At 42.6% G+C, this 66,139-nt stretch overlaps 1 protein-coding gene across 1 annotated transcript; it reads right to left on the reverse strand.

Moving 5' to 3' along the window:
- Window positions 1-11,600: 11,600 nt before the first annotated feature.
- On the reverse strand, window positions 11,601-60,610 carry BAZ1A (bromodomain adjacent to zinc finger domain 1A). The gene is made up of 27 exons (XM_026051850.1): window positions 60,531-60,610; window positions 59,621-59,899; window positions 48,782-48,925; window positions 44,714-44,815; window positions 43,671-43,758; window positions 42,521-42,655; window positions 41,809-41,911; window positions 39,011-39,177; window positions 38,104-38,199; window positions 36,947-37,085; window positions 36,345-36,491; window positions 33,353-33,448; window positions 33,006-33,230; window positions 32,156-32,321; window positions 31,857-31,970; window positions 30,751-30,875; window positions 28,555-29,163; window positions 25,937-26,100; window positions 25,589-25,743; window positions 23,911-24,059; window positions 19,744-19,824; window positions 17,261-17,508; window positions 16,931-17,157; window positions 15,297-15,781; window positions 14,394-14,539; window positions 13,071-13,158; window positions 11,601-12,616 (listed from the first exon to the last, which is right to left on the reverse strand). The coding sequence occupies exons 1-27, from the start codon at window positions 60,608-60,610 to the stop codon at window positions 12,426-12,428; spliced, it is 4,749 nt and encodes a 1,582-aa protein (XP_025907635.1). The 3' UTR covers window positions 11,601-12,425.
- Window positions 60,611-66,139: the final 5,529 nt, after the last annotated feature.

Below are 66,139 nucleotides of genomic sequence, written 5' to 3' on the forward strand. Positions count from 1 at the left end.
ATCATCATTAGTGAAGATTTATTAGGAGAAKTAATCTTAGAAAAATGTCTGTTCATCGGCACAGATTCTTTTCTTTGCTCAATGAGAAGATGCACTAAAACAGTACWGGTAAAAATGTGTGCTGCACTAACAGACAAACTGAGGATAGGAAACATCACAAGTACRAGCTCTCCAAGTTACCTCTCCAGGCGGTTTCATGACTGGCTTAACCCAATGTAGGTCCCCCAGGAATGCCTTGGCAGCATATTATGGACATACTTCTCTTGTGCGGCTTTGCACACTTTAGTGAATTTAAGCTATTTTAGACCTTGCTTTTCACTAGGCTTGAACATATTTCAAAATGGCATTCATGGCACTGCCAGCTTTGAGCGTGCCTATGGAAAACAGGAGGAACAAGTTCAGCTATGGAAACTTCTACAGTAGAATTATAATGTTATGWGGCAGAAGGGCCTTCTCGTGATGTCCCAGTGGAGGCCCGTGTCCTTGCAGGGGCAYGCAACGTGAGGAGGCACCCGTGGCACCAGGAGGAGCGCGTATCTGTCGGGGTTCCCCAACCTTTGTGAGCAGGGTTAGCCGTGTGTGGGTGCAGTACCCCAACAGTGCCAGTGCAGGCCCTGTCCCAGCCTCCGCAGGTCCCTGGCACTCATGCACTTCCATGGAAATGCCACGTGGCCTGTCCTGATCTCCTGTCCTTGCAGTGTCCTCACGGGCACCCGTGCAGCCCCTCCACACTGCAGTTCCAAGGTTGACAAGTCAAAATTGTGCATGACTCACCCCATTCTACTGCCATGGAAACTCAGCAATGCATCGTAATGGTTGCTGCTCTGTGCAGCTCACAAGGTGTATACCAGAGGCAGCCAGGCACTCACGGAGCTTCATACGAATCACTGCCCAGGGCTGGCAGCCAGCACAGTACAGGAGGAATGATGGTTAAAGGATTTCTTTTTTTAATTTCCTGGCCCTCTTTGAGAACTACATGAGAGTGTATGCAAAGTGGAAACCATTCCTAAGAGATGAAAACCAGAAAGTCAAAGGTAAAGCAGAACAGGGTTTCTCCCCATGGCTGCAGCTGCCAGGGAAGGAATTTGTGATAGACCCTTGCGATGACCTTGGCGGCCACGGAAATGGCCAATATCCAGCTCAGAACAATAATGATGTGGCAGAAGTGAGTGCTGGAGCACACGGACGAAGCTGGTTCCCCACCTCAGCATCTCGCTGCGCTCAGGAAGCATCGAGTTTCACTGCCCTAGTGCCACATGCCCTGCATCCCACCAGCGCCCCTGAAATAGCCCCATGATTCAGAGAGCCCGGCAGCCGCACGAACAGCCTTTGTGAACGATATCCTGCGCTGAGCACATGCCCCGAAGGAACCGCTCCAAGTGCCCCTGCACCCTCCGGGGCTGGGAGCAGTGACTCACTGGAAAGCAAAAGGCTCTTGGATTCAACCCCGGGTGCTCCTTGCCGTGAAGCAGTGATGATGATGATGAGGGCAATTGGCTCGCACACACAAGCTCTCCGAAGTCACAGCCCTTGGATCACCCTCTTTGCTTCCCTGCCCGCTAGGCTGAACTCAGCATTACCATTCAGTCTAAACGCCTCTGGAAGCAAGGCCTGTGCTTGGCATCCCCCGTCTCACTAGGGCAAATCCTTGTCCCAGTAGCTGCTTAGCTTGCTAGCTTATTTCAGTCATATCTGGAAGAAGGATAGAGGTCTCGGAAGTAATTAAGATAGCTAATTAAGTAATTAAGTTTCATAAAACAATTCATTTGAGACACAAGAAAGTGGGGGTTGTGTCCACAAGCACCTTCTGATCTTTTTGAGTTCTGCTATGAGGCAGCAGGCTGCGTACGGAGTAGCCAAACTGCCTTCAGAAGACCACRGAGGGAGAGCAGAGGATCCCGCATAAACGTGTGCTGCAATAGCAAGGGGCCCTGGTGCCTTTCAGCTGCAAAGTGAAGAGAGAGAAATCCATAGGAAATTGCATTTTACTAGTTTGCTGACAACTCTTCTCATTTTCCCTTTGTTGTGCCGAGTAGCCCTGGAAGAAGTCCAGTTTCCCTCCAACTACTCTGCATTTGCAGTAGGAGTACAAAGAATGCAGAATTAAATTGAAATTCATTCTATATGAAGGAGTAATATAGAAAAGCCCGGCAAAAGGCAAACACTGGGGTTTTTTTAATGTCTTTTCTTACACTGCAGATACACTTGTCTTAAGCAGCCGTGCTGTCCYGGGAATGCGTGTGTCGGCGGGCAGGCGCGAGCTGCGGGATGGCGGGATGCGGGATGTGCGGAGCCGGCCRCACGCCGCAGCGAGGGCAGGGCCGAGCGCCGCTGCGTCCTGCCAGGCCGCGCAGCCGGGAGGAGAGGGAATTTCCCTCTAAGGGCAGCTCGGGCTCCGCATTCCTTGGCAGGGCTCTGGCGCTCGGCTGAGGCGGCTCCTGCAGCTCCCGCGGCCGCCGGCTCTGCCCCGCACGGTGSCAGCGCGCGCCTTAGGGAGCTGCCGCGGGAGCGCCCAGCCCGGCTCGGGGAGCGAACAAGAGCCCCCAAACCGCTCCGCTTCGGGGCGGAGGATCCGGGCCATTCCCCCACGCCCATGAGCTCCCAGACACACGTGGGCTTGGGAGGAGAGCGGGGACGGGGCTGCCAAAGGAATCGGCATGGCCGGGCCCCGGTAGCCCGAGCGGCAGCGCGCCGAGGGGCCCATGGGGAGCCGGGCGCTGCCTCAGGCAGGCAGAGCGCGAGGCGAGCGCTGTCCTCGCGCCCCTGACGTGGCCCTGGGCCCRGCACCACCGTCATCCCCGCGCCACGGCCTCGGGGATGCGGCCGCAGATCAGGGGCAAGAGCCCCCCGTGGGCCGCGCCAGAGGCTCTCCTTGTGTTCCACAGGGACTCGCTCCAGCTGGGGCGTCAGCTGGATGGCCGTGGCACACGGCGTGGCGCATTCCTCGCCCCGCTCCCTGCTCGGGTTCATCTCGCAGCCCGGGAAGCGGCTGCGCCGCGAGAGCCCTGGGAAGCGGCGGGAAGAAGCAGGGGAGGCAGCGCCAAAGCCTCCCTCGTCAGCACTGCCTGGAATTCCCCGCTTCCCTCTCCGGGACTCCTGCGGATGAATCACGGGAGCCAGTGAATCATAGCGCTGCTCGCCACGGGCCTGCCGCCGGCCAGCGGGAAAGAAAAGATGTGTTGAACCGGGCTGGTATCGTTTTCTAAGGGCATCCGTCTAGCATTTGAGAGACAGCATTTGAACGTAATAAAAATCCTTAGCTTAGAATAAATGTCAGAAAAATAGCCAAACAGAAACAAAAAATCTCTCAAACATCTAAAATACAAGGGAACCTTTCACAGCCATGTCAATGAAAACAGAAGGTGAAAAAAAGGTCTTTTAAGTAATTAGCACAAATTCTATATTCAAGCTTTGCACATTTGCTGTGCTAGAGAAAGTGATTACCCACTTAGCCTCATAAATTGCTGCATCCCCTGCAAAATATTTTTTCCCCCGGGACAATTTATTTCCAAGGCTTTTTTTTTTCTTGCTCCCTCTTGTTCTCAGCTGAGATAAACTGGCAGTATAACCTCAGCTAAGGAAGCAGGGATTTACAACATCAGACACCGTCTGTGTGCCTGTTACTCAATCCTATCTCTACCAGTCTTTCTCTTCTTACAACCTTCATTTACCCAGTAAATTATAAAAGCTTCTTTTTTTTTTCCACCTCTATTTGTATCATTTTTATTCCAAGGTCTCACAGCTCTCTATTAGGACTGYATGATCAAGTGCCTCTGCGCCCCTGCCGGCTGGATATTCCCTGTCCTGCTCCATGACTTGCACGAGGCCACACAGGAAGCCTTGGAGTGGGGCGGAGAAGGCTTCAAGTCTCTTCCCAGCTTTCGGCCCCACACTATCTTTCCTCCAAAGCACGGAAATGTAGGTTGTTTCAAACTACTCTTTTCCTAAAACCTCACTTTCAAGCACAAAATGTAGCCAAACATCCTTCAGTGAGCATCCTCTAACAGCATCGGCTGAGGGGAGCTCCGTGCTGGCTGGATGTGTCAGAGTGATACATACATCTCTATATGCAGTGAAGCAGAACCCTGGCTATACAGCAGGCCTGGATGCAATACACTAAATCCTGCCTAAAGAAAGGAAATGTAAAAAGCAGGATGGTTTCTGGGAGGCAGAGGAGCTGCTGTGCTTCGCAGGATAATGCTTATTGCAGCGCAACGGCAAGGAGGGAGCCAAAGTGACCTTCAGAAAACGGATGTATAGATCTGACCTGTCCGCTTCGTAAATGGATCTGGGCAAAAGCTGCCAGACGTCATTGGAAGAGTAGGCTGTAATGCTAAATAAAATAGAGATTTTTATTATAACAAAAGTCCAGATTATTTTTTTTTTCAACTAACCAAAAAGCAACAGTATAATTTGTTAAATGCTTAGGTCACTTGGAAAACCTCTCCTGGATAATCCATTCATTTTGTGTTCTTGCTTCACATACGTACTTTTTTCCTATAAAGTGAGCTAATGGCATAGTCACCTAAAAAGCGTAAATCCCTCAGACTGAAAGCATGCCAACTGTGAAAAACAGTAGGAGGAAAAACTGAAATGCTTTCTATTACTGCCAGCTTGTTTTTAGCTAGAGAGCACTGCTTTTAGTCTGAAATACTTTACGTCTCCACCAAAGATGCTGCTGCACCAAGAAATGTGAAGGACGGGCAGTTATGCCTGGGATCCCTTATTTAATATCATGCCCCTCAGCCCACAGAGCCCACTTGCAGAGGAATCCGAGAGCCTCACACRCCTTCCTGTCACTATTCAAGGACATGCACACGAGTACCACACAGGAGATACCATTAATGCTTTTGCTGGTTTCTGTCAGGAATTTCTAGTGCGGCGATAAAACTGTGATGCCGAAAGTTAACAGGGATGTTAATCAATGTGATGGTCCCGGGAGGTGTTTCCTCAGTAGCAATTTCACCCTTCACTAAGCTCTGCAAGTTTATGGTGAAAAATCCTTGCCTTTGCCGTTGCAAGGAAGGTGTCTATTATACCATGAGCATTGAGCAGAGCTGCCCACACCGTCCTCGAGCTGGGCTGCTCTAGTGTCCTTTTGCTAGGCACAGTCCTCATCGACATTCAGCTGTTTTTTTGCTTTATTCCTGTCTTAAACACAGTGATTTGGGCTGCCAGTCTCAAAGTGCTATTTCTCTCTCCTAGTTTAGGAGGTCAAATTCAGTAGATTTGCCACAACATAGGAGAAGATTTTTTTYCTGCTTCTTTTAAATAAAAAGGTTGAATATAAAAAGAGACGTGCTTTATTTTCTTACTGTCCTCATTATTATGGCTCAACAATCGGTTCTTTGCTCACCAGTATTATATGAAATTAAGTATAAGGGAATTTATACAAAGGAAAGTAGCAAGGACAAATGCCACCAAAAAAAAAAAAAAAAAAAAAAAAAAAAAAAAAATCTGTTACTTTCCTAACAATATTTTCGTCTTTTCAGAGGAACTTTTGGAGTAGAAGCAGTAATTGTCGGTGGAGGAGTAGGGTACGTAGAAGTGGTCATTTCTTGAACTCTGTTTCCTCCATCCTCCTGGGGTTATGTCATGAAGCTGAAATAAGAGCCTTGGAAAATGGAGTGTTTCTAATCATGAGCAATAGCACTTCCGTCACCTGGAGGAGGCATTTTTGCAAATACAAAAAGTAATCACCAGGAAAAGACCAAATCCTGTGCAGGAGATAAGAAAACCATCACATAAGTGGCAAGAAAGGGGAAATCAGTTGTTTAAAAAGGAAGTCTCAAAGACCAGACCAAAAGGAGGATAGATGTTTTTAATTCTGAAGTTTTAACACCATTAAAATCATTCCTACAGACCTAGTGTGAAGCAGTGCATCTAAACATGAGGTCAATTCTGCTGCCTGGATGAAGGTCGAACGCGAGACCTAGGTCTGCTCTGTGCTGCTCTGCTCGGCCGTCCCCAGCCACAGAGGCTCTGAGCCACCAACCAGCCCGGGGGTCTCTGAAACAGCTCTTGCTGCACAGGGCAAAGGCGACAGGGTCCCACACCGCTCAGCCGYACCCCTCACCAAGCAGCTCCGTGCTGGCATCCCAAACCCGCAGGAAGGGCCAAAGAGGCAGATCACCTTTCCTGGATGGAGATTTAAGGAGCTTTTGAGAACAGTTCTACAAAGCRTTTAAATTGGGGAGAGCGCCATTGAGGCGTCACCTTCCTGGCCAAAGRACTGTAGGGCTAAAAGTACCTATGGGAAACAATTCCAAAGGGTCTGGATCAGGCAATGCTAAGATCTTGCACGTGAAAGGCGTGGTCAAAATGTCTGTCAGCCCACCCTGAGGTGCCTCCTTTCCYCCCCTCATGCCACAGAAAGAAAGGACTCCTGGACCAAACCTATCCATATGTCTGTCCCAAGTGTTGCGAACGCCTCACACTGTAGCTCTGTAGGAAAGTCCCTCATGAAGCCTGTAGCTTAAAAATCGTATTTTAAAGCCATGAAGCATTTATTTTGCAGATAGCAATCTAAAAATAAAACATTAACTGAGCTTAAYGTGCTAAATACGTGAGTTGAGATCATTTGCGGGTCTATGACAAGGGGCATTAGGATGTCTCGGACACAGGAATATTTATAACCGTTGCTGCCTCACTGGGCCTGGGGGTCGGTGCCAAAGGGCCTCTGGGGACAACAGTCCTCTCGAGAGGTGCCCAGCACGTGGCTCTAATGGGGGCTCCACGCAAGAAACACTCACCAAGGGCCCCTGGAACCTCCTGGTCCCACAGGCAAATCCACAGGCTGCCCAGAATCAAATTCACCCCTTGGATCCCAAACTCAAGGGTTTCGGCACCCTGCACCACATTCCGACATTCAAATAGATGCTTTGTAGGAGCTGAGACACAGAACCTCTGGCCTCTCCRAAGTCCCTTCCTATCCAAACTAGTTTGTTTTAAGATATCTGAAAGGGAAAAAAAAAAAGAATGAAATAAAAAAGGACATGGATTTCTACATATATTCTTATAGGATTATTAATCTAGGGAATAGTTATATAAAGCATAAATGAAAAAGTAAATCAATGCTAGCAAATCAACAAAACCCATGTTTGACTGCACGTAACCCTACCAGAGCATGAATATCTTCTACAAAGATAACTTTGTTACATATCACATGGGAAATTACACAGCAAACATGATTTTCAGTTCCCCCATATGGTACCACTAAAACCAGAGCCCCAAAATTACATGTTGTGACCACCATGCTATGATCAACATGAGGCCGGAGGAGAGTCACCGAGAGGCTAGAATAAAGGCTCTGTCTTTCATAGGCCTTTGAAAGAGGTCTAAGAAAGGAAACCCGAACTGCTGTCGAGAAGAATAAGTGAAAGCTGCTGTAGTGGTTACGGGGAGCGTGGCTGGCCAAACGTGGCCGTCACCAGAGGCGGGCGGCCTGCGCAGCAGCGAGGCCCAAGGCCGAGGCCCAAGGCCGAGGGTCGCGACGTGGAGCCCTCCAAAGGCAACAGCCGATGCCCTTAYGCCCTTGAGGTCTCGGGAAAGCCTTTTTTCCCCCTGCTTTCACACCTAAACATTTTTGAAGAGGAACTTGCAGGCAAGAAACAAAAAACAGAGAATTAGTTTTAAGGATCATAAAGATTGCCATATTCCACAAAAGCAGCACTGTAAACCCAGGAAAATCATACAATAACGTAGAGAAGCAAACACAAAGTTGGCCTCTGTTGTTTTGAAAATACATATGGACTGTGGATTTCCACCACGGAAAGCATTTCAGGGGTGCTTCATGTTGACGTTATGCATTTTAACATGCTCCAAATTAGAAAGCACTGGTCAGCAGAAGTATYTCGCTGGCAGAAAACAGCTCTGAGTATCAGTCCGGAGGAGCCTGGCTAAGGCTGAAGTGTTTCACAAACAGCAAAACAGCTTTGTCCAATTGCTTGAAAAATAATTTAAAAAGTTTAAACACAATCCCATACRTTGTCCCTGCTGGTCAGAACGCTGGAAGCTGCGTAGGGTGGAGGCAGGAGGAAGCTGGGTTGTGTTCCCAGCACAACTTGACTGAATCAGTTTTTCCATGTTTTTTCAGGTACTGGAGACGTAACTTTCAAAGACCAGCTTCTAAAGCAGCAAACTGTCCTGCTTTTCATGCTGACAAGAAATACCAGTTTTCCATTTTAAAGCAATCTAGGATTAAATGCATTCCTGTTTGCCTTGGTGTAAGCCTTTGTTCCAGTCTTGATCTCCCTAATAGTCTTAAGAAAAAGCAAGTTGGGGTGAAGCTGAGATGAAATCAAGTTGGCTCCTGGGATTTGGTTCCTTGTTGTGGGCTGCCCTGGCCTGCTTTGTGAAACTAATAGAAACTGCCTGGTGAAGATTTGGGCTGCACCCAGTGCTGAATGGTCCTTGTGTAGAGGGTGGAAAAATTGCATTTTATGCATCATAGGAGAGTGCACCTCCAACTTTGGCACTAGGTGATCATAGCATTATCTTAGCAAAGATGGGTGCCAGAAACCAGTCTGAACCTCTGTGCACAAGCTGTGGGAGGAAGAGATCTCTGGACCTTGCAAAGCCCAGCTTGATGTAGCGACCAACTGCAGTGTGCCCGGCAACTGATGATCCATAGAACTACGATAGCCCAAAGTGGGGATTCTTCTATGGACGTGGGTAGTGAGGAGGTCCTTTGGGACACCACAAGTCACCAGACTCTCAGCTCCCATAACACTGCTGCTGGACAGGTCAGCTAGGAGACTAGGTGTTTGTTTTATGGGATGTGAGTTATTGAGGCAGTCACTGAGCTAAACATTTTCTTTTAATTAAAGCCTTTGCTTTGAAGAGCTTGATCATATGTACCCAGTGTGGGTGCATGTGCGCAGCAACTGCTCCTGCAGAATCTCCAATTACTGATAAAGGAGCTTCCCATTTAGGGGCAGGCAGCTTTGAAGATGTTTGGATTAAGTCAAAGGCAAAAGATGAAATCGCTTGTGCTGCAAATTAGGTAGAAATTAGGCAGATAAATTAAGCCAGCATAGATGTCTCACATCTGTTCCAAAATGTGGATGCTRAAGTAGCATCGGCTTTAAAACATGGCTGCAGAATCTGAAGGCCATACTTATTTTTAGTTTGCATAGATGAAAAATTTTGAAATTTCAGTTGCTTTAAAAATAAATATCCTGCTTCAAGGTCTTTGAAAGTTACATCTCCAGTACCTGGAAAACCACGGAAAAACTGATGTACACARCTCCACATCCTGTCTCACGTCTATCACACTGTCTGTTAAAACTGCTCCAGTGTTCCAGGAGTATTAAAAGCTTCCAGGAATTCAATTGTGAAAAAGTGAATCTGATGTTTGATAAGACCACTCCAAACATCTCCCACCTCCCGAGAGAAGGAAGGCCCCTGGCCGCACAGTTCCCCAGCACTGGTGCTGCTGCCTCACACCGCGGCAGACACCGTCCCTTTGACTCCAGCCGTGCACAGGGCTGCACATTTAGCACCTGCGGCTGGCTCGAGGAACTGCCCTTCTCCTCCTGACCGACTCCTGCTTCCAGCATCCAATACCAGCCGCCACTAAGCCACTTACCAGGAGCTAAGTTGGTTGGCTTTGAGGAAATGATGGCGTTTCCTGGAAGAGGCTGCATTTCATCTTGGAGCTCAGTTTTCCTGAAGAAAGCAGCTCCATGGTTAGGAAAGACTTATTACATACAAAAAGAGTCAAAAGAAAATCCTTAAAAGATTGTTACTCAGCCCTTCCCAGCTCTGCCATGAATGAAAGGGGCAGAATGTGCACAACAGGAAAAGCAGCTGGTTTAACAGTCTCTGGGTAAGTGCTGGGGCTGAGGGAGCCCAAGATACTGTGCAGATCCTCGCAACAGAAACAGACTTTCACTGCTTCATCTTATTTTCCTACTTGGGAAGCAGATGCTGCACTTGGACCTCAAGGAGGGCTGGATGCTAAAGCAGCCACATGGCACCTGCTTAGCAAAGACCCAGGTTGGAAATTGCACCATTTAAGCCTCCCACTCCCACACCCTCATGAGGCCTCGGCCCTGGGCTCCCAGGTTGGACCCTTCTCCTCACCCTGGGCTCCCAGGCCGGGCTTTTCTCCTCACCCTGGGCTCCCAGGCCGGGCTTTTCTCCTCGCCCTCGCAGCTCTTGGAGGAGATCCAGGGCAGCACAGGCGCTCACAGAAGCCAGACGCAGCGTGAGCATCACAGGCCCTCAAAGAGGGGGCAGATATGATGCGATTCCTCCTCCTGCAGAGCTGGGTGTGAGGGGGAAATAGGAGACTTCTTGAAGTAAGTCAAAGCCAGCGGAGCTTAAGTCTGGAAAAGCAGCAAGAAAAGCAGCCCRTGCCCCCATTCACTGGAAAGGAGGGTTCGGGCCGTGCCCTGGGCCTGAGCACACAACAAGAGGCACTGAGGCAGCCAGAGCTGAGCCCTCTAGCACCACTGAACACATTGATATCTTCAGCACCGTGGTCCAAAGGCAGCRCACACACTTCTCTGCTCCACCCCAGCACCCTGAGCCTCAGACTCGCAGATCTTGTGGCAAAGTGACGGCCTAAGGAACATACATAGAGCCACAAGCGGATAAGGGGTTCAGTTGTTCCCACCTGCTCCCTCCAAATTACAGCTGCGTCACTGAGGGGAAGTAATTGAAGGAAATAAACTTGGAGAAAAGGCGCCAGGAAGGACAGCTGGGAGGGGGCTGAGGACAGTAACCAATTTAATCGCACCTGCCACAGAGGCGATGCTCGGCTCGCTGCGGCCCCCGTAAATACCCAGGGAAGTCAATGGCAGCTATTCATGCGAGTGGGGCCGTGCACAGCTGTTCACGCAGCCTGCTGCGCTCTGCTCATCCCCTCCAGGCACTACACAGATCTACACAGGGCACCGAGCACAACCTGCACCCTGGCAAAGGCAACCTCTGCCCTTCCCATCGCTCTTCAGYGTTTTAACATTGCCTATGGTGGAAAGGCCAGAAATCTCCATGTCCTTCAGCTGGGCCTAAGACAGATGTCGACTATGAACAAGGTCAAACTCAGAGTTTTAAGTACTGACAATTCTAGACAACAGCCCCCTCCGCATTATTCATCTTTTCAAACATGAAGCTGCCCCGTCCCCCATCTGCCACCCATGTCCTGGGCTCGCCAGGGCCTCCATTCTCATCCTCTCCAAGGCTGCCCTGCTGCAGCTGAAGAAACTCMCAGTGAAAGAGCAAGCAGCAGCCCAGGTCTGTAGCGAACAGAGGTCTGAGTGCGGCAGCAGAACCTGGCACAAAACAGAGGACAGTATCCGCAGCAAAATCCTTGCCTGGCAGGTTTTTCCTACCCTCAAACAAAGCTATGAGGTTTTACAATGTTAGAATAACCTAATTATAACAGAAGACATAAAACTTACACAGACATCACGCATCAGTCAGTTGGAGGCCAGGCAAGACAGAGAGACAGCGCGTGGCTGCAGCTGCTGAAAATGCTGGTTGGAGCCAAATCCCACATGGTTTTTAGCAGCTTCCCCCTCTAGGATAGTAGGGGAGAGGGTAGAACAGCACAGTTTGGAAGAAAATTTCACAAGCTCAAGGTACTTTGAAAAATGTGTCATTTTATTTGTACACTTAGAAAGTTGTACATAGAAACTTATAATACAGTCCTGTAAATTACTCATTGCTAGAAGAACTGCCAGGGAGAGGGGAAGGTATTTATTGATTGATCATCAAGAAGTTAGAGAAGAATAAACAAAAACACAGGAAAAAATTAAAAAAGTTATGGAACTCTCTCTCTTTTTTTTTTTTGTTTTCTTTTTAATCCCCAAGTACAAATTTTATAAATACAAAACAAATTCACAAATTACTTTGAATGCTAAATAAATATCTACTTAATAAACTCAGACTGAATACCTCCAGCCAGCACTGGTACAGTACTTAAAGGATATGCAGTTGTACTCATTCATGTGTAGTGTTGTAAAGACAGGCTCCGACAAGTTTTAAACACACACACAGTTTCTTCAACTGTGCTACAGCAGAAGATTTTATCYGAGTTGATAAAGCCCTCAATACCACAGCTCCTAGAAAATCTAGAGAATGAAACAAGGTCATTTGGTGCAGGAAAAAAAAACAGCGTATCACTGGAAGATATTTGGACACATGAATGTATTAAAAATGTACAAAACCTCTGTAAACCAGTACTGTATCCAGTACATCTATCAAAATTATTAGACACTGAATAAAACTGTAGCAAAGGTAATCTTTCCTACGTTCTCCTGAGTGCTTAATATTACATTGAGAATATAGTGCAGGCCACACTTCAAGGTGGTTAAACAGTTGTTATTGCTTTATACAGGTATGATGACTGCATGATTTAACGTTTCATTTTAACGAACATCCGAGGTTCCCTCCGAGCACCCTCGGGAAGGCAGAGGTTAGATGCGGGACTTCTTGGCGGGCGGAGCGGCGTGGTCCCCGGCGCCGGCCGCCACGGGCAGGCCCAGCTTCTGAGCCTGGATGTGGAAGAAAGCCTGCAGGCGCGTCCCGGCTTTGGCCTCGCTCGTGTTCCGAGGGTTGTACTCAAAGCAGTTGGAAAACATCAGCTCAATGTCTTCGATGAACTCCGCTGGGGGGGAAAAGGGAATGGATGAGCGCGCGGCCCAAGCGGCCCTCACCGCTCGCCCAGCTGCCCGCACACAGACACCCTTGGCTCGGTACCTATCCCAGCGAGCTGCCACGCAGACGTTCCTAGAGTCCTCGCGTCACGCACAGAGGACATGCACACCAAGCAACTGCAACTGATCCTTTCCTACATGCTCTGTCAAGGTGATCCACTGACACCGAGGCCTTGGCAAATTACCTGCAGTGCCCCCGCTGCTCGTTTCCTCTCTGTACATCACTCGTTCTGGTAGTACAAGAACTATGTTCAGCAAAGCCTACTTAATAAAAACCTAAGCATTCTTTCAAAAACACAATTACAGCTTCCTAATCCTCTGATACAGCTCTATTTCCAGACAGGAAAATATTTTAAAGTGATAAGAGAACAGGGCTCATCACCTCCTTCACTAAGGAATACTTACATGCTAATTTGTATTCACATTTRTTCACTTTTTCACGGATTATATTTAAGGCAATAGGTTTCTTGATGATATCATAGTAGTCTGGTACCTTTAAAAAGTTTAAAGAAAAACAAATGGAAGATTAAATTTCAACTTACATAAAGTAAATCAAACATTAGAAAAAAAGTATTTTGTTTTTTAAATAAATAGAAAAGTCCCAAGTTTAAATCAAAACTATATACTGAATAGAGTGTCAGTTTTCAGGTATGGCTTTCCATTTTTTAAAATCACTGAAGCAGCAGACCACAAGGATTACCAGGAATTCAGTAAGCAAATCTAATTCTCAATACCCTTTGGACAACTGCAACAGAGAAAACCACACAGTTGAGCATTAAGGAATTCCAGCTGTTCACATCTGTCAAGAGCACAACTGGTTTCCAAGATTTTAAACCTTCTCATTTTTCTGCCGCCTACTACAATGGGAGAAGCTCCTTCACCATGAACAACAGTCTCCTCCACTCCGTGACCCTCCACCTCCTCGCACTCCTGCTCCCGGAGTCGTTCTGCCGAGGACAACGCGCTAGAGGGCGAGTACCAGAGCAGCAGCCATTCACACAGAGCAGTGTTTGCGGGACAGAAGGGCACACAGGAACTGGATGGCTTAACCCTTACAGGCACTGATCGTCTGGATGACAAATTTGGAATTCCAAGGAGGCAATTTCAAGCTTAAGGTACCTTCCTTTCACTCACAGAACAGCGAAAAAAAAAATGGTATCTTTTTCAAAGCACAAATGGATCCAAATGTGGCTTCCCTGCAAAAACCAAGTATTCACATGCTCTATCATTGATATTTTAAAACCAAAAATCTCAGTTGTGGCCTGTAACTTAACTACATCAAGAGCAATTTGCCAGTGAACCTACAGGAAGAATTAATAGAGACCTGGAATTAGGTCGATTATTTTTTTCACCCCTTTCACTTCTGGAGTGCCATTTACAGAAACACCAAAAAGAAAGCTGTTTTCTCTTTCCAGCTTGCTGGACACTCTGATCATTCTTTACATGGCCTTCAAGGCAGGGAGAAGTTTAGATCAAAACTTCCAGCCTGATGAAAAAAAATTTGGGGGGCTCAGATACCCAGATATCACAATAACCTGACAGGTGAGGGAAAAAAAAAAAGTCTCCTCTGGCACCACCAAGTGTTTGAGCAGAGAAGCAAGAGCTTCCCCAAATCCCACTGCTTAGCTGTACTCTCCTGCTTGGGTAATATTGCAAGCTACAAGTTTTACTGGCAGCAAACCGARTTCCCAAACGTTATCGTCCCCTGTGCAGTAATACAGGAGTCACCTGGATTTTGGAAACCAGCTTCATGAAAGGCCAGCTGTCATCATGTCGTACCAGCTCCACCACCAGCTGCTCAAAAGCCGAGAGCTCGTGAACCCCACCCTGACGTCCGGAACTTCTCCTGCTCAACGAGGTTTGAGGAGATGACTCTGAAATAAACAGGTGAAAAACAAGCAAACCAACGAGGCACACTGAGTAAAAYCAGAAAAAAAGAAAGTGAAACAACATTATTCTGCACTCAAAGAACCACCAAAAAAAGTATCTAGCACTGAATATAGAAAAGTGAGAAACTGCATCATCAATTAGATATCTCAGTTCCTGATCTGGAAATTTCTCCTTCCTTTAACCACATCACCTGGTATGGTGATAAGACACGCAGCTCTTATTCCTGTGTGTGGCTGCCCCATCCTGCTCGCAGCAATCAGAGACAGATTCCAAAAATGGCCATGCTACAGTAAGAAAGAAGTTGTCCAAGTTTCAGCCTTAACATTACAGAAAGTTAAAAGATAAAATATTGTTCAGTCCTTGGAACTTTGTGTAGCAGGACACCATGTGCTGTTTTTCATTCTGTATTACTATTTTACTGTAATTGTTGAAGTGTCTTACAGAGCAGTTGGTTATTCTAATGATCATAATAAATGTAACAACTCCTGCGCCCAAGGAATATTGGAAATATTGGAATTGGAATATTGGAATATTTGGAAATTGGAATTATTAGTACCGCAGTACCTCCCAAAACAAAAAAGGAAGAGGGGAAAACAGCTTTGTTTTGTTTATCTTGCTGAAAATGGTAAAAACTCCTTCAACCAACATTTCTCACTGGTTCTGGCCTTTTCTACTCTACCATGACACCATTTTAGCACAGATTTGAGCGCTCTTTTTATCCCCGACAAACACGCCTCTAACCTGTGGATTGTCGTTTCCTGCCTCTTCTCTTGGGTTCGCTAACAGGAAGAGAAAGTTTTGAAGCAGAAACCGGATACTTCCTAACCCGTTCGCTGGAGTCTGGCGCCTCGACCACTCTAAAGCCAAGGGAACTGGAAGGCCCATCCTCGGCCGCGTTATCGCCGCTCTTCCTGCCCCTGCGGCGCCGGCGCGGGCTGAGCAGCTCCACGAACACGCCGGCCTGCAGGGCGCCCTGGCTCTGGCGCGTGGTTCGGCTGTGCAGCCTCAGCGTGGGCTTCGTGCCCGACGGCGGCGCCGACTTCACCTTCCTGAGGCCCCTTCTGGTGGCCCTGGGGGCGGGCGTGGGCTGCCGGGGGGTGCTCGGCTGGGCGCGCGCCGCGCACCGTGCCGGCCGCGGGCAGCTCCGGCTCGAGAAGGGGTTGTTGAGCTTCGCTGCTCTCATCTTCAGGGGAAGCTTCACGTGGGGTCTGCCTTGCTTCGACGGGCTGCAAAAAGGGGATAATTATGACGGTATTTATCCCAAAATTGCATTCCCCGCTTAGCTTTCAGTTTTCCGATTCAGCACGTGAAAATACAGCAACTGTTCACGGTTGGATCAGTCAGCAAGTGGCTTTAACTGCGATCCGGCTATCCCTTAAATACTGCACTCAAGTGTCTTAATTAACTACCATGAGCAGCAGATTCATTAAAGAGAAATTCTCAGGATGTAACTCGGGCAATGCAAGTTCACTACCTGGGCTACCATCTATGGGTTTCTTTGAATTGCCTCATTATTTTCCACAGCAACTGTCGTTACTAGGATTTGTTGACAGTATTATCAGTTACATAAATAAACTGCAGTTTTAAAACTTTTTAAATCTTTTTAGACGTGAAAGTCAGGCTTTAGCCTGGTTTTGTAACTGGCACTCAGGATTTTCATGCCATTACAACAGATGAGAAAACTCCCAGATACAAATTTTACTTCCCAAGGGGTTGCAAAGCTCCAGGCTAGTTCCAGCTACTGAATCCCAACTATCGGAGTAGATGATCTGGTTCCAGTCAGTTCCAATGACTGCACAGAAAACAAGAAGTCTCACACATCAGAATAGTTTCCTTCAGCATTTACAGTCCTTACATTTATATCAAATTCATTACTGAAATTGTCAAATTGGATTATTTAGTCTGTTTTTTAAGCAGCTACTGTGTTGTACAGCAAAGTGATGTAGCCTTAGACAGATCATCTTTTCCTTTCTACTGCTCAGTACGTTGTGTATCTGATGATCCAAAGTTCAAAGTAAGGCAGAAAAAAAAAAAGAAATTTCCAGATTTTCTTCAAAAAATCTTCTCTATGAGACTCTCTCCACTTCCCACCCAGGGATTTAAATTCTGAACAGCAGCTGCACAGAACCTAAACCTGATCCTGTCTCTCACCCATACATCCAACGCTGGAACTCTCACATTGGAAAATGAATCCAAGTCCAGCGGACCTCGCTCTGGCTCRTATTAAACCCAGCAGGAGGAGACAATTTCATAACAAGCACTTTTGCTTCCATCTCTTTCAGACTGAATTTTCTGAGATGTAGGTTGATGTGCAATTTTCCTAACACATACTAGCCAAACAATTCCAACACAAAACCATTTTAATGGCTCTCTACCTTATTTCCTCTTCCTCTTGAGATTCATCCTCCTCATCTTGCTCATCTTCATAGTCCTCCTCCTCACTTTGTCCCATCTCATCATAGTTGGCATCCTCTTCCCCCTCCTCTATCCGCTCAGCCGCCTCCTCGTCGCTTTCCAGGGAAGGTCTCTGTCTGGAGGAGAGGCGTCGGGAGCGCTGCTTCGGTCGGCACTCCGGACAAAACCAGTCTCCCTCAGGAACRGCCTGGTAACGGGAGGAGAAAGAAAGCATCAGTAAGAAGCCATTAGCTGCGAGCACTGCTCCCACTTTCTGCATGGAAAGGGCAGGATTTTCTTCCCTCGGATACCTTGAGCTTGGGCCTGATGCAGTAGGTGTGATAGCCGCGATCGCAGCCGTCACACAGCACCATGCTCTCCGCGTCGCCCTTCTTCCGACACACTTTGCAGCGCGCGTTGAGAATGGACTTGGACCAGATGACGCTCCGGTCCAGCGTGGAGAGATGAAGGAAGACTTGGGACAAACTGGTAGAAGAAAGGAGCGACTCTCTCCAGCGATCTAGAACTGTTTTATAGGATCGTCCACCATCACTGGCATCTTCCGTTAGAGAAGGGAAAAGCAGGATCAAACTTGTGGTTCAAACATCCAGGTTACTCTAGACTAAGAGGCAACGCTTTGCATTTCCAACAGACATGYAGCAGTAAATTGGGATAATGTCCTAACCTTCATCTTAAGTTTTCAATACCTAATTCYTCCAGCACTTCCAGACCTGTAAACTGTTCCTTTCAGCACCAATTCAGCTTAACACTTCCACACACACAGGACATACAAGTAAGAAACAAGTCTCACTCAGACATCAACCTGCATGGAACCCTAACAGCTTGATTCAGTTAGGAATGTATAAATAAAAGACTTCTTTAAGATCATCCCCACTCTCCTGGTTTACTTTGCTTTGTATAGAGACATCAAAATCACCCCAAAATTACAGTTAAAGAAACTACTGGGCAGTAAACAGAATTTGTTGGTCACCAAGAGCTTACAGGGCTGCTTCCACCTTCCCTTACTCCTGCCCCGTGTCAGCATCTGCCAGGCAGCTTTTCCCACCCCAACATCTTTATCCCTATCCCGTGCTCTGCCTTCACAGAACAGGACRGAGCTGCTGGCACTTACAGAAGTAAATGGGCTGTTTGAGCACATRTAGAAATGAGAAGCCATAAATTACACCCTGCGTCAGTGCTGCTGAGCAGAAAGCAAACTCCAGTCTAAATGGTGAAACGTTTCTTGCGTTTTAAGGCAGGGAAGTTTAAGCAGTGGAAAAACAACACACAGCAGTACTTTTGGTTACAGAAGCACTCCCAGATCTGCCTTTTAAAAGCAGCATTTCGGCTATCAGTGCTGGTTATCCATGTGCTCAAGTGCCCAAGGCCACCCTGCCTGCTCCGCTTGTCACAGCGGGCACAGGGAAGACCCACAACCCAGCTAGCTGCCTAGGGCTTCTCCTCAGAAATAGGAAAATGTCTAATAACAAATCAAATGAAAGAACAAAAATGGGAATAACTGCTCTCCTAGCAAGGCTCTTCTTCCTTCTCATCTCCTCTCTGCCAGGATTTGCCTAATCCTGMATACATTTGCATTAGCAGCAAGCAGCACAGGAGCAGCAGATAAAGAGGCAGCACCGCTTGGCAAACACAGCTCAGCTGAACTGCAGATACAAACCTGCATTTCCACCACTTTATGCCTGGATTTCCTGTCTCAAATTCAGTTTCTTAAAGGATAATGAACAAGTTCCTTGACACACCTCTACAGCACAGCTTCCAATGCATTATCTAAAATTCAGTAACAAGTTAAAGTAGTTGCTTGCCCCACTGTCAGCGTGCTAGTAGTTTAGTACATAACTACTGCACTAGCTACACCTGCAGAGACAGATCAACACGCAGATCTTCCACAGATTTCTACAACCCAGTTCACCTTAAGTGCATATATGGATTGGCACRTGCTTCTTTTGCTGAAAATGGCAGCTTGAGTGTTACCAGCTCATCTTTTCAGCGCTTGTTTTTAACCTGGATCAGTTCTCCAATATAGATCAGCACACAACATGACAAGGATTTGCACTGGCACAATTGCAGTCGCTATAAAGATGCAAAGATGACTGACCACWGCCTGCTCCAGCGCATCCTGCTGCTGCAAGAAACACTTGCCAAACGACACTCAGCCTCGGTTCCCCATTTGTAACACCAAAATAACACTTCTTTTCTTCCATCCATCATTTTTTTCCATTTATTATGTTAACTCYGAGGGAGAAATGGCCTCTTCCTTTGTGTGTGGGCAGCTCTGCAGTGCTCAGTGGCATACCCCTCTCCCAGCTAAGCCCTCCACAGCCTTGCTAAAATGCAAATGCAGATTTTTTGACAGATCTRCACACTCATTTATCAACTGCTGCTTGAGTTCAGGGAATGGCTTTTGGCTTTAGTATTTCTAGAAAACAATACGCAGCTGTATAAGGCTGAGAAGTTTCAAAAAACAGGGGCATTAAAAGAGTAGTTTATAAATATCCAGATTTCTGCCCCAAAATAAATAAATAAATACTAAAACCACACATACACACAGAAAACCAGCTCTTTACATCACGTTTTAAAAAGCTTTTTCTTTTACCTTTAAGCTGTATTTTATTTCAAATAAAGTTTAAACTGTTGGTTTCAAGGCTGCAATTCCTTCAATGTAATCAACTAGCTAGAGAATTACTGAGGTGAAGAAAAATAATAAAAGAAAAAGGATATTAAATATTCAATGCTTTCTAAGTCTTAGCAATATAAGCAAACAGTTAAAAATTACCATCTTTCTGACTAGTCTGGTCTTCCTCTCTCTTCCTCTTTTTATCCCCCCTTTGCTTCCTTCTATTATCTTCTGCATTACCTGACATTAAAATCATAAAGTTATTTCAAAAACCTTTTTGAAGCGTGGTGGATTTCTTTTTTAAAATACTAGTTTGAATAATAYTTGTTTAGTCTAAAAACAAACCGAGAGCAGAGGTTCCCAACCCGGGAAGAGTGGAGGAAAACGTGCACGGAGCAGGTGTGTGGGGTGGGTTCCCCTGGAGCCCCTCCACAAGCYGCAGAGCTGCCCTGGGCAGCGCTGCCTCCCTCACCCTCGCATCCACCTCCAGCACAAGGGGCTGCAGAAGCAGCTTCCTCACTGCAGATCCTWGGTGCTTCCCTCCTTCCTGACTGCCCTCGGCTGGCAGCTTCCTCACTGCAGATCCYYGGTGCTTCCCTCCTTCCTGACTGCCCTCGGCTGGCAGCTTCCTCACTGCAGATCCYYGGTGCTTCCCTCCTTCCTGACTGCCCTCGGCTGGCAGCTTCCTCACTGCAGATCCYYGGTGCTTCCCTCCTTCCTGACTGCCCTCGGCTGGCAGCTTCCCTGCTCAGCRGCGTCACGGGCCTCCTAACACCTCGAAGGTGCCGCCGCTGCGGGAGCACAGGCCACCAGGACCAAGAGAACTGGCCTGTCTGTGCCTATTCCTGCTTTTGTGCAGGAATGTTCTGGATGGAATCATCCTTCCAAGAGCCATGCTAAACCCTACATGCTCCACATACACTGAAGCACTTTTTAAAGCTAGCAGGGTACTGTGTTTTAAAGCCACGGTGCCTGGGTACCCCCCTTTCTCTGCACAGCAAGCACACACACGAAACGTTAGTCAGAAAGACATCCCCCTTCCACCTCTGCTCCCACAGCTCCGCAGGGCGTGATGAGCAAGGGGAGCACCAGGAGTGCACACGAGCTGGTCGTGCCTAAACTCACAAGTGCAAGAGGCCTCGGGGTATTTCAGAGCGACAAGCACAAACTGAACAATAACCAACCCTGGAAGTAGAAAAACAGAAATAGGAAAAACCTAGAAAGAGAAGAATGGAACAAAAGACAAACAAGAAGTAGTGAGAAAGCTGTAGTTTCTTCTGCAAAGAGTGCATTGCACAAGCTAAAAGCAAAGTAAAAGTTTCCAAATTATCAGTCACAAAGGTGTCTCYGAGTGGGAATCCAGCCTTTTCTATGGAAGTCTATATTACATGTGATTAAACATAAAGACATGCTTATGCACTGGTGCAAAAAGAAATATTTTTGCTGCCTCATAGGACACCTAGGTGAGCAAGGCACTACATTTTTTACCTCAATTTCTGCATCTACATAACAGGAATGATGGGACATACTTTTCCACCATAAAAACTTGTGTTTTCCCCTTCAAACATACTTGTATTTGAGAAGCAAAAACACTTCGGAGCTTGCATAGCTACTTAAAAAAATAAATAAAATAAAATAAAGGAGGCTTCACTGTTTCAAAAGGAAAACAGGAAAACATGCACTGTAATGTGCAGGCCCATTTTCTTATTCTCTCATAATGGTATTTTGGCCTAGACTGAAACAAATAATAACAACAATAAAAAGGGCACAACAAGCCTTCACAGCTACTGTGCAATGAGAGGATTTCTAATACATCGTTCATAATTAAGAAATGCTCCCAGTTCAAGTCCTGTGCTGTTAAATCTGCATCGCCCAACACGAGGCGCCCAGCGCTGCTCCCGAGGCCTCTCCGCCTCTCCTGCGTGGCCCCTTAGTGATTCCTTGCTCTTCCACCCGGGCGTTTCGCAGGCCGAACCCTTCCCAGGATCATGGGAGGCTGCAGGCAGCCCCAGGGAGCAGGGAGCAGCAGCTGGTCTGGTCATTAACCTGTTTATTGACCGCCTGGGTCGCTTTGTCTGCTCTGCACCCTGGAGGCCGCGGGGGTAAAGGCTGCAAGCGCAGAGACTTTCCCTGGGCTTTTTCCTTAACACTTGAAGCTGCAAACAGTGAACACTGCAAATTGCTTCACGTGTGGCTCCACTATAGCATGGGAAGAGAGTATGTGGTGAAAGCAGAAAGAAAATAAAAAAGAACAAAGCAAAAATCATAGCGAAAGCAGTGACAGAAATAACAAGGAAAAGGGTTTTATGCTGGTTTAAAAAAAAAAAAATACAAGGGACTAATCTTAGCAAAAATAATCCCCTGTACTACAGACAAAGCAGAACTCACAGCACTTTCTTGATGGTTAATGTTTTTACCTAAATGGTAATTAAATCCACTTTAAAAGCTGGGTTTGGCAGGTTCAATTAATATTAAAGATATGTAGGCATTTTGTCTACGGGAAAATTCTCCTAAGCGGTATAGGCCGATATAAAGACAAATATCTGTTACATACTTCTTTAATATATTAAAACAAACAAAGAAAAAAACAACCAAATAAACAAACAAACAAAAAAAACCCCAAACCCCCAAACAAAACAAAAACACCCCACCCAAAACCACCACCAAAGGGTTACATACTACATACTACAAGCCAATTTCTACCCTCACAGCATTCTTGGTCACTTCCTAGATAGGTTGATCAAAGAAGGTATCTCTGAACAAGCAGTCCCTCATAATGCTCCCCTTTAAAGATGTTCAGTAATGGCATTAACACCTTTTTAAGCAAGGTGGGAATGTCTTTGCCTATTACACACATGCAAGTTGCAAACAAGGACACAGAACTTGCTTTAGCAACATCCAAGGACAGGGTTTCCCATAGGGCGCAAGAGYTGAAGATCAGAATTCCCAAGTTCTGCACTGTTTTTTTCCGAGCGCATTTGAAAGAGTGAAGGGTGACATCCAGGAAGGGCTGCATCCAGAATTGCTGCTTGGCCTCTGAAGTGCCTGAAATTCCTGTGTGCCTCTTGAATACCCTGAGGTGTCTCCTTGACACCCTGCAGTTGGCTCTTTTGGTCATGGCCAAAAGTTCTCAAGTGGGAATACCTTCATAGAGCTGACTAACAGTTTTATTTTGTTTTACAAATTTTCAATAAATATGTGTCTTTTAAAGTCTTCTTTAATAAATAGTCACCCAAAAGATTTTCCCCTCGAAGAGCACCCTCTTTAAGGACGCTTTTTGCTTCTAGCGCTTTTGCCTTTCACTTGGGACGGACAATCTAGAGCTAAGAGCCTACCAGTGCAACCAGTGTATTTTGCTTCTTCCTCCCACTAAGGAGGGTCGGTGGCAGCCTGGCAGCCACCAGCAAGATGGGGTTGATGCTGCTGCCAAAACCCCTTTCTCGGGGGCAGACGTGGGGAACGCACTGGTAGCTGCACAWGCAGGGCACATTGGAGAAGCACGGGATGCACTGCCCATTTCCTGCCCTGTGGACATGCTGTAAACACAGTCGTGGCAGGCTACCAAATAGGCTGTGACACTCCTGCCTGTGTCCTTGGCGAGGAGATGAAGGCAGCCCTGTCGCAGAGGCACAAAGCTCAGCTCCTGTTGAGYGTCGCGCCAGGAACGCAGCAGGAACCGAGCGGCGACGCTCGTCCTTGCGGGGAGAAGCCGCCCACGCACCCAATCCAAGATGAAACCCCAGGTTTAACCGCGAAGGAGGCTGGTGGGGAGCGCAGAGCTGAGGCACCGCGGCAGAACGACGTTGGAATCCGGCCCCGGCAGAGGCTGGCGCTGCCGGGACACGCCGGAGGATTCGGAGGGCCACACTTGCTACAGCCCAACTACGACCATGCTCTTTATCCCCCTGCAATCCTTTATTTCCACCTTTTACTGTGGAACACCTGTGAATCTTAAAATATGTGATATAAATCTTTACTGACTGTGACTATAATCTGTTATTGCTGAGCACTAGAATCCAGACAAACCAGCCCTGTACTAGTTTCACAGAAACAAACAAAAAAAAACAATGTAAAGCTTACATTTTTACAACCTAAAGACATGTCAAAGGAATTCATGGGTTAGTTTCCCATTATGGATTTGTAATCTATCTTTTTTTCTTTTTCACAATTTCACATAGAAATAGGTTTTTCTTTTTCCTCAAATGCAACACTCTAAAACATCCAGTCTTCAAGAAAGAAGCAAAAATTAAAGAGTGAAAAAAAAGAAAAACAAAGAAATCTTAAAGCCAACTAGAAACACACTGTGTTTCAATGCTGGGAGCTTACCAAGGGGTGCTTTGAGAAACCTGCGCTCGATTCCTTGCTCTATCTGAAGCAGTGCAGATGCCAAGCAGTGGACCACATTATTAACGGCCTGAGGAGTACTGGTACTTGTGGATGCAGCACTTGGAGCTTCAGTTTTTATTCCAACAAGTCTAAAATAAACAAGTAGTAAATATGATTTCTGCTGTGATGAATTCAACATAAAGGTATTTGCACAGATCCACACATAGGTGCAGGGGATTTATAGGAGTTGGTTTGGTTGTTTCTGTTCCGTTTTCACACTTAAAAGCTGTTCATTTTATTTTACAGTCACTCCCCCTTAAGAGAGCCTGCAATCAAACACAAAAACACTGTGCACTGTGCATCACACTAGCCAAACTCCAAGGTCTTAATGAGATGTCACTTGCTCTGAGGTGGATAAAAAGCCCAGCAGCCAAAGGAATCCACCACATAGCTGCAGAAGCCAATAGTCTCTGTTTTAATAGGCCTGACTTTAAAACTAGAGTTGAAACTTTGATGAAGTCAGTACCATGGAGACAGAGGAAGCAGCCCGCTTCTGCAGTGGGACTGGGTGCCCGAGGTGACAAATTTTAGCTTCTTAGTACATGAAAACAGCAGAATATTTCTATGTTGGGTCTTTCAGGACACAAATTTCCATAAATCCTGCCACTAATACAGGAAGAGATGCACCTACCCCTTTGGCACACAACTAGAGAATTCATAATCCTACGTCGAATACCAATTCAGCCAAATGAAAAAGAAGTGGAAACACCTTGAAGTTTGAATTCCCACAAAATTCAGGATTCAAGAGGCTGTCACAAAAAGGCTCTCACTTTCCTAAGATAAAAATCCTACTGGCTTATCCATAARATAAAAATAGCACTAGGAGGAAACCTCACAGAACACATAAGCAACACAATACATTAGTACAATTCTTTTTAACTGATCTTTTTTTCTGCAATGTTTCTTATTTGTTTTAAAAAATCTGTCAATRTAATGTATTAATTCTTTTAATTTCTTCTGAAAAGCATGCACCTCAGAGAATGAAATATTTCAAAATTTTCTTAGTAAATACCTAAAGCCTACCCTTTGAGCAAACACTGATTTAGTGCAAGTCCTGCATCTCTCTCACAAGTTAGGTTAAACCCACACACGCTGACACCCCATTTTTATGGCAGTGTCATCCTATAGTGCCAAAGGGTCTAGGTCAGACCACAGTCTTGCACTGATGGCTCTTACTGGGGTTCACGAAATGGCACACTGTTCAGCTCGCCACATAATTATTTTTGCCAGTTTTCCTTCCAACAGTCACGCTCTTGCTAGAGAGTGTTTATTCCAGAAAGTAGAACATAATTGCCAGAATAAATTTTCTCTGCGTTTTAAATGACTTTAAAGTGAATTCCTTATTTAATAGAGAATGCTTATTTTGAGCAGTGTAACACCTGAATGATAGAAGTTGTCAAAATTTTGTGCTGCTGTCTTGGTGTTATTTGGTAACAGAATGGTGTAATTTGCAAAACATAAAACAGTTGAAGTTTTGAATTGTAAAATGTGAAAATTTTTGAAGTTACATGTTCATCAATATGGATGCATAGAAATTGAGGGTGAAGATAATTTGATGGTAAAGGTAGAGTACTGTTAAAAGCTAACACAGAGACTTTACTTAAATCATAGTTCTTACCTGTCTTTCACAATAAATTTATCTTGATCATCAGTTTCCATTTCATCAGATTCTTCATTCACAGTTTTAATTATACCATTTTCCTTGTTTTCATCATTGAGAAACTCATACCGCCCATGTTCCAAGGCTGCTCTCCAAGACTGTCTGTCTGTAACCTGAAGCAAACACACAAATTGGAAGTTTCTAAAGAATGAAAGATCACAAACTTTTTTATTTTAAGTGGCAATTACAGTAGAGACTTGATTAAAATACTCGTTTGGCAAAGCCCACAGCAGGCAAGAGTTCTTATTTAAGCTACAGACWTGGAGGCACCACTTTGTTCCCAGGTACTTTACAACTCACAGATACCTTAATAGCCCCCAACGTTCCTTGGTAGATCCTGTCTTCAATGTCCAAAAGGAAGTCTCTAAGTCTCAATTCAAGCTGCTTTTCTGCAGATTTTTGAGGTCCATCGAGGGCATTCGGCATTCTTCCCCGTCCTGAAGGAGGTCTAATGTCACTTTGAGGTTTGTCTGCAATAATTCCAAATAACTTTTTGTTACTGGGTTTTGCTCCTTAAAATAGCTGGTGTGCAAGGAAGGGAAGTGATACAGGGCAGGAGAAACCAACTCCAGCTTTAACATCTGGAAATCTCTTCCAGGAATGAGAGCACTCAGCATCTCCATGTCAGCTAAGSTACCTAATCCAAGCAACAGGCTATACTTCTAGCAGAAGACCTACAAATTAGGAATTGTGCCTCCCAAATTGCAAGATGAGAAATTCCTGCTAATTTAAAAGCCATTATTTTTCATTAATTTCTAAGGTAGAGAGGCAACAACTTCTCTCTGCTACAAAAATAGGTGGTGGGAGACAAAAAGATAGCGTCTCATTTCTATCAGGTTGCCTGTTTTATGGGATTGCTCTTACTTTACAGAGGAAACAACTCAGTTCTCCCTTTTGCACGGGTCTGTATCACGGCACCATTAAAACACACACGTGCAGACTAAAGGTCAGAATTTAAAGGGATTGTATTTGCCCTTAAGTTGTTAAGTTCTGCACAGAGGTGCAGAATAAAGGTCAGAAAAACTAACTGCACAACTTAAGGGCAAATACAACCCCTTTAAAATACCTAACTGGGGGTAGGAAGGACAAGATGGCCCAGGTATGAATTAGACTGGCTGTACCTGCCAACTAACAAAACACTATGGAAAAGGAGGAGGAAGGGAGAGTTGGTGATGATGAGGTATCCCCCACCAAGCCTCTTCCCAAGACAACTGAAAATACAGGGAGAAGCTCAGAAGCCATAGGGAAGGGCTGGAAGGAGGCACAGACACTACACTGCACTTGGTAAAACCCGCACGTGTCTTTGTTCACAGGATTAAGGCAGGGACACACAGTGGTGGCTGCAAGTATGCAAAAACTTGGAGATATCAAAAAAAAAAAAAAAAAGAAAACCCTTAAAGCTGCTGTCAAAGTAGCACAGGGTGAATTTCTGTGACACTCTTAGCTGCAGAAACAATTCCCTGTGACTGACAGTAATTATGTAAATATTCTCAGAATGGGTATTAGCAAGCAGCCACGTCTGGGGCAGGGAAGTGCCCTTTTGGGTTTAAAAGCAGCTGCAGAAGTGAAATGGCAGCAACTGGCTTGCAAACAAATGATAGCGAAGAGAGATTTTWAAAAATGCTAGAGTAAATATTTAAAATTACATAATAGTGCATTTTTGTTTTATTTCCATTTTCTTGCGAGTGAGAAGAAGAAAGGCAGTGTGCAGAGCAGGGCAAAAAACATAATCACAGATTAGTTTCCAGCTGTCCTGCCTGTCATGTGAATAAAGGCAAGAAGGCGGCCCCGCAGAGCAAAGCTCTCCAGAGCAGAGCTGCACAAGGGCACGTTTCATTGCTGATCACGCAGGGAGGCACTGGCATTAAACTGCTGCATGTCATTTTCTTGCTATTAAAACAAAATTCTCAAGTCCAAAAATAACCCTGGGTCAACATTATTCTGTAATTTTAGCATAGAAAAGAAAATGTGTGTGGAAACACAATGGCTTCAGGGAGGAAAGCAACACACAAAATACAGGTAAAGAGAGCAGCTAGCAAAACTAGGGAACACCACCACTACAACTGCAAGGTAAGGAGCAGGAAAGGACACAGAAAATCTCACCAAAAGACAAAAACACACTCACAAGACCCCCAATTAAAGCTCAGCTACTGCCCCTGTGTTGTGCTAGTCTCCATCAAGGGAAACRGGAGCTAAATCTCTAAAATGCGATCAAAGAAATCTAAATATCTAAAATATATTTTAAGCCCTTCTAGGTTTACATTTTGAACCCAAGAAAACATTCTGCATATGCCTTGTCTTCCTGTAATGAACATCTGCCAAAAGTCACAAAATTCACTGCCCTGATGCCACGTAACCACCACCACAACTATACATTTTTTCCTTTTTTTCCTTTTCCCTCTCAAAGATAGTAGAGCAACTTTGCCATGTGYCACCTTTCCCTTGGTCAAAATACAGGTCTGGATATGAACACAAGAGCCACTGCTTCTCTTCATGATGTTTATGTCTCCAAAGGCATAATACTTTTCAGTGAGGTGAAGGAAATGAGGTGTCARATGATCAATACTGTGATTTATCTTTAACACATTTACCTTTAATCTTTATTCCCAGATTACATGTAATTAATCTTTGGCCAAAGCTCACGTCACTTCCTACATTTCTTTTTCTTGAAGCAAATTCCATTTTACTAAGCAGTGAGGAAGGACAGGAACTATTGCACTTTTTAATGCTATCAACACCATAAAACGTAGATACATGAGCAAAAAAAAAAAAAAAAAACAACTTCCCAAACCCTCAAAACATGTTTTTCAGAGCAAAACCACATATAATTCTTATTTCTTAGTAACTGACATTAAATGAGAATTACAGACTACTAGATTGTATTAGTTACAAATGCAGAAACAGAGAGAAATCAGGAACTTTACCTGGAATATGGAATTTTTCCACAGGAAAACAGCTTAGTTGTTCATATATTCTACTTTTCTCTTGTAAAAGAGTTTCTTTTAAGGCACTCTCCCTGTGTCCTCGGGAATTGAGAGCCTCGAGGAGCTGGTCCAGTTGTTCCCGAGAACTGTAAAAGCACCACCGGTTTGGTTTATATACTGGCCTTGGCACCTCTACAACAACACTGGTGTGTGAATCTTGGTCAATAGTGGAGGTAGATTCAGAGGATTTCAAAGACTCTCCAGTTTTACTGAATACCTGAGGTTCACTTGTGCAAGACTGTACATTACTCTGAAAGGAAGAGGTTCGAGGCAACAACATGTCTTCGGTGAGACCAGAAAAATCCTCTTCTATAAACAAGCCAGGAACGGAGGGGAAAATCCAGTAGCGTCGGTACAAGCGGTCACGGCCCAGAGGGGTGATGTTGGTGCAGGCTGTCGCRTTCTGGATCTTCTCCAGGAGATCCTTCTCTTTCCTCTGTTGCTCCTGTTTTAAAGCTGCTTCCTCTTCAGCGGTAAGAGGCTCGCTCTTTTCGGAAACGCTCTCCTCTTGCCTTGTAAATTCTTTATATCCATTTTGCCCTCTCCTTCCTAAAAGGTAAAGGAAGGACACTGATAGCAACGTGCTCAAAAATTTTGTATTTAATTAAAATATGGCAAGTAAAGGGCAGTTTTTCCTTCTCTCCCGCTATACTGTCAAGGAACATGAACCCATTCAAGGAACGAATATTAGCTTTATTAAAAAAAAATCAAGGGGTATTACACCCCTTCCCTTAATTAAAAAGGAGCCATCTTTATTGTACTTTAGTGTCCCAGTCTAAGTCTCACTTACTGTCATAATTTTAACATTGTRAAAAGAATATTTTAAGAACTTAAAAGTATGTTATAAAATAATCTTCCATCATGACAGTACAATTCTAGCAATTTCATTATTAAGTATAAAATACCTTTCGGACTTAGCTTTCCATACATAAAACACTCAAATCTCCCAAGACTCCAAGTAAAACCAGAATCCCTATATAAAACTTATATTGCAAACCTGGCTACATTATCCAATTTCTTTTTTCCATATACTTTTCCATGTTACTTCCTTTTCATCCCACTAAAGACATTCCAGTTCACATTTGAGTTTGCCAGTCTGGTTCCAAGAGTTACACAGAAAGAGTCTTCTAACTGGAATGTAAAACTGCAAAAGATGCTGCCAGCATCCACAGCTTTCAGTTTTCTAGCATCACCATCAGTTTCTCTGTTTGGAGCCAAGAGTGGGAAAGACTCGTCTACCTGASAGGCATAAAGTCTCAGACTTTCTTGGGAATTTGAGAAACTTGAAAGTATTTTCAGTGCTTCTTGAGGTCTTCATCATAAAACTGTAACGAAATCCAAACTGTGTAACTAAATCTAAAAACTAAAACCTAAATCTAAACTGTGTAACTGAAAGGCTCAGAGTTTCTATTACAGGTACAACTGCAATATAAAAGTCAGAAATCATCCACGGGCTTTCATTTGGCACAGACAYTACCACAAAGCTGTCAAGAGAGAAAGGAACAGATGAGCTGGCAATGCAAGTGATCAACTATTCATCCCTCATTAGTGATTTCTGTATCTAATTACAGATTGCAGGCTGTGTCATTGAGGGCACTGCAGCTTCTCCAGYGGCTCCCAACAAACTGATACTTGGGGATAAATCTGGTTTCCTTCTTAATGGAGTAGCATACATTCCTATGTAAAAAGCCACATCTAAACCCAACTACTCGGTGGGACATGGTTTTTTAAAACACTTTTCGCTTTTGCGACTTCCCAATTAAAAGAATCAAAATCATTTATAAATTTATAATTTATTAGACTTATGCAAGGTCAGCAAGCTACAGTATGAGCTAAATTATAAAACTTTGCCAGACAACTGCCTGTTTGAAAAACAAAGAGGAAACACACAGTAGGCATGGGAGACCAAAGGAACAGAAGTGTGGAAGCAYGAAGAGCTGAGAGCTACAAGGAGATCCAACCAGCTCTACACCCTCAATAACTCATCATGAGCCTTGCTTCCYTGCACATTTTCAGGGAAGATTAATACTTCACAAAAGCTTGCTACAGAAAACAGCAGCTTCCCAGGTATGTGCATACAAATCTGTGGTGCATTGGTTTACTTGTATGACATAGAGCATTACATTAAAGGATTACCTCTTCTGCCTTTTTTGTTTGGTCCCAACTCCTCTTCATCCTCTGTTACTGTGTCCATRTCTTGCTCTTTACGTTCAACTTCTTTGCTCTCTGTACTGGTATCAAGGTCCTCCCGTTCCTCCTCCCTGGTAGGACAAAATAAACAAAGGTGACCAACCCATCACTCTGGTCTTCACTATTTTATGCATATATTTAAAGAACATTCTTATAATCAGACCCCTATAAGAGGTATTTCAGTGTTATTCTACTAAACTGAATTACCTTTACTAAACCCAAAAATGCTTCCATGCCAAAACATACACTATTTTACAAAAGGATTATGATGCATTTATTCATCAACTAAATATAATTTAACAGCCTTAAGAACTACATTCATCCATTACAGGAAAACATTTTATTCATTTTTTTTCTCTATTATATTTTCAGAAACATAGCAAACATCTGTCTCTGGCCCATGCTCACCTCTTGCAAGCAGATTTATTTAACTAACTCCCTTCCTCAAGCAGGTAAAGATATAGTGTTGTATATACATTTTGATTTTTTTTTCTGGAATCATGTACAGCTGCATGTGCATGAATCTTATCACCTGAAACCATACAGTTTTATTAATAGAACAAAAAAAAAATCTTGCGTTATCACCTGGGMTATCACAGCACATTTTAAAAAATGCTGTGCTATTAATTTGATTTATAATATTGACCTCACATAATAGTTTATCTAGCTCAGACCAGTTTTTCAAATTAGAAAAACTAGAATGGACTACTAYAAAGATCTTCATAGATATGAAATCAAATACAATTACAAAGGTAATGCAAAAATACAAATTAAATTTTGGAAGTTTCTCTTGCCACTAAGTAAAGCTGTTACGCAGGCRTTAGCATGACACTAAAACTGATTTAAAAAATAAAATTGCTTTCACAAAACAATTCTAGAAAGAAGAAGAAAAAAAATCCACATTCAGAGCTATATACTTGACTATATAACAAAGTATATTTTTTATTTAAGTTTATGAAATCAAATAGGGAAGCTCTGCCACGTACACTTGAAGTGCCATTTAAAAAGCGGGCCCATAGTCTTATATACATCAGTAATACAATTTCTCATACCCAACAGGTACTTCTGCAGCAGGATTTCTTTGCTCCTCTTCCTTCAGCTTTTCTTGTTTCTCTTTCATTTTCAGTTCTTGTTCTTTTAACCTTTCTTCCTTCCTCTTACGTATCCTAATTGTAGGAAGGAAATAGAAAGTCAGTTGCCAGTCATCTCGTATCTACTCCAACTGCAATTCCTCCCCTTGGACTCCCCAGCACCACGTAAGAATAACAGTAATTTGGAGAAACATCATGCTTAGCATGAAGTTCTCCTCCTTTTTCCTCACGAAACCAACAGAGGATGCCCAAAAGGTTACCTTGCAGCCGCTGCTTCTCGCTCCTTGCGATGCTGTTCGGCCTTTAACTCTCTGAACTCCTGCTTCGCCTGCCGTAACACATCCACGGAGTCCTCAATGAAATCTCGAGTGGAGACGAGTGTCAGAAGCTTCCCACACAGGGCATGCAGGATCTTCATCTTTTCTCCTAAGAAAATCCACACMTGTGTTTATATTCCATTATACAACTGATAAATAATCCTTGCTGTTGCAYACTGCAAACTGAAGGCTTCTCAGTAAACAGGGAGATGTCAAATACATGCACAGTATTAGCCTGCATGTGCAAAAGGGCATTTCTTGAAAAGGCCGAAATACCTGCTTTGCTTAGAGACACCAACCTTTATTTTTATTTTCTTAACTCTTAGCACTCCAGGATGAGTTTGCTTAGTGTGATCCACTATTTAAGGGGTATTTAAGGTATTTAAGAACTGAAAGGCAATATTGCCTTCAAGCCTGGGATACAAGAGCAGYGCACATCTGCCTTTTCTCCACTTTCAAATAATTTAAGCAAACCAAATTTAAGCATAGAACAAAAAGCATGGTCTAACATTCAAAGTGCTGCTCCCCCAGAGAGCCATTCTGCAAGCCAGACTAATGCATTTTCACCTTGACTTGAGAAAGCTACCCAGAGGTAATGAGAGTCCCTCTCTCCGTGGTCTCTGATTTGGTGGGGCCTCCTGAGGACTGCCCCTCAGTGATCCCTTCCAAACTAACTCATTCTGTGACATAACCACCTCTGGTCTCTGATCACAAGTGATTCATTGATCTGAAACAACTGCACAACCCATCACTTGGAGAGCAGGCCTATCACCACTAATGCTTATTTGATTACCTGGCAACAAATCATACACTGAGGTACTTGAAAGCTTCTTCAAGAGGCCAGGATTACTTAATCTCAGCTCCATGCAAGCATCGTCAGTGGCATCAAACCCGCCTCGTTTCTGGTAACGGTATTTTGCATTAGCTGATGTTACATCAGCGCCTGACGCTAGAATGTGAAGTCTGAGAATCTCAGAAAGAGTGCAGCTATCAAGATCCAAGTTTTTCAAATTGCAGCCTACAGTTAAGAAGAATGAACAGTTATTTCACAAAGGCATCAAAAATATTTATATAAGCGTGCTTTAAAACACAGAGCAAAATAAGAACAGTAACAAAACAAGAAGTGAAACCCACACATACCCTGATGTAACTGGGGCCATGCAGCTGCCAAAGTTGCAACTGCAGACAGTGCAGATTTTGTGGGGTCTGCATCTTCATCCAAAGCCTCTGTTAAATCTTTAAGGAAATAAACACTTTATTCTAGTGCAAGTTAAAACTTGTACTGCGGAAGGGAGGAAAGCAAGCTGTTTTATAGAAATTGCAGAGAAAGCAAAAAAGGGCCCGATAGTCACAAAAGCATCAACGTATTCAAAACTCAATTCAACACCCAAATTAAATTTCACACATCCTTAAATCCATCTAAGAGCTAAGGGCATGCAACACAAGGCTACAAGCTTTTCTCCCTACACAGAGCTGCTAAAGCAACCAACAACACACAAAACATGCACAAAGGCAACAGAGAAGACAGTGGAAACAAATCAGGAGGCACTTGAAAGCAAAAGCAAAAATAAGTGCAAACACACCTGTACTTTGTACCCCTAAATGAATTGTTATTGCCTGTTATCTTCCTGGCTTTAGGAAAGACTGTTCAAACTAATAGGACATTTTGACACTGGTTATCATCATTCACTGTATGTTTTTATTATCTAACTTGGACATAAACTTGCTCATTCTGCACACACACCATTAGTACATCATTAAAAAGAAACAAAATTTCAACAAAACGAGCTGGACAACAGAAGCATCTGCACTCAGGAAGGAGCAACACACTTGAGCAGACTGACCAGTGAAGCAGTGGGAAYGAAAGGGAGAAACAGCGGGACTGTTTCTTGGACAGCAGGTTTCCTTAGCACTGGGCAGGTATTTCTCCAGAGGGTTGGCAGAATTTTGCCAGTCTTACAAACCATTGCAACAATTTTACTTTACTCCAGTCCAAATCATAAAGCAATTACAAAGCCACAAAGTGGAGAGAGGCACAAATCCAAGCTAAGACTAAATAAAAGCAAAATTCACAGGTTCTCGCATTGTAACTGATGTAATTCGAAAATTTTTGCTCAGACCCTAGAAAATTAACCCCTGCGCTTTCCTTCCTCTCTCCATATCTATATAATAAAGCATGAGAAAGTACGACACACCGAACCCCTATATGATACTTTCTGCCTGAAAAAAGAAACAGAAWAATTGCCTGCACAAAATTTAAGTTTCCAGGCATTCATGCTGATACTACTGGTTTGGTCAGGTAGAATTACAGAGCCAAGAACATCCCATTCTTTTAGGGGATAGAAGGTGTCTGAACAAGAGGAAGAAAACCTGAAATTTCGAAGGCTTTAAATGAAAGCAGAAAATAGACAAACTGCCTTCCCTCAACTCTGCAAAATGAGAAGTGAGAGGGTCATTTCTGCCCTTGCCAACCTCAGACACTCATATTAAAATGAGAGCTASATTGCATCTTTGCCTGGTCATCGTTATGAACAATAAGGATTCTAATGAGAATCTACTCTACAATAACTAAAATCAGTATTAAAGCTCTAAATAGGCTTACACTTTATCAAGTTTATAACCCTATTCACTTACCACGGGCAGCATCTACTACTAAAAATAGTACCATGCTTTACATACAGGCATGTCACAGCTTGGATGCAAATCTTAAGCACGGAAGCGCACGGGATCCAGGGGAGAAATCAGAGGAAGCGTCCTGTTTTTCAKGCATCTGTCTCACAGGGAAACACAGGATTCCCTGGAGCTCAAGCAGAGAATATTCTTATATTCTTGTTTATATTTTTACATTCTTCATCTTCTGATGAAGCCAGGTTAGCAGGACGGGGGGCAAAGCTTCTGCTCTAACTGGTGAGTGACGTGGCAGCCCAGGAGCAGAGGACAGACAGGCCAACGTTGGGCAGCCAACGCCGGCTCCCTTCCCACCAAGCGCTGCAGGGGCCAAGGGGGCCGCAGGGCGCTCCGGCCCCGCACTCCCAACCYCAAGGCCAAYGCAASGGCAACACCTCGAGCGCTTGCRAGGCTCCCTGCCTSATGCTTCCTCCTAGGTCCTCCGTCRCATGAGCGGTGTTTGAGCGACCATCAATTTGTCCAGGAGGTGCCTAACAAGCCGAATGAGGCTCCGGGTTCATGCAGGGTTGCATGGATGGGCATTCCATGAGGGCATGGATACCCGGGGTGTGCAAAAGGTGACACAGAACACTTGGAGCTGGCAGGACTAGCAAACATTTTGCATCATGAAACCATTGCCTCAGTCAAAAATCAGACCTCTGAGGCATTTGCTGCAGAATCAGTAAGATGCTATAAATACAGCGCTGCAGAAATAGGYGCAGAGCATTCACAGACTAAAACCTGAATCATTAAGCTGGCTGAACATGAAGAGAAACAGCCTATTAAGGATGACGACACACACATAACGTTGCTGACCACATCAACAACCTGATTASTGGCTCGTGTACGGCGAGTGTGCCTGAACCCATGGGCAGCTTCAGCCTTAGAGCAGTGCCCAGGGGCAGCGAGTGCAAGATGCTTTGCTGGAAAGCACTGCAGCACAGTAGCACCCGGGAGCCTACCTGCACATCTGTGCATCTTGAAGGACAACCAACATTGAATTTTCCATCAGAGCTGTACTTAAGAATTTAGTTTTTTAGCTGGTATCAGGTTTAGGCTTTTTTTTTTTTTTTTTTTAAATAGCTGCAGATAAAAACTTGTCAGAAGATTTATGAAAATGCCTCTTTTCCTGGCCCTCAGGAGAAACATCTAACAGTGCTGAAGGAGGAGGAAGGAGGTGAAGATGCTTTCCTGCACCTCCAGAACATAAGCAGTGCTGTTAAATGCTTATTATGCTTTGCTGGATGCAACCACAGCAGCAACAAGCTTGCTTTTTCTTTTCCCTCCCTGGCCCTCCATGCCCGGTTTAAAACTTTTATTCCAGATAAAACAGAAAAAACAAGTCCATTTATATGCATTATCCATGCACAATAAGACAAGGTTAAACACAGGAATGCCATAACGCATGCACTTTAAAGTTAATTCCAGAGGAATTTCAGTTTAAGTAGCAAAATTAAGATCTGACCTTTGGTCTCAGCGTCAGCTATTTGATCTTTGGCCACTTCCTCTTCCTCTTCGGCCATTGCCTGAAAGATGGCAGTCAGGAAGAAAAACAGCAATTCACACAGTGGGCCTTCAGTGTCATTTCCTACAAGAGCTTCCTCTAAAACTTCTGTGAATAGAGTTTAAGAAGGGTCACTTTTGCCACAATGTTGCAATGTAATTAAGTATTGAAGAATGAAAACATGTTTCTTTTCCCCCCTTCAGATAATCAGATAAAATCCCTTCAGATGATAACCGAGTTATTTTTCCATAATTTACTGTGAATATTCTTACAGAGATGCTGTCAGAAAGAACACAYTGACAAAACTATGCCCTTTCTTATTATTTAACTGCAAGAGAAATATACAAGTAGACTAWATCAACAATTCCTACATTGAAATTAATCTTAATTGTACCGATACTGCAGAGGTTGACTGTGAAGAGAAAAATTGATTGATACGTTTGTGTAAGCACTGACACACTAAAACTGCACAGAAAGCTGATAAATGCATGCACATTTAAGATGTTTGGGAGCAGAACTGACCCCACAAATTGGGGCATCTTGCCCTGTAAATGACAACCTACCTAAAGTTACTCCTTCAGGAAACTCATCTTGAAGATCAAAGAGTTCCCCGAAAGCATACAGAAACTCCAAAACCATCAGAGCATCACCAAAGATCTCAGGAGGAAGCCTGGTCTTCACTGGCATTGGCACTGGAAGTTCCTGCAATCCAAAGAGAACAACTTAACCCAATGCATGGCTTCAGCGAGTACACAGGCGACTAACCGCATGAACAGTTTATCGTTCTAAGAAATATATTCAATTCATTATATTATCTCTTCATTATATTTTACAGAAAATATTTCTGAAAGACACGCAGTCAATTAATATGGTAATATTTGTAGTATTGTAATTAAGACACTGAATAACACGCAATTCATCAAATCTTTGGAGATACAGAAATAGTCAACTTTATAAATACGAACAAGCTCAATCTTTGCCTTAAGAAACTCAAAACTGCTAACAGTTTAACACTGTACGCTGTGAAGTTTTTTCTTTTAAACCTGTATTAGTCCAAAAGAGTTTTTGAATATGCTGGAATTGCCCAGACAAGTAATAAACATTCTTTAAAAAACAAAAGGCAGCATTTCTGGCAGAGAGTAAACAAAAATCCCGAGCATGTACAAAACACGTGTCTAATATTAACTTGTGCAAGGTCACATCTGATGTAGATGTAGTTGACTGGCATTTGTGTTTTTTCACTGGTATCGCTGGAGTTTAAATAAAAGGAGCACCACAAGGAATGAAAAAAACAAAACCAAGAACAAAAAAACACTCAGCTCCTTTCTACCTTTTGCATCCAAAGTTGATTTCTTCATCACTCATACCTTTCAAGTAACTCAGGTTTACTCTAGGTAAATCCTTACTGTACATCTATTTGAGCAGTCRGGTGTATTCAATACCCTCTGCCCAGCAACTTCAACAATTTGGAGCTGGGAGGGGAGAAGGAAGGAGAGAAAAGATTTTTCAATATTAAGACTGAGAAACTAGTAAGATTTTTGGAGGATAAAAACGTTGTCTATCCTAACAGCATCATCCTGGGACTACATGCCTGCTGCCAGCACACAACCCCTGCCATCCAGGTCACATGCAATCTGCCTCTGCACGATGGGAACTGCCTTGAGGACGTTGTAAAGCAGAAGTGAAGCCTGCACTACTYCAAACACGTGTTCAATCATACCTTAAGATCATCACACTCCATATCTTCCCTAGGTTTACTCCACTGCTTTAGGTATTCCACGTATCTTCTTTTTTCTTCTCGCAGCTTCTCTCTTTCCTAGTGGGGACRAGGAAGGAGGAAGGGATAGAGAAGTCAGAAAGGAAAAAAACAGATCATCAGTTCTTCCTATTACAATTTCTAGAACCATGCCTCGACCTCTACCACTTCAGTAGCACTGAAAAATAAAACATTTTATTAAAACAAAACAAAAAAAAAACCCACCTTTTTCGTATAAAATTTTGGTAAAGTTGCAAATTAAAAAATAATTGCAGGGCTTCCTTCTCATGTTAGTCATTAACTTTTATCTTAGATTTTTTTCTTAATCTGCATCTTTCATAAAAGTTGTCACAAAAAAAAAAAAGATAGTGGATGTGGCCATGGTTAAAGAAATAGCAGGATAAATAATTTGTACATATTAYGCCTAAATAACACAATATTCAACAATTCTCATAAAAAAGGGATGGGAGTTGGGAAATTTATTGGGAAATTTAGGAAATTGAGAAATGTGGGAAAAACACAAGAAACTCCACGGTGATTTAACACACTGTGGTAGTTGGCAGTCTACAGTATCTCTAATTCTGATGCAGAAGACAATTGTCACGTCAAATACTACTGTGTATTATTAGCAAAAAAAAAGGTTTTATTACTTCAGAAGCAAATTAAAAGTGAATCTACAAAGCAGAAAGTGTTATCTATGAATATAAATGCACAACCACATTTTATAAAAACATAGTTTGTTAAAACGCAGGTCTTAATAACTTGGGAATAGTTGATGGAAAATAACTTGAGGTAGATAACTAATCAGAAATAAATAAACCAGGAAAACATTATGATATTCCCAYAGAAGCACATAATACAAATGCATTACTTTTTCCTTTTCTATTTTAAGCCTCTCTTTCTCTTCTTTCTTCTTCATCCTTTCTTCTTCCACAATCTTCTTTAATTCTTCCCTCTTTTTTTCCTTATCTTCTTTCTCCTTTCTCCTGGCTTCTATAGCATTTGCCTTCTCTCGTTTTAATTTAGCTTTTTCAAAAGCTGCACAGAAATACAAACAAATCTAAGTTATTTCTCTTTTACAAAATGCTAATTTTATGTAAACATGCTAAATAGGTAGACTGATCGCTTTATAATTACCATATGAAAAAGATATTGTTATGAAGACTGAGTTGTTTCTATGCCAACCCAAAGTTCAATTCTGCTCTACCCAGTAATCACACAGACGTTCTTTAGACAATCAGAATTTCAGTGCTAACACATTATATGTGCTCTACAAGGCTGTCATCACTGTAAGAAAGCTAAATATTTTTGGTTTTATGAGTACACACACAGAAGTTTGTTTATTACGGTTCTCCAACTTAAGAATTAAAAATGACAACTGATAACACAATTACAGCAACATACTTAGTAATGACTGCTTAATAACAGTGTCGCAGTAAGTGTCCTACAGCCATGATTCATGTTAATAAATCCTTCAAACAAGTGGTTTTTTTTAAAGTAATTATTAGTGAGTTGCTGAAAAGGTAGTTATTTCTTCAATGCTTCTGTCGAGTTTTACTTCTTTTACACACTTTAAGCTACACCTTAACAGGTAACAATGTTATTATGTGAGGAGATCCAGATTTATTTGCAGAACTAGCCCCCCACACAAGCTAACAAATAAATGGGGTCAGTGGACTTAACATTTTAATTAAACAAAGAAGGCTAAAATCACAAGTGAAAGTTAAGAAAAAAAAAAATGAGGAGAACCCTAATTCTAATAGAAAATGGATGACACTGGAAAAGCAAATAAAGATTGTATTAGATTGTTTGAGTTTCCCTATAAAATTCTGAAAGTGGCCAAGAAAGTTTCTACACCACCCCTATAAACACCACCAGTGGTTCTCACCTGGAAAATAAAAGCAGGGAAGCTGATGCTCCCTAATCCTCTGGGAAAGCTGATTTTCCACTGTACTTTGTGTATTTTGCTGCCATTGCATACCATTAGTTAACAATTTTAGCAGCTCTTTTAAAGAGATTTTATGAAAGTTAGTAATTACCATTCCAATTATTATTTACAGGTAAAATGTTTCAGTTTATATTCAATGACATTCACAGAGCTTTAAGTTTATTTTATGGAAGGAATCACACTCTGTTTTCACAGCATAATGAAAAGATGCCATTTTTAAAGCAGTAGTTTGGTTCAGGGGCCAACACTGAGCTCAAAAAGAACACACAGAACAAGTGGGACAATGCAGCATTTTTTTTTAATTTCATGTATTCATGATTATTTTGCATTTCCTATCAAGAAACATAAAGCTATTGTCAAGTCTGGATATTAACATACTGTGGTGGCTTTCTAGCCAGGCGGCAAAAGAACAAATTAAAAATACATTTGCATGTCTATATCAGGCAACTAAAGCAAGACTGATTGCTCTTTTCTTGTTTGAATTGGGGTACCTTGTGAGCATTGCCTTACGGGGTGCAACAGGATAAGGCAAAGAAAACATGTCTTAACTAAACTGGAAAAGCTGCAGATGGCACCACACGTGATGTTTGATATTGCTGAAGCTGAGCACTGATAGTGATGAATCTTTGGTACTGCTCCATTGCTAGCTTCTCCTGGCTTGTCATTTATAGCATATAAGAAATAGATGTTCTCTGTGCAAAGGAGTTTAGAAGGGCTGGTTATACCCTGATGTCCCTATCCGCTGTAAAGATAAGGTCCTGAGCAGTCACAGTCAAATTTAGTTAGTCCTGCTTTATGTATGGAGTTGGCATAACATTCCTTACATCCTAAAAACAACCTATGCTCATATGGTAATAGAAATACAAGGTAGAAMTTGAAAATTTAAATTATTTTCGCAAATGTAAGCAATGATGTTCTTCCTCAGGAAAGGTTTTCAGTTAAGAAAAACACCTTGTCTGAGAAAGRAGGAGTTTCACTGTTTTGTCTCCACAAGAAGAAACGCCAATTTACTTAGTTAAACACATATGCAAGGTACGAGTCATTTTATCTTACTTGAAACTAAGTTTAAATAGATTAGAAATAGAACACAGCTAAGCCAAAATGATTCAGTCTGAAATAAAAACCTCCAAAGTGACTTGTACTCTTTTACCTACAAAAATCTGTAAACATATTTGAAATAATTCTGCAGAACACACAGACATACCACCAGTGTCTACAAAAAGACATCTTCAGAATGACTCAAGTGTTTAATGTAAGGATTTTCTTACAGATTATTATAGGTTTCAGAAAGCATTGCATCTTTTTAATTTTAAGGTAGCTTTTCTATTTATAGATTTCCTCATACCACAGATTGTTTCTGTGTTAAAAGCACATGCTATACAGACAGTCAGGAAATATACATTGCCCTGAAACCCAAAMTTCTCCCCAAATTTTTGCTTTGCTCATTATTTATTTGAGACAGACACCCACTCGTTACTTAGCTGAGATAGAGACCCAACATAGTTTGCCTGAAAGCCCCATACATTTCCACAGGACAGTAAAAGAGTGGGGAAGCAACAATTCCAGCCACAGAGAGGAGCACTTTGCCACAGTGCTGTGGCATTGCACTCTTATTATGCTTTTCCCTTTGAAAGACATGACCCCAAAATACACTAATTATGGTCACCTCTGCAACCTGCAAAAACTGGTTCTGCCAGTCATAGGACTGAACCTCAACTCACCCATGGCCTGCATTTCTTCTTTCTGCCTCTGGAATCTCGTCTTTTCCTTGGCTCCTTTACTTCTGTTTCCTGGGATGTTTTGTTTAGCAGTAACCTTGTCCTCCTAACAGGGAGTTTGGGGAGAGCAGTGAGAAAAAGCACGGTATGTACAGTGATATGACCTGCAACAGATACTCCCCATTTTCAACAGTTCTCTAAAAGAAGCAGAAAGAGAAGCTAAAAATCATTTCTCACAAACATACTAACTATGTAAAGATTCTAATAGTAGAAATTCTAATAGTAAAAAATATATATATATTTTTTCCACAGCTGGCTTTGTGAATAAGGTCATTTAAGAGCATTATGTTGTTCAAAAAAAAAGCCAAGTTAACTAACTGCATCTGAAAGTATGAATTAAAGATTTTTAGATTATTTATGAACCATCCTGAAGGAACAAGTGCTATATACACCTTCACAACACACTGAAAAGCTGATTTTTTGGTGGGATCCCAGAAATCAGAAGATAAACATTAAGTTTGATTACTTTCTCCTTAAACATAAACCAATCTATTTGATGCAGTATTTCCCAAATCAAACCCAAGGAAGGGAGGAAGGAGAGGCACAGTTTCAGCTTTGCATTCCAATTCTCCTGAAAGTTCATACAGGAGATGGAAGAATACAGAAGACTCTACTGCTGCTTTCATCAGAAATTAAAACTTTATTCATTGCTTACCTGACTAAGAGAGGCCCTCTTTGGAGGCCTCCCTCGCCTTCTGCTTGCAGGACTGAAGATGAATGTCGGTGGGTCATCGGGAAAGAAGTACGAGAAATTTTGTTCTGCTAGACTGTACTTTGCAATTGATGCAGCCTTAGTGAGAAAGATGAAAACAGGTATTTATTGTGAAATTGTTACCTCTTCATAGGTAAAAAAAAAAAAAAAAAAACTTTTATGTACCAGGAATTCAGACACAGAAGGCAAGTTACAAATTCACAATTCGTTGGCTGAGAGAAAGCAGAAAAGATTCCAAAATGGTATAAAAGTAGAGTTAATTCAGCAAGAGGGTAATAATGTAAGCAGCACGTTTGAGCAAATAATTTGGCTTCATTTGGTAAAAATCATGTTTATTTAGATACCTTTTAACAAACACAGCTGGACCCAGACTTTCCAGTAAATTACTGGAATGTGGTAGGGGTGACTTTTGACAGAGAAGGTAGAGAAAACAATTTACTGAAGAAATTCACAACTAAACTATTTTGAAGAAGGGGAAAAACTATCATCTTTTCTCTAAGTTGTCAAGGTTTCTTTTTGAATCAGCTTCCTCAAATGGTGACTTTGGGAAGCCTGCCCCTATCGTGATATTGATACAGATACAAAGSACTGGAGTGAGGACAAGTCCATGTATGTGCGGAAACGAGAAGCAATCGACAACAGAACAARGAGACGCTCCAAAAGCCCTCAAACAAACAGATGAGAATTGCAAACATATACAGAACGTCACAATTTTCATCAGGTAGCAGAAAGTGACAAATAATTGACAGGTCACAGACGCAGCACACTGTGTCCCACTCTTCTGCATCAAGAACATCCTCTCTTGAAAGCAGCCCAAACAAGGGACAGCCTAAACTTGCCATCCAACCCCCTTTAAACCGTATTCTTCTACTTCTCTGAGAGAGACAGACTCTAAAGGTACAAATACATCTAAAAAAAAAAAGTTGCATTTGACATTTTCAACAAATTTCAGTGGCAAGACTCACTGATGCCCTCATCCCTTAGCACTTTCCTGTACAGAATGAAGCTACACAGGAACATGAAGAAAAAGCTAGACAAGATGTACTTCAGAAAGATAATTTAAGTAACTACTTGGAAAGTACTAAGCATTTACCTTCGTTTTAATGACTCCATCATGTGCTTCACAGTGCTGTTTCAGGAAAAGTTTAAGTCTRTCACGAGAAAAGAGATGTTTCCTCCGGCTGTATGAGGAAAGAAAAGGAACATTATCAGCTAACTTACTTTTATTGTTGTTTAAATACAGCAGACAATATGTTCAAGAACACATGTAATAGAGCTTATGATYTCAAGCTTTTTGCTATTTTATTAATTCTAAACTACACTCTTACTACTGTAACTAGTAACTGTTCTCAGCAATCCCAATGAAATATCCTTGTAAACAAAAACAAACCAACAAAAAAAGCAAGTAGGACTTAAATAATTGTTTTATGAATCTATGATGTTTGTTGTGAACATCATGGCGTGTCCTCTTTTATGCACATATGCATGTGCACACACACACACACCACTCAAAAGCCTATTTATCCTGTCACATACTCTAATGTTGTTTCTAACCTAGTAACATAAAGAGCAAATAAAATTAATTAAAAGATTAAAAAATAGTTTTTTAAATTAAAAACAATTTTAAAAAATGTTTACAAAAACCACCTGAAGTACTTGAGTACCTTAAAGTTTAATATGAGCTTAAATGCACTGGAAAATAGGGATGATTTACCGAAGGAGGGCCAAATACATCACGTGACTTGTTGATGACAAGAAAGTAATTTATGAAGAAAACTAACTCCATCTCAAACACTCGTACTGGAACTGAAATGACTTGAGATCAGAGAAGTTTTCKCAAAATATCGAAATCACAGAATTTTGATGAACCATCTACATTAACAAAAAAACAGGCAAAAAAGTATGTCCTCTTTTATGTACACATACATGCACACAGCCCTTCACAATTTAGTTTTCCACTAAATTCTTGAACCTTTAATAGCTGCTTTAATGACTATATATTGTTCTAGTGTCTCTAATAATTCTATAATATTACTTAAAAACTACTATTTTGTATCAAAAATATCCTTATAGCAACTTATACCTTCACATAGTTGTTCATAAGACACAACTTTAACTTTCATATACCATTTTTACCTTAACTGAGATGCTTTAACAATAACAGATTCATACAGTTCTTTTTTAATAGGCTGGACTTTATATTTGAACAAAGAGGGATCAATTATGGCTTTCTTCTTCCTGAAATGAAAACAAAAAGAAGTTAATTACACAATCACAGAATATCAATCTTTACGTAATTGTCTGAGATTTATGTATATAATGTCTAAGTAGTATAGATACTATACAAGATATATGTATTTTATGTAAAACATATACACACACAGAGTAGACCTCTTGAAAATAATCATCTTTAACACAGTATGTAACTTCCACTGGAACAAAAGAGGATTTATAATTTCTTACAGCTCACTAGCTTTAAATCTGCACCAAAGCCAACAGTAGTATCTGCAAAGCACAGGAAAAGGGATGTGGGGAACGGTGTCTTGTTTGGGGTGAAGGGAGGAGAAGGGGGGCCAAATGGGAGAGCAGATCTCTCAAATTAAAAAAAAAATAAGATAAATAAAATAAAAACAGCATGTCAATGATTAAATGATCAACAAAGTCAAACAAGAAAGCAGACTTGGAAACAGTCAAGCTTTATCAGACCTACTGATAAGCACTTGGATATAAACAACCTGCTTTACCTGTATGTTATTCTCTGAGTTGAAGCTTTAAGTTGAGTCACTCAGATCAACTTAAGAAAAATAAATAAAAAGCTAATCAAAATAGCAAAACAACCCAGAAACATGCTGTAAAGAATAATTCAGTACATCCAATTTAGCAAAAGTTAAATGTTTCAGCCATTGTACTAGCCTATAATTTAAAATCTGTTAAAATTATCTAGCCGCTATCTCATTATTTAAATGTTTGCTATATTAATTTAATTTAAAAGAAATGAAGACTTTCTCAAAAGTCTTATATAAAATATTGTAAGTTGAGGACCTTTGTATTTTGTTCTTGTGGCAACATGGTCTTCATGATCATCTATGGTCTCAAGAAAGGAAAGATAATGAACACTGTTGCAAGAGGATTTCCTAAACAGTAGCAAATCCCTACTTGTTTCCTCATCATATACTCCTGTATTTCCAGGTCTTTGGTTTAATAGTCTAAAAGACTCAAATACTGAAATTTTATTATATATAATGTTCAGACACACAAAAGATATTAAACTAAAAGTGCCAATATTATACTATAAGCATCTTATCTTATTCATACACATTAAGTAGACTGCCAGGTCCAATACAGTCTGCAACTGAAAGCAGGACACAGAATAATCAAAATGTTAACGCTTACTAGTCTTTTTTTCTGTTTTGAAAAAGTTCTTCTCTCATGTTTTGCAGGTTATCTGTAACAGCCCAACCTAGCTCCCAAATATACTGTTTTTCCTGTTTAGTTCCTGAGGTTTTAGTAGTTAGCACATTCCTAAGTCTTCCTCTGTAAATCCTCAGTCTAAATCTTGCTTAAAGCACAAGAGTAAGAAAAATTTGATACATAAATTTTAAACTTTTTACATATCGATCCTTTAAATGCTTTGGCACACCAGTCGAGTAGAAACATCTGCATTTATGAAGCATTACATAAAACAGCAAACCACTACAAAAACACCTTCACAGAAAAAACTCAGAGCATCCAAACCTACTACAAGAAACTAGCTTGACAAGCCGAGAGATTTCTTTTCCAGCATTCCTGATGTGGTCGCAGTTCCCATTTCTCGGGCTCTGGGCAAAGGGAAAGGCATGAACTGGCTGCAGCAGGCACTGCATATCCATGTGGCAGCACAGGCTTCCCAGAGCCCCGTCTGCTGCCACTTGTGACCTTACAGTGACACAGATGCTGCTGGGGACGAGAGCGGGGCCGCAAAGGCTGCTCGCGCCGACACCGCTCCTCCAAGGAGCGCAGCATCAACCCCTCCAGACCCAGGACCACTTTGCTTTGTAACTCAGGGCTCACGAGGTGGCCTCTTTTTTGCACTCTCGGCACACTCGGAGCGTCGCTGCCCCTCTCTCCACRTGTAACCACAGGTTTTCTTGCAGAACACCACGCAAAAGGTCAGTCCTTTCGCYGAATACTCGGCTACTGCCGCCCCGAGCAAACAAGAGCAGGGTCACAGAAAGGTTGGGATCTCTAATGACGTCTATTTTCAGTTAAGATTCTCTGGCCTCCCGGATTCTTCAGGAAAAATATTTGCAGATGGCTCATCAATCTGTGCGAGGCGCTCCCCGCCCCCACGCAGCATCTGCTGCCCCACTGACTGTGCAAAGGTGGCTCCTCCTCGACGACGCGCGGGGAAAACGCCGTGTCCGAGCGGAGCCCGTGTCCCGCTGCGGCCCCTGCCCGCCACTTCCAGCGGCATCCGGCCCCACGGATCAGGGCTGCAGAATGTCAGCTCAGTGGGGTCGCTCAGTGCCTGAGCAGGGGTATTAAGGGTGCTCGATGCCAATATGCGAAAACTGACTGCAACACCCTACACTGACGTACACTTTATGAAATCTGAACATTCCCAAAAAACTATTCACTCTTACTGAACTCTTGCATTTCCTAGAGAAATGCTAACTCGGGACTTTTACTTGACATTTTAAAACTGTACGAGGTTTGCAATTTATTTTATAGCATAGATGCTTATCAGGTATGCCTCAGAAAGGTGCTTCAAAAAYATATTCATTCATTTCCACTAGACTTTTCTAGGCAAACTAGACTTCCTCCCTTCTCTGCACTGCCGGAATAAGCAGTCATCCGGGAGCACTACGGACTGACGGGTATCAGCCCCAGTGTTATCACGAGCTCTGCAAAGGTGGAGGGCATGGCTCTAGAGAGGGATCAGTCCTGCAGGGAGCTCTGCGCTGAGCACGCCTGTATTCATCCCAAGAATAACATCCTTCAGAAGCCACGTCTTGCAGAGCACAGAAAATGCACCTATTTGCTCAAAGACATAGCATTGCCTCATGAACAAYTTGAGCGCTACCTTAAAATGACATCATGTGGGATAAAAGTTGCAAGTTATTTCTCCAGCCACATAAGGAGCTCCTCCTTATTTATTCAAGGCATGTCAGGACGTGGAAGTCCTCACGCAGCAATCAATGACAGATTGACTGCAGTGCTCACGTGACAATTCAGTCAATGACAGTTCATATAAAGCCCGTTGTCAGCATCTAYGTTGCCAGCTACGAGACTGGGGCCCATTTCAAGCCTTTTCTTTTACACACAYTGTGCCTATGAAGCACAGAGATCTGTCTTCACATTATGCTCCTGGAACAAACTGCTTATTTAAACTCAATTGCTGGCCAGCAAAGGGATCTTCCAAATTAAACACCAGAATTACAGTCAAGCTCTCTTATTCAGTATCATTAAGCCACAGWAGCATATACACAATTCTTTAAGACAAGAAACACACAGTGCACCTAAAATCATACTCAAATCCATGAGCTACTATATTTATATATACACATACACACATCTAAAATAATGAAAACTTTGTATACTTTTCTGTATTGGACAAAAACACACCAAGTCCCTGAAGAGACTATTCTCTTAAATAGAGCATTAAATAAATAAATACATAGAAAACGATCATCTCCCTCCAGAATGCCCACAAGACCAAGTTCTGTTACTACACAGCYATCTCTATTCTGACCTTGGCAATGGAAATGCATATAGGAATATAGCAGAAGTAGTGTATGTGCATATAGGTGAAACAGTGCCCACACCAAGTAGCAGCAGAGTGTGGAAATGCAGAAAGTAACTGTGTTTTCCAAGATACAGTAGCATTAAGTTCTGCMGCACAGAGAGGACTAGTGACAGACACGCATGGCTCTCACTCTCTGTGTCACCAGAGACACTGTCATTCTAAAGAGATGAATACCCATTATTTTGCAGGTACTCCATCTTTCACAGCACTCAGTTCTTCGGTGCATTATGCACAGCATGAACAGCCACAAGAGCATAAGGCACCSGTGAATGTTCAGCCTGTCACTCTGGGCTGGACGAGCACTCAAGGGCTGCAGCCCCKACAAGCCAGGTCATCTGCCCCAGCYGGACCCTGCCACATCTGCTGTAGTCTCATCTTCCCCTAACCCAAATGCTTTTTACCATAAAAGTGTAATTTACCCATTTTGTGCAGAGCTATTGTGAGTTTCTGAATCATCGCTATCGCTGATGACAATCGTGTCTCCATCGGCGCCGCCGACGTGGCCGTTGGCCATTCCGTTGTGATGCGCGGGAGCGATGACTTCCACAACCTTACACGGCAACCTGGAATTAAACACACACCGTCAGCATCACCAACGTCTTCCACTAGTGCAAGAAAAGTSCAATGCTGCAGCAGACATTATTGTAAGAATACATAAATAACGAGATGTTGCCTAGCGAATAAAAGAGATTTTCACAAAACACTAGGTAAATATGCATTTCCTGCGTTCATTATCCTGTATCTAAGAAATTACTAATCTGCTTAAACACAAAACCATTTTCACTGGTCTGGGTCACAAATTTGAAGGCACCGTTAGAATAATTTTTGGTGTCCAGTTTACTTAGGTGAGAACGGAAAAATATTTTAAAAGTTAACTTTGTTACTTTAACATTTACTTTTACATCTTTTACATTTACTTTGGAAGCAAACTAAGAAGAGCAGAAGATGCTCTGACCCCTAAATATTTTTTACTTSTAAGAGATCCTCATCTACTGTTGTTGATGACCTAAATAAAGAAGGCCGAAATGATCATTATGCATCTAATCTTAATAATGGCCCATTTATCTCCTGACACATATTAAGGCTCCATCTGGCATGCACACAACTGACAAAACCAGTCTACCCCTCTGCCATACTGAATGCTGGTTGCAAGAACCAAAATTAAACACACATTACAAAGTATAATTAATTGACACTTCAGTGCTAGATAACTTACCAGAGCGGATTCTTAACCACTACCTTTCACCCTTTACTGCAGCACAATGGTGCACCGTTTTGAGCTTAATCTCCTAAAACCTTATCTGCTTCACAAAAACTAATTACTGAGGACACAGGATATCAAGCTCTACTACTAAAACCTCAGAGGGTGCAGGGAGGGAGTGGGGTGAGGAGGAAAACAAAAGCAAACCCCACAGACAGTAATTCTCCTCCGGGCACCAAGCACCGTCATTTGAAATGGCCAAGGCAGAGCAGCTGAACTAGAGGGCTTGAATTAGCCTGGCACCAGGCCTAAACCTGAGATAGTCCATTCTAAGTGTTTTTCTATTTAAACTGAACTAAACACCGGCAAAAGGATAGGGGATGTTGAAATTCTGCTTGAAATAAACACTTTKTTACGAAAGGAAGCATCACTATCCAAAAATCTGAGCATAAGGGAGAAGGGGGCAAAGGGAGTAGAAGGAAAAAAAAATACAAGTTGAAAACATTAAAACATCCTAGGTCATATCCACTGAAGCCAGTGAATTCGGCTCAGCCTAAAGCGGTGTCAAATCACCCCCGGGCCCGCGGCTCTGGGAGGCTCCGATCCCTCTGGATGCCCCACGGGCATCAGCCGGACACCTCTAAGTACACCCTGGAAAACAACAATAACACCTGCCACAGGAACAACCAGGAGCACCGAGTATGGGATGGAGGCAGATCCTGGARGCTGCACGAAGCCACACCAAGGGGAAAGGGGCTTCCTACGGACGGGGTGGATGTCACACCTGGCAGATGTGCTGYCAACAGCACATTCCTATTCCTTCCTATTTCCAGCATGCCACGGGCTCCCCTTCCTTAAGAATAAATGATAYTAACTGTAAGGCAGAAACTACATTATCAGACTAAAAAAAAAACACTATTGAAAAAATATATTTCTTTTCCTTAGTAGGACTAGTTTTTTACAGATTGGAAGATACCTTTCTGGAGTTCAATTCAAGCAAAGAACACCTTTAATCGAATTCTTATGGAAAAGAACTAAAAGCAGCAGTGTTGAGGGCTATTAACACTTTTCTCAATTGCTAACCTCCAAAGGACACTAGAGGGAGCACATGGACACTGAATTTGCCRTGGAGTGAAACGGCCACCTGAAAGCTAAAACACACAAGTTGTCCCCCATCAATCCCAACACATGGGCAAAAAGACTTAAACACACACACGAATCTTCTTTAACAACACTGGGATACTTTGTCACCAAGTATTTCAGCAACACTAATTTACCTGTTTATCCCTTTGACAGCCCTTTAATTTACAGGGCTATCACATGTCCTTCTTTAAAGGCTGAAACTAAATACACTTCACTCAGTAAGCAGCAAAATTCCCCAAACAGCATTTTTTCCCCCTTATTATTAAACAGAGAAAATCATGAATGGAATAAATTCTAAAGGAAAGCAAATGATTCTACATTTTTCATGTCCTTATTCAAATCATTACAAGAAATCTTTATGTGGGGAAAGAAACTTTATGTGAAATACACCTGCCTGGCTCATTAAAAGAACAACTCAATGAAATTTAAAGGCTACTGATAAAGTACAGATTAAGGAAAAYGATTCCTTCTGGCTTTAAAGAAAAGATAATCTATGAATGAAGACCTAAGGTTCAGAGCAGCAGATCCCCTAGATTAAAGTGGGCAGAATTATTCTGCTTCCGGGGAAAATGAAAGTCTGTTCCTTCTCAGCACCTTAAACATTCCTTGAGCTCAACTACAATAGCTCTTATTTTATATCACAAGGCAATTAAGAGACTTGAAAAGCAAAGTGAGGAAAGTCCCCTAGTTTAAATACTTTCTAAAAAGACCAATAGCCTAGAGACCTTTACAGAGGTTGTACCAAAAGTCAAACAAATCACACTGCATGTATTTTACATAACTTTGGTATTAAAAAAAAAAAAAAATCTCAGAGCAGTTTTCTTACATCCCCTAGCCCAGTCTCCATACATTACACATCATGATTACTTCTAAATCCATGAGCTCAACTACAATAGCTCTTATTTTATATCACAAGGCAATTAAGAGACTTGAAAAGCAAAGTGAGGAAAGTCCCCTAGTTTAAATACTTTCTNAATAGCCTAGAGACCTTTACAGAGGTTGTACCAAAAGTCAAACAAATCACACTGCATGTATTTTACATAACTTTGGTATTAAAAAAAAAAAAAAATCTCAGAGCAGTTTTCTTACATCCCCTAGCCCAGTCTCCATACATTACACATCATGATTACTTCTAAATCCAGCTACACAGAACCAAAAAAAAAAAAAAAAAAATCTCAGAGCAGTTTTCTTACATCCCCTAGCCCAGTCTCCATACATTACACATCATGATTACTTCTAAATCCAGCTACACAGAACCATGTCAGGCCAGGCTCAAATCCTGCTCCCTGCTATCACAGACAAGCACTTCACACATAATCTCCTTCATGACTCAGTCAAGCTCCATTTTGAGAGCTGATTATGTTCTCCTGAGGTAACATTTTCCCAGGACTTCACATTCTTCATAGCAAAAGCCTTTTCTAACTGCCAGCCTACCTTTTATATCACCAGTTTAAACTCACTTGTTGCTTCTCAGCACCCCTTAGATCAGTCTTAAGCTGCCTCCCATAAWGTATCTGAGGAGAGTCTCAAGTGTTATGGGAAAAATAACTTGGGAAGGCTCACTCAGTATTCCCCTGAAAATCAGACCTGGAAGCACCTCAGTGTGAAAAACATGTTACCTTAAAAACAAGCATATACATACAAACATATATATTATATATATATGTGTGTGTATATATATATATACAAACATATACATTATATATATGTGTATATAATATATATATACACATATATATATTATATTATATATATGTTTGTATATATACACACGCACAAGTATATATCTCAATCAGGGAGTGCTCTCTTCACATAATAGTTGACATTGAAAGAATTTCCTGCCTCATTATACAAATCCGAAAYGCATTCAAAAAAGGATGGGACAAGCTGAGCATGGAAGCAGCAGGAAATCTCACACCGGAGCTCCAGCTAACTCTGCCTCGGAGCCGCTGGCTCAAAGGCAGCCGGGCAACCCCGGGAAGGGGGATCCTGCCCCCCAGCCCTGCACACCCCTTCCCAAGCCCCACGCAGGTCTACCCAACACGTCCCCCAAGCCCCGCCAGCCACGGCCTCTGGGCCCTCTGCCCTATTCGTGGGCAGGCTCAGACAGCAAGGGCCTGCGGGCTGCTGGGCTGCGCTGCACTCCATCGTGGAGGGCTACAAGAGACGCCTGGCGCACGTGATGAGATCCTTTAAAGGAAGGACAAAGAGACAACATGGGAGCCCTGAAGGAATAAGTACAAAACCAATTTGTGTAAACACCTCTTTTTCATTTTTATAAATACCAGCATACATGTCCCCACTATCTATATCTATCTATCTATATGTAAAACCACTCAAATCCTCGGTTGATCTCCATGGATTTGCGATAGAGTCGGTCAGTTGCTCAGGTCAAACAGCACAACCAACTCTGGCAATCTAGAAGTTGCAGACATCTCAGAGAGTGCAGTGTTCAACGTTTCCATGCCGTTAAAAGTAAATATATATTCAACATATTGTTATTGCAAAACAATGCAAGTCTAAGAAGGCACCGAAAGGTGCGTGTATGCAGAGCTACCGGGCACCCTAGGGATACAACACACACTGCTCTGAAGGGTTTGGCTTCAGGCTGCTCTGCCTCCACACAGCCCTTGGGTGGCACGGGACACGGTTGCTCCCGAAGTCCAGCTCCACCAGCCTCTCTTCCAAAGGAACAAAACGGGGCTGCAGGCAGGCAGCAGCCTGACACATCTATCAAAGCCTCACAGCAGGACTTCTCATTCCCAAAGGAAACAGCCAGGAAGGGGCTGGCTGAGGGCAACCAGAAGCTAATGGGGCCTGCAGCCCCAGGATGCTGCTCCATGAGACCACCTAACAGTCAATCCAACACTGCCCGAAAGAGGAAACCTCCCCTGGCAATTCCTTCTTCCCACCAGCAGTCCCAGCGCTTGCTCTACTCCTTGGAGCTCTGAGACTGGTATCCTTTAATGACGGCCACTAAATTAGCTCAGCTGACCTGACAACAACAACAAACATTAACCCAGCAAAAATGGTTGGCTGTTTCTTGTATCAGCTACTTAAAGCAGTCCACCAAGAGCTCTGATCAGACGCAGGGGCCCTGCAAGAGCCATATGGTGCCCAGAGCCAGCAGCAGCAGAGCAATGAGGTGCTCTAAGACCTCCTTCTTTCAGGGACCCTCAGACACGGAAACTCCCCGGGTAGCTCGGTGATTTCAGCAGCCTCTCCTTCTACTGCTAATTGAAGGTGGGCACATTAGCACTGGAATACCAGGAAGATCCAGAGGACCAGGAGGACCCAGGGGACCAGCCCATGGACAAGAGAGCTGGGCAAAACCTGATCAGTGCTCCCAATTCACCAGTACTCTGAGCCGAGGATGATACGGAGGAATCCAAAGCGAAGGGTCTCGGGGTATAACTTCTTTCCCAAACTTCTTTTTCACTCAATTAAGCAACTCAAGGGCACATACAGAATCTATGCTACTGGAAATTAAATTCACTTTTCCAAAATAGAGTTGAAAACTTCCCTTCTATGTAGGAACTTATCTTTAAACCTTATGACTATTAAAAAAACACCACCAACTTTCTGATTTTGTAGACATTAGCCCCAGATCCTGTTTCCAGTTTTGCCTTTACAAAACAAACTAAACTCTCTCTAAACTGTTAGAGACTAAACAAGGAGACACTTTACCTTTTCCCCTCTGGTGGTCTACCTTTTCCTAGTTCTATATTGTCTTTTCCTAGTTCTTAGAAGACAACTGTATATACAAACATGCAAATACCTTGCTATCAGTCCGAGTGAAAAAGGTAGAAAATTAGCTATAATCTTCCATGTTACGAGGATTGTTTTCTTCCCTCCCCACCCTCTATTAGCCAAGCATCATACTGATGAGCAAAATACTGTCTATGCCCCAGTTAAGACTTGCAGAGATGAAAACAGTATGCAAATCTTTTAATTGGCCTAACATAGAGTTTAATCCACTATCAACCGTCCTAAAGCATCAGGACACAAGCCAAACAAGTAATGAATTAATAATAAATAATAATAATAATAAAGAATTCCACTTACAGGGAAGATAGTTCCATAACTATCTGCATTTCCTACAGTTTGGCAATGGTGGATACCACAGCACTCAGAACAGAGATCCTAAAAACACAACATCCTCTTGAAGCATCCTCACGTTGCTTGTTTACTGACACCAGGCCAGTGTTCTTCTGCAGTGGTGTCATCTAGTGGTCAAATCAAAGGCAAAATATATTCCCTTTTGATATTTGTCACGTTCTATATAATTTTTTTCTTCTTATACGCTACCTGTACGTAACCTACAGCTGTTTTAGTTTGCAGGTGGCTGAATGTTTAATCAAGCTCCCTATTCATTCCTGCATAACTTGGTGCAAACCACAGTAGGGAAGCAAGGCCTCACGTAACCCTGTTCCTAATGAGGAGGAAGGGCTGGTGAAGTTGCTGTCCAAGCTACTTCTTGGCTGCTCAGTCAGACTGCGAGCCTGCAAAGAGATCCATTCTGGCAGGACTCAGCGGCCTGCACCAGCCAGAAAAGCCACCAGCTCCTGTAGGAGCAGCCCCTCAGAACACAAGTGCTAAGTCACAAGCAGTCATTTACACATGAGCTAAATATTTTTCTTCTGATAAACTAAAAAAAAAAGAATACACTTGCTGACTTCCAAGCAGAGGAGAACATACTACAGCTGTGTGAATTACGTAGTCATAGTTTTTAATTAGTTGCTGGTTGGTCTGAGGCATCCACTGCTTTTTCAGGCAGGTCTCCCACTCCATATCCTTCCAAGTTTTAAATAACTGACTTCAGACTCTAGTAGCTTGCAAAGCACTTTCCCAAGTCACAATCCTGCCAGGATCACAGAGCACTAAGCCAGCACCAAAGGGACAGGCTGCAAGAGATGCCCTTCAGGCAGAGGGGAGGGAGAACACGGGTTAGTGTGTTACTAGATCTTAAACTTCCAGTTCTGACATACAAAAACAGTAAGAAATTCCCGTCAGTGTTGTCTACAGTTTTTTTCCCCAATTTCAGTAAAACATGAACTACAGCATTAGCTGCTAATTTATTAACYGGTCATGGTTGCAATGAAATGTTATAATGTTTTCCAACAGAAACTAGAATAATTCCCACATCTGTTTAAATGAACTCTTTGCCCTGTACAATACATTTCACTCTAAATATAYGATTCTTTAATTCGAAGTCTGAACATTTCCTTTAAAAAAATAATATTAAAATAAAAGGCAAAGCACAACTGCCAGTTTGGAGAAAAGTCAGCACAAGCTTGGCCAGAAAAAAAATGATATTTATAAACCAATAAAGACTGGACACTTTTGATGAGTGCATCATCTGAGGCCTTAAAAGCAAGCAGAATGGGCTCCTTGCTTCCCCTACTAGACTACCAAATCACCTGCATCATTTTCAGAAACATGGGACTATGGGGGGAGTTCTCTGCAATTTCTCTCCTGGGTGATAAGGACTGCAAAGGCACCAGATGTGACTTAACAGGAAGGACAAAAGACCTCCTGCTCTCTCCAAGTTCCTCCTACCAACCCGCAGCACCAAGGCAGAGGCAGCCAAATTCAAAGCTGAGGGGGCAACAAAAGGCTGGAAAGCAGAGGAACCTGCGGGGGACATGAGACCAGAAAAAACAACTGGGCAACAACCAAGGCACCCCAACACTCTCAACCTTTTTCTCTGCCTAACCTCTACACAAAGCAGTTCTGTTCTTACCCCTCTCCAGACACACTGTCCCTTACATATGGTACTCAGGCTGCTTCATAAGAACATACACATTATTAAAGCAAAATCCTAAGCCCTCTAATGTTTAGGTTGCTTTCCGTTTACTTTGCTTGAAGTCTAAAAGGGTGTATCAAAACCATTCCCCTTACAAAAGTACTACATTTGAAAAGTTCAGAGTAATAACAAGTCAATACTTGTTTTGCTCGAGCAACCTCAATTCACCCCTTGTTACGTGTGGATTTCTTGTAGGCTTCCCATTAAGCGAAGCCTGGAGCTCAGAGAGCCAACAATCCTGCAAACATTATATGCACAAAAAGCTTTATATGCAAATGCAGCACAACTGATTACACCTCCACAAATGGCTTTTCATGAGCTGCCAAATTCTACTGGATCTCATAAGATGCTACTTCATTCTAGATGGACTATGACCACTTCAGTTTGAAAAGATGAAGACAATGTAGCTGATCACAGCCAAAAAGAACAGCTCAACTTCTATATTGTCTGTAGGAACCGTATACTGAGTAAGAGTTCAGCCTAAGAGACAAGCTACACAAAGCACCCAGACACACATCACTATTTACTCATACATAGTGAGCTGTAGCTCTATACATAGCATGAGCTGTACGCTTAATCCCCAAGGCAGACCTGGGAAACAGAGGTCACAGTCAACTATATATTGGGCAAAAGAGTAACTGTCTCACCTCTCCCCACTTTATATTCTTTAATTATGTATCTCTAAGCATAAAGATAAACATTATTTGCACTGTTTCCTGGATTTAATTTTAAAGGGCTGAAGCAGCTCTCTGCTATACTTTCATCTAGAGTATCAGTGGAACACAATCAGCTACAGAAAATTATGCTTCATTTCATAAGACATCTTATACTTATGTAGTTTAAAACATACAATCTCTAGCAGCTTAATTTTTGAAGGAAATAGATTCTATCTGAATTTGCAGCATTTTGAAWCATATCTAGCTCTCCCCAAAGGCTTAATAAGTTTAGAGCTGACTAATGTATTGCTCTAAAACTAGAACAAGAACACAAAATCGTTAGATATGTATCTCTACACAACTTTAAATAACTGGGAAGATTGRATTAAAGACTAATAAATACAACAAATAAGTTAGACATATCTTCGTTAGACAGAATCATATCACAACTTTATCAGAACAAAAATTTAGCTTACATTGTAAGCAGAAACCATTTTGCTTGGGCAAATTTAAGAAAATGATTTGTAACAGTCAAAAATGTGAAAAGGATTTTGCATTTCATCAGATTAACAAGCAAGAAAAGTATATTTACTGCATATGTGTTTTCATTTAAGCTTTGAAAAGYTAAGATGCACAAGCATAAATATTTTGGCTGGCAGTTTAGAAAAAAGTAGCAGAAAGATAGGGAGGTTGTTTTTGAAAAAAAATGTATGTTCCTCTAAAGCATTCTTTGTGTTAGTAGTTTGGGAAATGACAGTCTCTTCAAAGATTGAAGACAAATGAGAGGTGTTTCATTCAGCAGTGAAAATCCACAGCTAGCTATGCCTGCACTTCATGACATACAGGCTACTGATAGAGAGAGACCTTCTTACATTAGCAAAACTAYTTTCATATTAATGATAACATGGGTCTGTTTATTAAGTCTACATATGAAAAACAGGCASAGACTTTGGATATAACTGTAAAGGTGGCAGCAGCCCTGCAGAAGTTCTCCTGTCCCAGCTTTGCAGTCTGAGACTTCACTTTTTGGAAGGAATAAGCCTGGGAATATATGGAAAGCTCTTCTGTTCAGCCCTGACCKTGCTTACCCATCCACGCAGGTTTCCTTACAAACGATCTCCCGCATCAGCACATCCTTCCAGGACTTTTCTCATTACTCAGAACAAAATTTGCTTTTCAAAGATCTGGATTGGGCACTGTAGGACAGCTCAGCTGGAGCTGGGCCTATGACGACCCTTTTGGGCCACCCACTCCCACAGCCGGGACCCACAAGGTCTCGGCCAGGGACCCGGGGCTGCCCACAAGCCGACAGCCTGGGCCCCACGTGCTGGGCAGGGGAAACCGGCACGTGGTCCGCAGCGGAACGCGAGCGGCGGCTCCGCAGGAGCCTCCACGCTCCTTCTGCAGGTCCTGCGTGGCCACCGAGCAGGCTGCRCTCTCCCCATCTCAGACCTCAGCCATGGGAGCCTGCAAACCCCACAACGACCCGCTGAGGTCCTCYCGCTGAAGCTGCTTGGAGGCTCCGACTAGCTACGTGTTGTAAAACAGAGCATATTTACCAGCGACACGAGAACGTCTCCAAAGCTCAAGATGCTTCCAAATTTTTGCTGAGTAATCTTACTGATCAACCCTCTAACCAAATGCTCTTATCAGTTCAAGGAAACAACAATATCAGTGCTTACAGTACATAAAATACATGGCTGTAAGAGAAAGCAAAGACCCAGAGAGGGGAAAAAGACCCCAGCTAGTCATCTATTGCAAACATTTTATAAATGCTCAATTCTCTGAGAATTTATGTCTGCATTGAAAGCAATATTCTTCATGATACTACTTAGTACCTGAAAGATAAAAAGAATCCTAACTTTATTCTGGCTGACCTCATCAAAACTTCAAAAATATTTTAAAATCCTCACTTCCCCTAGTTGCTATTTAAATCTCATTTCTGATCCTTGCACTGAAAYGTCCAGTTTACCTCTCTTCCCCTCCACACTATATTTAGTTACCTCTCAGTTACACAACACCTCATTTGACCTTAAAGGATGTCTAACCACTGAAAGTGCAATATGTTCTTTACATTGTGATGAGGTTTAAAATAAACAAATAAAATCACGACGACACACACCCTCCTCACACGAACACACCAGGGACCTGATTCTCTTCTGCAAGTCCATCCCTCAGACAGAGAGGCTACTGTGTCAGCAGCTGAGAGAACTGCTGTCCCCACTGCTGCTTTTAACCAACCTAAAGATACACCAAGCCCAGCAATGGAAACCTACTCTTAACTAAAGCAGCAAGCAGCAGGAGCAGCACTACCAGCCAAAACGCCACAGATGATTTCTGGTGTGTTTGATGGAGTTTATGATCCTGATTTTTGGTTTAAAAAGTATGCACAAAAAGCATCCACGTGAAACAAAACAAACAAACAAAAATAGTTCTTYTTAAATATCCTTACCTTGCACCATTACTCCTAATTACTTCCACTGTTTCACCAACAAAATACCGATCCTTGACATAAGCAAAGATTTCATCACAGATCTCATGAAGYCGTGGGCGATGGGTAAGGGTGGCCAAGTAGAGAACTGGAATGATGAGCGCCTCTGGAAAACTCTGTAGATTGTGCCTGGCTTTCTTCTCCGATTCCAGTGCTTCCTGATACGTGAGTCCTGGTTTCCCTGTGACAGCACAGCTCCATACAAGGCTGTTGCACAGAATGGTGCGTTCAAAAAAATCACTGAAAAGGAAGGAGGAAAAACAAAAAAAAAGAGTAAGTCCTGGCTGACGTGTATGTTTGGTCTCAGCAGAGCTGCAAACACCTTCCACAAGCGCACGGTTCAAGGGCAGCTCTACTTCCATGCAGGTTGCAGAGCACGTGGGGTTAAGCACTAGCGCTGCCGTATGTTTAAGGCACACATCTGTCACGGCAAAACAACACAGGGTTATTTACCATTCCTATTAGGAATGGCTTGGGAAATCTGCTACTGTAAAACCAACGTTGCTTCTCACTACAAACCACTGTAGCAGCCCCATCCGCTTTAATCACCAAGAACAACAGCACTTCAAACAAATATGCCTCTGAATAATCACACTGAGTTTAATACGTGTCATTATCTTCCCATATGCCCCATATTTCCACACATATTTGCAAGAGGAGAGTCTAGAACTGTTCAAATATAAAATGCCTTGAGATCACAAAAACGTGTTGAAACTTGAGCAAGYTTCAGATTTGGAGTGCCTTTCTTAGCTCACAAAATGAAAAGATGGGAGAGGTAAAAAATTAATGTCAAGCACTTCTCTAAATAGTTTTTATTCCTTGACTGTTCGTACTGCTCTTACAGAAAGCATTAAACTATTTTTTTTCCTACAGATTCTTCTCCTTGTTTTCCATTAGCAAATATTGGTTCCTTTCCTTCCCAGCATTTTCAATTAATGCTAAAATTACCATGTTGTTATTGCTTACTTACAGTTGTTACTTTGGGATCAAGAAGGAAGACTATTAGTCAAMTGCTGACATTTTTTTGACAGGTATCAGAAAAAAAAACATTGGTTTGTTAAAAAAGTTTCTAGATGAAGCAGATATTGTAGCTATTCACCGAACTGTGTTAAAACACACCATACACTGCACATCCGTGACCTGACAGCTCAGCACTTTGGAAACATGTCCCCATTCAGAGTAATTGTATTTGCAAAGTCCTATAGGACTCCTACTCTTCAGGGCTCTTACCTGTATGCACTACACTACAGGACAAACTAATTCTGTCCTATATCAGTCCAACATAGCTTTTCCAAGGCACTATCACACAATACTAGCAGAACAGTGCATGCTACTTTTATTTGATAGATATATTTACACATCCCTATATATATGTGTGTGTGTGTATATATATATAAAATATATATATTTTATCTGTGTCCGTGTTCCCAGAACTGTACAGTGCAGGTATCTTACACTCATTTCTAGCAATAGGGCCAGCAATTCGGACCATTCACACTTTTCTTGCCAGCTCCCTGTAGCTCCAAGCTGACAAACGTGCCTCAGTTACACTGAGGCAAGTGACGATGTTCATCACAGATGGAGAGATGCAACCATAACATTTTGTAAATTAAAATGGAAACTCTGGATTAAGGACAATTGAGGGTCCTAGCTCAGATAATCCTTTCTATGYCAGCACAGCATTCCTTAGAATGAGGAGAAAATGAAATAGCAAGAATATTAGCAAGAGAAGAAAGGGAAAAAGGCAGAAGAGGAAAAGACGCCTAATATGAGCAGTATCTACCAGCTATAAAGTAACAGAATTTTTTAATCATTTTTGTCGACTCGTTTGACCATAGGTGAGCCTAAAACCTGCAAGCAGTGAGGAATAACATGGTCTTGCTTAAATACAGAGAGAGAGGGGCAGAGACACAGAGAAAAGGAGAAAAAATATTCTTTAAGCTTAAAAACTGATACAAGGAGGATGGCTGTCAATCATTCTTTGTGCCTACTAGGGATAGGGCCGAGCATCCTCTTTTGCTGTCAATCAGGCTGGATCGGATTAGCTATCAGAAAAAAAAAACAAACTGGGCATCTTTAAAGGTGCAGAATCGTTAGTCATATGTGTTAAAAAAACAGGTTAGACTTTTAAAGGTGAAGACAACATAACCCCTTCAGGTCTCTTCCTGCCCTACATTTCATTACTTCTGYTGCCTTCACAATATTTTAAGTAGCCTTATGAACCTCAATGGGTAAAGTTAAAGTAAATGGTAAAGTTTACTCAAATCTCGGTACAGGTCTGTGTCTCTACATATATTTTTGTGTCTCACCAAAGAGGTTCTAGATAGTTATCCCTTAATCAGAAAACAGAAACCAGAATAAGATTTTTTCCAAAAAAAAAAAAAAAAAAAATCTATCAGGACACACTTTTCAAAAAGAAAAAAAATAAGTAAAAGAGAAAAAAATAGAGATTATGGAGGGAGCAGGAGGAGGAGACTAAAACTGACAAATCGACAGTGCCCCTTTAAGAGCTGCTGTTATTCTTTGTGAGGGGGCACTAGGCAGTCATGCTATTTAAAGAACAGCATCGAACTTCAAAAAAAAAAGAAAAGGAAAAACATAAAAACAAACATCAAAAAACCTTTCCGATAAGTTTTTCTTACCCGTGACCATTACAAATGCAAAATTCCAAGATTACTGTAACTGAATCATATTTGAGGAAAACATTTTGTCATTTGCATACGACAATCCTTTGTGTATCTAGTTACATTGCAGCTCATTTCCTCTTTTGTTTTGGGTGTATTTTTTCCCCACAAATTTTACAGGAAGAAAAAAAATGTTTTTATATATACTTATGTATATTTCAGTTTTGACAGCATTATTTGTCTTCGGCTACTCATTACATATAGCGTGTCAAAACCATCTATGGCTAGGGCCTATTAAGAGTATTTCCTTTTTTCCTAGCGTAAGTACTTCCTTTTAACTTGGTTTCAGGCAAACACAGCAGCACAGATCGTATTTCTCCCGTTCCCGTCTCTCTGTGGCACATTCAAATTCTCACCAACCGATTGGCAAGAAGCAAACACACCAGCTCCCAAGGCAGGAGAGGAGCCGCAGGAACAACGCAATTCCTCTTCTCACAAACAGAAAGGCTCCATCACACTTCAACTCACAGAAGCAAGTGCCTCTGCAGCTCACAGCACGTGTACGGCTTTACCTTCATCTCTACCTTCATATTTTCAGTGTCTTTTGGGCCTTCTCTCAGTTTCAAGTTCTGTGCGAGTCTCACCAAGATGAGGAGGGGGGTCCACACACAGAACATGGAGATCTCCAAGCCAGGCCCACCTGGCTACAAGTGGCCAAGGGGTCTGCTCGGGGGAAGAGCTTCACATCAGTTAAGCAAAAGGAGTTACACTTAAAAACTAGGAATTAAAAACTGCGCTACACTCTTGAAGGAATTAATGGTGACACCTCAGCTGGGTGTCTCTCGGCACGTGCATTACACAGGTAGCTTTCCAGACACAGGTAAGCTCAACGGCAAAGTCAACGACAAATCACTGAAAAGGAGTTCAATCCTTCCAGTTAATACTTCTGATGTGAGGCAAATCAAAAATGGGGCTTGGAAGCAAATGACTTGTTTCTGTGCTGACTGCACTCGCGGATGGATATAAAAACCCAGCCTGGAAATGATGGCTTTTGTTTGAGCTTAGCAAGCATTCACAGTGAACCTAAAATGGTTTTAGTGTGTTTCAAGAACTTGTTTGCTTTGAGGCATTGACTTTCATTCTTTTTAAAATAAATAAATAAATAAAAGTTTGAGGTGAGGTTCTTTTAGCAGAATTATATACTAGAAAATGCAAAATATGAGAAAAGGATGTTAAGCAAGATTTCAGAGACAGCATAAAAAGCAGAAAAACAAGTCAGTGGAATGGCTAGTTTATAGTCACTGCTATAGCCCTTATCAGTCTCCAATATATGATCTACATAGGTTAGGTATCAGGACATGTACAGAAGACCAATTTGGCTGTTTTGGTACGCAACAGTGTTCCTGTACTCTGCCTGTATCCAGAAGTGGGCAACAAGACATATTGCAAAACAATGTATATAATATTAAAAATAACACTTTTATTTTTTAACATATAGAGGATAATTATACCTAAAAGAATATCAAAGTTCATGGATTTCTCTTCAACACATAKATTCATATAACCCATACCATTTAACTAAGGATGTTTTAAATAACCTTTTAAACAGAGTTCTTTTCGACTCTGACAAAGCGTTCCCTAGGCAGATGTACACAACCTTGTCCTTCGGTTGCTTTGAAGACACCAGCTTTCTCTTTTTCCTCCCCCCTCTTTTTATTTTTTTTAAATAACAAGAATCAGCCCTCCCACTTTATGCTGCTATTTGCATAGCTTTATCAAGTGCCCTCTTTAGATCAGTTGTCTCCTTACAAAATGGTCTGATTTCCACGCTGTCTTCATGAGCAAGATTTTCCACACTTCAACAGCAATTTTCCCTGCATATCTATGTCAGCTATTAAGTGTCACAGGCAAGGTGACAAGGGCTGAAACAACAYCCCACTGCTTTAATGTTTCTCATGCATCCCAATAACTTGCTTTTTTTTTTTCAAAATTTGAGGCTCTTTTGTTGATCTCCTCATAAATCCAGCCCTCTGCTGTTACTACTAAGGATTGAGACCGTCCCTGAAGTTCCCTCAGTTCCTGTTATTCTTCCCAACTACAATTAAACATCGTCATCTCCCTGTACCCCTTTATGAAGATTACAAAATTATGAGAGGGTATTTCAGCTCAGAAAGGAAACGCAATCTTAAAGGGAAAGCTACACTACAAAATACTGACCTGCCAAATTCTCTCTGCGTTAGCATCATGCACTCTTGTGCAGGGAGAAATAGAAATTTTATGACTCTGCTCATCTCTACTAAGGCTGCTAGCAGCATTAAAGAAGCTTTTCTACTTTGTAATTTGTACTTAGCAAAAGCTAAGAAAACAATATTGCARTCTTAGGAGTTTACAGGAATCAGAAGTGTTAAAGCATTTGGGACAGGGGGTGACTTCAGTTTCCTGTATGAACTTATACAGCCTACTTGACCTAGTCAGATTCGGTGGTACTTAAATTCTCAGTGAAAAAATCATGCTATTATTGCGAAATTAGATTTGTATTTTAAAAAAACCCCACAAACTGATGTATCATTGTCAGTCTGATCTGGACACTGGTTTTCTGTCACAAAGCAGCAAAAGCAACTTTAAAAAGTGCTTCTCCATCTCTATCGCTCCTTAGTCAAGCAAAGAATTGCATTGTATTTTTTGAAAATAAAAAGATATTTGCAGCATCACTCGGCACTGAGCAGAGACAAGGATCAACATTTTTAAGCTGGCTATATGACCCTGTGATATATGATATATACATACACACACATATATGCTCTATGTCCCTGTGTAATACCTCAAACACGGGCAGCAGCACTTTCCTCTTAATGCAATGCAATTTCCTCTTAAAGCCTGAGGAGATTTCACCAACTCCAGCTGCGGAACCACCGCAACACGCGGGTCCCCATTTCCGGGCTGCCATTTACAGGACAGCCCGCACAAACCCGGTTCTACATCTACCCCCAAATTCCCCAGCTCTGGTGAAATAGGGAATTGGGTCATTCCCGCGCCTTCTCCTCATGCCAGCCCCCTGGCTGTGTGGACACAAGGCTGCCGGAGCACTGGAAACCCTCCAAGCTTTATCAAGAGCGCAACGCCGTTCCACAAAGACACTTCTCCTGGTAAAGCCGCAGCAAAACTGCGCGACCCYGGGCGCGTGGGAGCCCCGGCGCGGTGCAGAGGCGCCCGCAGCGCCCCAGAGCCACCCTGCAGGGCCACAAACACCAAGCGCGGCCCGAGCGAGCGGCACTCGGGCACGAGGAGGGCGCCCGGCTCGCGTGGGCACACGGGGCTGTCAGCTCCTGCCGCCCGCGCTCAGACGTGCCCGGCACCGTGGCGCTCCTTGCTCAGCTTCCCCAAAAACGCTTAACCCGCTGCTCGCCGACCAGATGCTCCCTGGAGCCGTACGGCAGCGCACTCCACGGTTACCCAATCTGCCTCCTTTGCTGTTCTATTAGGTGAAGTGCATTGGAGTTGAGGAAAGCAAGTCGGAACACGAGCGGGACTTAGGTGTGAGCTAATTTCGTATGCTGCAAACGAAAAGTATTCCAGATCTAATCTCGTTAGTCTCCACTTAAAAAAAATAAAAAKAGAAAATAAAAGAAAATAAAAGAAAATAAAAGAACAAAATAAGGGAAGAAAAAAAGGGGGGAGGAGTTTGGCTTGGAGGCCCTTCCTGCGGCCGATGAGGCTGCGGGTCGGGAGGGCGAGCTCCCCGGAGGCCGCCGGCCGCGCTCTGCTCCGCTGCCGCGCACGCAGCGCGGCCCCGCCGTGTCGCAGCTTGCCGGGCCCGTCCCCGCAGGGCGCGGGGCGGCGGCGCTGCCGCGGGCAC

Source organism: Nothoprocta perdicaria, unplaced genomic scaffold (genome assembly GCF_003342845.1).
Source record: "Nothoprocta perdicaria isolate Ctin4 unplaced genomic scaffold, notPer1 scaffold_8, whole genome shotgun sequence".
In the NCBI taxonomy this organism is placed as follows: domain Eukaryota; kingdom Metazoa; phylum Chordata; class Aves; order Tinamiformes; family Tinamidae; genus Nothoprocta; species Nothoprocta perdicaria.